The sequence below is a fragment of the Diuraphis noxia genome, unplaced genomic scaffold (genome assembly GCF_037042655.1).
Source record: "Diuraphis noxia isolate RWA-SAM2 unplaced genomic scaffold, SU_Dnox_SAM2 contig0001, whole genome shotgun sequence".
Classification (NCBI taxonomy): Eukaryota; Metazoa; Arthropoda; class Insecta; order Hemiptera; family Aphididae; genus Diuraphis; species Diuraphis noxia.
The window spans coordinates 43,145,467-43,208,848 of record NW_028301711.1 but is presented as its reverse complement, the minus strand read 5'-3'; the positions used below and the strand labels follow the sequence as shown (position 1 = coordinate 43,208,848).

Below are 63,382 nucleotides of genomic sequence, written 5' to 3'. Positions count from 1 at the left end.
ATCTTACTATTTTTGTTATACTTACCTTAGGTACCTAACATTATCTCAGAGAATAAAGATTCTGTCATTTTTGTTTATTTTTGTATACCAGTAGGTAACATTTAATAATACCTAGGTATATTAGAAAAACAAGATTTTTATAATGCACATTAATCTATACTTTATTAAATATTATTTTTGTTTAAACATTTAATGTCAAACAATAATTCTCAAGTTAAGATTACAAAAAAGGTAAATAAATATAAAATAGTAATTTATTATTATTCATGATATATTTTTCAACTATTTAATTGATTAAGTAGCTATTATGTATTCTACTAAACTCATTACTTCATTAGTATCATAGATGTCTATATTATTGCATACTAAATTTTGCTATAATTTATTATTATGTATTTCATATTTTAGAAAGAAGTAAAATGAAAACTAGTGTTCAATGATTTAGATTATTTCAAGTCTTATGTCAAGTATTTTGTTATTTTTATAGCAATTTTTTTAATTATGTTAGTAAATATATTCATAGGCGTGCGCACAGGGGCAGCAAGGTGTGCTCTTGCTGCTCCTGGACGGTTTGAATATATTTGTATGGGCCGAACTATTACTATATAATAATTACATAACATAATAATAAAGAATAATGTGTTATTGATATTTGATGTATTTTTAATTTTGATTTGGTATACCGGTGTTGAGCAAAAACAATCTATGATTAACCAATGATTATCGTTTAAAATATTTTTATTTAAAGGTCAAAAGTTAAATTTTGATTTTGAGCTTAAAAATGTTAACTTAATACCCATGTATGGGCCGGTACAAATATTCGCTGCCCCTGACTTGAAACTCTGCGCACGCCTATGAATATATTACATTTTTAATAAATTATGTAGTTTTAAGAGTTTTTGAGTTGAAAAAATTTATATTTTCTACAATTGAGTTTTATTAAGTGAATAATGTGATCATTATTATATTATGTTTTATACTTTGTTTTTAATTAATTTACTCTGTATACATTGTTCTATGTTAAATAAAACCTATTTGAACTAAATAAATATTATTTTTCAAAATGATTGATAAAAATTATGTTTTGATATAACATCAAGTACCAAAATGTATATTCAAAATTATTTTTTATTTTAAATTTCTTGAGTTCAAATCAAAACGTATGGTATTGCCGGCATTAGCACGTTTTGTACTGAACAATAGTGGTAGTGGGAAAAATACAATATTTCCAGTGTTTATTTCAAAATATGCTATTGCCGGAAATACCACATTTTGGCCTGTAAACACTTTTTTGAAGTATTAAAACTAAGTTTTAAACTCAAAATAGATGTATCTTCACATCACCAATTGTTTTTTCTTCATTTTTACATTTGATTAAACCAATTACAAGTGTTAATTTGAGTCATAGGATGTGATATAGTTTTTCTTAATTTATGAAAATGTTGATTTTTGGCAATACCACGTATTGGATTTTCACCCTTCAATTACAAAAATTAAAAGTTTGAATACAATTTTCTCAGCTAGTTTAAATTTTAAGTTGTACTTTCTGTAGGGTCTATACTTTTTTCAATTTATAATAACTTATTATTTGAATTTAATTTAGTAGGAAAAGTTTTAACATATTATAATAATTGATATTAAATAAGCAGCAGATTTTTTTTAGATAAAAAATGATTTGTGATTAATTATCTTTGGTGTAATACAAATAAAATGATTTTTATGAAATTGTCTATATCCAATGTCTAGATAACTGAAATAATTTTCTCAGAAAATTATTTACCTAGGTAGGTACATATTATTAAAGAAAAGGGAACCGTGAAACTGATTAATTCAAATTCAAATAAGGTATTTAAATAAAATATCTAAAAATTTGTTTTTATTAAGATGTAAAATAGAAAATATTAATATAAATAATATTATTGTATGATTTTTAATTTAAAACATTTTTAATGTACCTATTTTAATTATTATATCATACATATTATATTATTATTTCATTTAATTAAAAATAATTAGATGCGATATACCATATGAATATATGATATAAATTATTACTAATTAATAAATAATGGACAAAATCTTAATAAAAGTTATAAACTGTACAATTGTATATGCATTGAGGTGTTATTAATTTAGTCTGATGAATACCACAATCTATGAAAAAAGATTCAGTTTTAAAAAAGGTTTTTAAACAGATTAAGTTTGCTAAGCCCTAATTATAGAAAAGCTACCCACATTCTGTGACATACCTCGTACAAAATCCCTACATCCTGTACATGCCTATGAATATACTTATATACATATATAGACTAAATTAATATAAAATAAATTAACTGTAAGGTAAATATAATACAACTATTTTGTTTCCTTACAATACATACCTGCATAATAGAGTTTCTTCAACTATTTTACAACTATTTCTATTTTTATTTTCTATTTTACATCTTTATACCTTATAATATTCTGATATTCATAATCACAATTTTTTTTTATAAGCATTCAAAGTTTGAATTTTGACTAAATACGTAAAAATTACGCAATGTTCAAATTATCTTAATAATAAATTCATAAAAGTTTTTTTTTTTAGATCTAAGATTTGAAAATTTAATACAAGGCTCCTAAAATATTTTTACAATAACATTTGAAAAATAAAAAAAATACATAGGTAGTCACATTTTTTTTTTACAAGCATTCAAAGTTTGAATTTTGACAACATATGTAAAAATCACGAAAATCATGAAAATTCGCAAATTATTTTTAGCTAAAAATTCATAAAAAATGTTTTTTTTAAATCTAAGATTTGAAAATTTTTAATAATCTATAATATATCTTAGAAAGATAAACCGTCTCCGCTCAGAATCGTTTTTCAAATACAATGATATAATAATCATTGGATTCAAATTTAATTCCATCCATTACAGTAACCTACTGCACAGCAGAGTGACATCCATTACTTGCCTGCTTTTTTGTATTATAATACAGCTATTTTTAAATTAGTAGGGGTTCGCATGTCTATAAATATATTAATCTAATTAATTGTTAATGTTAATTTTATGTAAATAAACAAAATGAACTCAAAATTAAGACTATTTCAGTATTGTTTATGTAAAAAAAAAATTGATGTAGTATTTACACGTAAGGGACGGCAAAGCTCAAGTTTGCCTAGGTGGCTGGGTGAGTTTAAGCACTTGAGCCGGGCCTGTATAAAGTGTTAATGACATTTGAGTAAGTATATAATGTAAATAATTACATTAAACATTTAAAATTTTAGAATCTTTCCTTTTACTTTTATTTTATTTTCTTACTTATCTTATCTAACTTTATTGGCCTAATTTTTGAAAAAATATATTTAAAAATACAATTGGTTAACTTTATATTGGACCATGGCAATGAGTGATACGATGATCTAAGACTTAGATTCTAAATCATTGACTAATCCATGTGCCTCTATAAGTTTAAAATACTTTTCAAACCAACTAATTTTGATGTTAAATTCATTGATATCCTGATCGCGATAAGCAGAGTTATGTTTAAATATTTTATAATTCCTCGATCAGTAATCTTTCAATTGCATATAATTATGTCCATAGATTCAATCTAGAATATTATTATCAGCTCTCTATTGTAAAAATTGTACAAGAAAAGTTGTAGACAGATTTGATGTCAAATGAAGATTTATGCAAAGATTTAATTATCCAAACAATGGTATTATCAAATATGGCTTGTTCCAAAATATCCTCTTTATTGTTTGTATACGGCCTATGGTTACAGCCTTGTATCTTACTTAATTTATAACTCTTGATAGTTAATACGAATGAGTGGGTTCTCTTTCAGTTTATTGGGTTTGTACTAATTGTACTTTTCCGGTTTTGGAAATGGTACTGAACTACTGACTACTGGCTCCAAATAGTAGGTATGTCAGAGAATTGCGGAAAAAAAATCTCCAGACCACAATATTACTCACAGTCACAACCTCTTGAAAATGGTTGAACATATTATATTTTTAAACGTTAATTATTATCTATAATTAGCACATTATTAATATTTAAACTAGTCTAAAATACACTCGGACATCTTAAAGAACTAAATTTAGAACAACTCCAACGTATAAAATTTGAGCACTCTTTTTGCAAATGATAAATAAATCCGATGTGCGATGGCTTAGGTTTTTTACCATCAGTTTTAAAAATTTCCACCGATTCCATAGCGTTGTTGTTCTGTACTTGTGTATAGTGTGTGCTGTGTCCTAAATGTGTACCGAGACCTATAATATGTGGTGCACTGAAAAACGTTGCTAATTTTTATTGTACAATACAATGTTTGAACATGGTCATACCCGATAACCATTTATTTTAAGATAGAGTATCAAAATTATGTTTGTGAGCCCATTACAGATAAGATGAGTAGTTGTAACCTTTTACCATACCTATGCCTTTTACCCTATAATATATAATATCAAAGGTAACCGGTAGGTACAAACTATACTACACACAACAATCATATTAAATAACATTTGAAAATCTTATATCGTATAAATTGTCGTCAAAATGTTACAAAAAACTTAATATTTTATTTCGGAAATTTAATTTTTACAGACTTATACCAACATAAAATTAGTTTATAAAATATTCTGCTTTGGAATATGAAATTAAAACTCAATGATGTTGTTGTTCAAAAAAGTAAAAAACTTAAAAAATTATAAGGATAAAAAATATTTAAAAATATATTTTTTTTAATAAAAACTTTGTTTTTCTAACTATATTAATTTATTGAATGATATAATATAATATAATATACTTACGTATTTGTAATTCAATATTAATAATGTGGTAATTATAGATATAATATAATATATTAATGTTTAAAAAATATTTGTGAGTAATATTGTAGTCATGGCAGTCTGGGGATTTTTTTTCCCGGGGATTTTTTTTTCGATTGCAATGTCTGATTTGTTCATCATAGTGAATTTGAAATCCTTTAAAAAAGGAATGGACATGGGAACTAATATATATAAAATATTAAATTACATTCTAATAGTAATGTTGTTAAAATTTTGAGTCAGCGAAATCAAGTATAAAATATAAATATTATAAATATAAATGTATAATAAACATACCAGTCTGTAATCTTAACATCATAACCAGCTGATCGCTGAATAACCATGTTCGTGATAATATACTATCTAAGGATAATTTGGCACTATGTTGTTAATTAATTATTGTTATTAATAATTAAATATCAATCATGCAATATTGCATTTTAGTAAAATTTTGTCGAAATTTGTTTCTATTAAAAATTTTCTGAAGTATTTACGTCGGTTAATAACAATTTATATTCCGATCGACGATAGCTAACTTCATCTTAATCTATTATATCGAGTTGCTTTTATACAAGTGCAAAAATCATTGTTTATTTTATTCACAATGGTGATACAAAAGAAAGAGTTGATTCTTTTACTAAAACCTTATTATTGGATTAACATAATACTCACGTGTTCGTATGTGTTTTGCAAAAAGATGGATATTTTTTGTCAGTATATATTCTCACCGACTGAAAATAATTGTGAATTAGATGCTGTAAGTAACTTATTCGACAAACTACTTATCAAAGATTATGGTTTTCAATTTTGTTTCATTTCAAAATTAACTATTGTTACTTATAGAAAGAATTGGAAATATTACTATTCCTCATGATTGTTGTAATGATTCGGACAAGGAAAGCTGGAAGTGTTACTATGCTAGCTTATCTGTCATCCAGTTTCTTGTACACTAAAGGAGCAAATTTATTACTGTGGTTCTATGCAGATGTTCGATATGGTTTATTCTTCACTGCTGTTATTATTGGTAAGCAGTTTTATATTTTTTTATATAAGTGTACATAGGCGCCCGCATGGGGGGCATGCTGGGGCATTTGCTCCCCTGGCTTTTTCAAGATATTTATTTTTATATTGTATATGAGTATAATAAAAAAGGTTAATATTTTAAAACATCTAGTAAAATTATAATATTTATACTCAAATCCTAACATTGCCCCCCCCCCCCTAGAAAAATTTCTGCGGCACCTATGTAAGTGTAGTTTGCTGTGAAAAATCAGTGTTCTAATTTTTGAAAAAATATGGAAACCTATTAAAATATTCAAGATTAATGCAATCAATTTCTGAAATAAGCTTTATGCATATTTTTATATTAGTTTTCTTTAAATTTTATTATTATGACATTTTTTTAATCTCACCTGTTTATTTTTCCCAATCATAATAGGTACCTATTTAATCAGATTTAATAACAAAAAATTGCATCATTGATTTCTTGAGTTATAATCAGAAACAATATAAATATTATGACTGTATTATAATACTACCTTGTGTTAAAATATTGGCTTGTACGTGATTATTAAATTGTTATTTAATTTATAGTTGTAAGCTTATGTCTACCAGAGCCAACATATTCAGGTCCAGAAAATGTGGTGTACTTCAGATCATTGGCCACTTTAGAAGAAGCACTAAGAGAAAATAAACAGCATACTGTATGGCTTGTTTGTTTTTATACTGTTTGGAATCCTACGTGCGCTAATTTTGCTCCAATATTTTCACAATTATCTGTTCAGTATGTATTGGTTATGGATAAAAAAAATAAATAGTATTATATATTGTATGTATACAGTATACATAATATATGAAATATTATTACATAATAGTAAGGCTGAATGTAATCATATGACTAGCCATACAATTTACAAGAATTTTATAATTTTATAGGTAATTTAAGCCATTAAACATGGTGTGTTTCAAAAATAAGAGTCCTTATACACACAATATTTAAGGTTTAAATTAGTATAAAAAGATGGACTTCTATCCATTTTTGATAAAATTATTCAATTCTTTATAACAAACATAATAGTTGTATAATAATGCAATAATATTACGGTATCTCAGTAATTCCACCGTGCGTTAATCCAGTACGTCCTGTAATTCGGTTATTTTTTTGGTATAATAACCATAATATAACTAAAACTACCTGATCTAATTCTGAATGAATTAGATATTTTATTATTATTTAGTTAACGCTAATGAATGTAGTGTTTCGGTTGGTTATTGCGTATATTACATGTTAAATCAAAATGCTGCAAGTATTTAGGTTATGCAATCAGTAAAAATATGTTTTTATATGAAACTCCAATAATTCGAAAGTCCTCTGGTGATATCTGTTGAATTACCAAGATTGTACTGTAGTTATATAATTGCTTACAATTGTACAAAATAAATTCATCTTCCCATTTTATTGTTTAAAAATAATGACAAATTTACTATTACAAGTAAAAATGGTGATATTATTTCAACATAGAAATATAGAATATTGTATCACAACATCAACTTTAAGAAAATAAAAAAATAATAAATTATGAGCCTCTATTTTCTGGTGCCTTCATATAATTAATATAAATTAAGTATTTTAGCTACTGATAAATAAAACTTGATAATAATTTAAATATTATTAAGCAGTGATTCTATTAAAAATAGACAAATAAAAAATGACTAAATTATTATGATTGAAATAGGAATGGAGCACTTGGAACAATAACAAAACGACAAATATTCATATTTTTGAATTCATTATACTTAAATTATTATCTAAGCTAATAAATTTCAAATTACATCTCTATCACACATTACAAAAATTAAAAAAACACCATCAATGTCTTAGTGCAATGGAGTGTACAATATTTGAGTGAGTCTATCTTTAGCCAACAGACACAAAAATTTGTATTATAGAGTTGGATTTGTTCGTCTGTTCTTTGCCCCCTTATATTTCTGATGTTTGTAGCTACATTAATAATTTTTCTATGACAAAATTGACACTCTGACGTCTTGATGACATTTTTAATGACACAAACAAATATAATATATTTAAATTAAAAAAAAAAAATAATCATAAATAAATATTATTTACAAAATCTATAACCCATAGCAACCATTAATAAACAAAAATTTCTATCGTAAATCTAGCTGACCCCGTGCACTTTGCCCTTAAAATATGACAACCCTTTAAAAAATTGTGATTGTTCAAATCTTTTTGGATGTAACTCACAGCAATTCAGCCACCCTAGCAGGAAATTCGTAGATTAGCGGCTATTAGTAAAACTCAGATTACTTTAAAATATTGATATGTACTATGCAATTATAATAATAGCTTTAAACCCCATGGCAACCATTTATAAGCAAAAATGTCTATCGTAAATCTCAAATCTCAATACTCCTGTTTGAGCACCTCCTGGGGATGATCAGTTCCATATTTAAATTAGCCTAAAACGTATTTATATATATCAGACCTCTTAAATATTCACAAAAAATTTGATAAAAATCGGTCAAGCCGCTACGAAGGAGTTCAATAAATAACACTGTGGAACAACATTTTTATATACCTATTAGATTAATTTACATTGCTTAGTGATTTTCATTGCTATCAATATAATGTTTAAAAGTATATTAATTTGTTTTATTTTTATGTGTGAATTAATGTTGAATCAAAACTATATTTCAGGTATGATACAAAATATCTTAAATTTGGTAAAATAGATATAAGTAGATATCCTGATGCTGCTTATAAATATAATATTAGTGATTCATCTTTAAGTCGACAATTACCAACTGTAATAATGTTTAAAAATGGAGTAGAAGAACTTAGAAGACCAACATATGATAGCAAAGGAAAGATATTTAAATTTTTTTTTACAGAGGTATGCATATATTATTAGTAGATTCAATATGAATAAATAAATAATTTTTTTCATATTTTAGCCTAATTTCAAAGCAGTTTTTGATTTGAACAATGTGTATAATCAATGCAAGTTAGCAGATAAGAAGAAAAACAGCGATGTAGAGCAAACATTGAAAACTAATAAAAAAGAAAAGAAAACATAAACCATTTAAATAACATCAAAATGTATTTAAATGTTCTGGGCGTGTGTTTGTGTTATGATTTTATTATCGGTTTATTATTGACATTAATGTTGAGCAATAACATGTGAATGTTCTGTTCTTTAAATTCACTCTTTCTCTATGAAATTGATGATATATTGAAAACAGTGTTGTAACTTTTGAAGAATGTAGTGAAATCACAAGATCATCTGGATTTTTTTTTTTTTTAACTTAAATTAATACAATATTAAGCTTGTCTGTTATCAAAGATATATTTTAGTTTATAATGAAAATTCAAATTTATACATTACATAGCTATTAGCTACCCAATTTTTTCAACATGCGGGTTACACTCAAAATTTATATTTTTACTGCTAGCTATACTAGCAGTAAAAATATATACTTCACGGTTTTTTTGTTCATTCTGATAAACATGACGAGTATAATACTATCTTTGTTCACTTTCAAATTTATGACTTCTTATATGTGTTTCTACTATTTAGATTGCTAGTTAACAATTTGTTTTTGTTTTTAGAAATGAAGTGCTTTTATATCAAAATAAAAAATACTATGACAAAAATAAAATTGTAATACAATTCTTACCAAATGAAAAGGTATCAGTAAAAACATTTTTAAAAAAAGCGGGTAAGTCGTGGATGTCGCTCTGCTGTACAGTAGGTTACTGTAATGGATGGGATTAAATTTGAATGCAATGATAGATATCATTGTAGACGAAAAACGATTCTGAACGGAGATGATTTGTCAGTCTAGGATATATTATATTTAAATATTGTCATATATTCTATATTGAAACAAATATTTTATTTTTCAATTAAGACGCATTTTGCATAAGGCACGGTTAATAAATTAGTGTAGTTATCATAATTCATAATACCGGTAATTATCATAGATATACATCATATACCTGGTTTGAGGATAAATCGTTATGCGATTTCATAAAAATTTAAAACTCAAACGCTCAAAACATTTTTCCTATAATGACGCTTCAAATTTTCTCAATATCTATTTGAAGAAAAACTTATGGAAAACTGAATGTTGATTTTTTTAACCTTAGATATAAATACAAACAATTTTATGAATTTTGAACTACAAAATAATTTGCAAATATTCATGGTTTTGACGAATTTTTGTCAATATTTGAACTTCAAAGTGCTAATAAAAAACAATTGTGCCTATGTACTTTTATAATCTTTTAATCACTATAAGAATAACTTATGAGGAACTTTTTATTACATTTTCAAGTATTTTGATTGGGCCAAAAAATTTTTATTGACACTTCAAAAAAATTGTTCAGAAAAATTTAAAATTTCAGTTGTCTATAAATATCTAAAAAAAGTTAAAATATTTTGAAAATTATGTGATGTAAAAAAAATGCCAATTTAAATAACTGGTAAAATTTTCATGTATCTACGACTTATACTTTTTGAATAATAACAAATGTTTAAAATCGTTTGGGGATAAATCGTTATCGTTACGCTATTTCGTAAAAATTTAAAATTCAAACACACTTAAAATTTTTCCTATAATGATGTTTCAAGTTTTATCTATGGCTACTTGAAGGAAAACTTAGTGTTGTAATTTTAATTTTTAGTTATGAACACAAAAAATTTTATGATTTTTCAACTTCAAAATTATTTGCAAATTTTCGCGTTTTTGACAGATTTCTCAAAAATTTTAACTATAAACGCTTATAAAAAAATTATGTCTGACGATTTTTAATTTTTTTTTTAGCTACAATAAGAAAAACTCATAAGGAACCTTGAATTAAATTTTCAAGTTTTTTTGGTCATCCAGAATTTTTTTACCGACATTTCAAAAAAAAATTCTCATAAAAATCGAAAATTTCTGTTGGAATTATAAATAAAACACCCTATATCATGTAGTGTATATAATATGTTCACACTGTAGTTCAGCAGACGCTGACTATACATTTTTATAATACTATAACAAATATGTCTTGTGTAGCTGGTATACACAGTTAGTCATTGATATATATTACGCCTCATAACACTATTGTACTGTTATGGACGTGCACTTAGCGATTCCACACAAATAAAATAACACGAGTTTAAATTACTTTGGCTCAAAATAATATTCTTTATTTGATTGTAATACGTTTAATTATATGAAAACACTCTGAAATGGTCTGTAATGGTCTGTCGTAACACCAACATTCAAACACTGACTGCTACGTGTGCGAGTCTCCGCATACGAGCTGGTCGCCCGTTCCAAAGGGTTTATTCAGCAGATTCCTTAGACCAGTCGTATGGAGAAGGAGTACTACTCGCCTGTTGTCACACACGTATCAGTTTACAATATAAACAATAATAATAATAATAATGTTACAACAGTATTCAGTGGTTCTTAACACCCCTACCCTTAAATGGAACATGGGGGCTTAATAGCGCCCATTTTCCACCACATAATTTTTACTTAATTATTTTCTGAGAGCTCAGTTTCTGCAAGATCTGGCTTATACATTTTTATATTATTCTTTTTATATTTGAATACAATGAAAATATTTAAAATAATTATACAACTAATAAATACATATAATATTACTACTTGTACATTTATCATTATACAACTTGGAGGTTCTGAGGGTAGTTTTTCTAAAGTATTTAATTCTTGTAAGCTATGTGTAAATTCAGTTAGATCTTTTATGATCTGTACATTAACAATACTCTGGGGTATAAGTAAATTTAACAATTTTGTAAAGGAATGTTTGAAATTAAGTTTTGGATTTTCTGGAATTAAATCAGCATAAGTGTTTGCTCTTATGTGATTGGAGGGTAGCAATAATATTTTATCAGTATGAATGTTACATGCTGTGATAATAGTCAGTCGACCGACACCATAAATCTCAAAAGTAAATGTTCTGGCTGGATTTTCGCAGTTTATCGTTATTATTTCAGATTGTGTGTAGAATAACCAAGAATTTGACTGTGGAAGTCGGTTCCACACAGATGCATTTGTTGTCACAAATTTTATATTACAAGTATCGGGGAATTTCTGTGGTTTTGACATGAGCGAAATTTCGCATATGTTTGACTTAGATTTATGATGGATCGGTTGACTATTTTTACATAGTGTATATGATTGCACCTCCCTGCACATTTCCCATTGCTTATTTGTCAACGAGAAAAATTTTTGCGTATCATAGCTAGTTGCTATAATCTCCATACTAGGGTCAATTAAGATAAGGCTCTGGCTATCGTATATAATAGGTGACGGAATTACTTTATAGGCATTGAAATCAATGGTTTGTACTAGCGGAATTTTTGTTACAAATATAAGGTATTGACCTTTATGACAAATTGTTATTTCCGAAATTTATATGAAGTCAGAAATAGATTCTGTTTTAATCTCAAGTGGGAAAGCCGTCCCTATTGGAATGTTTGTCTTAATTTCACGAAGTTCTGTTAACCAACGCTGGGTGTGTAATACACTGGTGTGTAATTTCCCGTGTAAGGCAGAATCAATTATTGCCAAAAGATTTTGTGTCTCATATGCGTATTGGTTTAGTAGGACTTCGAAAAAGAGAGTCTGTTCTAATAGCGCTGTTCTGATCTTTATTTGATCAATGTCCTTTGCGTTTTTCTTAGCTTGTTCACTTAGTAGCTGAATGTTCTGTTCAAGTTTCTGCTGGTTCGTTAATATCTGATTTAGTGTGCTATTATTTTCATTGGTTGTAAATTCAATGATTCGAGTTTGCTCCGGTGTTAAATTGATATCTTTTACTTCTCTTTTCATCAATTGAGTTATTTTGTTGAAGATAAATCTGAAATCAATGTTCTCAGCATTACCGAATAGTACGTTGGCCACCCGACTAACAGCGTTGCTAAGTCCACGACGGGTTCTACTTTTAGACTGATCATTGTTTCCTATAGTCGATAAAATTTTTTGGTGATTTTGATCAATTTCATGGAGGTATGGAACAGTTGCTTGCGCAAACTGTCGGCAGCTTTGCGTATTTTCTGAATTTTCGATTTTCTGACGTATTTCACTACAGAGTTGAGACGTAGTATTATAAAATCTGGACAACGCTACGTATCTCGTTGTGTAAGATTCTAGATTAAGAAAATTTATTAGCTTCCAGTCGGAGTCTGTAACTTTTAATTTGCCTAGAAATTTGTAATAAAGTCCTTCCGTTTTGTTGAAATGTGTAATTGCGGCTACATCCGCGGGTGGAAAATTCTGACATTCCGTCATCTTTGTTTGTAGGAGTATTGAGGTAACAAGCAGGTATCCAACGATTATTGTTGAAGTGTTCATTTTAAATTCTCTGTAAAACAGTGATGGGTTGTCATTAGTATCATTCATAGAATGGTTTTAATAGGTTCGGATGAATCTTTTGCCTCTTTGCCTTTTTCTTTATTGTTACGTTTTTATTGATAGGGTCAACTTCTAAAACTTCAAAAGGGCCTAACCATTTTGGAGTTAATTTATTGATTGAGGTTTTGTCTTGTAGCAAAACCTTCTGTCCTACCTCGAAGATTCTGTTATTGGCATTTTTGTCATATTGAGCTTTTGATTTATGTTTTGCTTCAATCAAATGCCTTTTAGCTATCGCATGTGATTTTTGTAATTGCTTCTTGATTTCGAATTGGTAATCCTCATAATTATATCGAGGTTCTGGTTCCTTTAATAAGGATGAGGGAATTGCAACTGGATTCCCGTATACCAATTCGTAAGGTTGATATTTAGTTGCTGAGTGAACTGTGGAATTGTGACAGAACATTGCATATGGAATTTTCACATCCCAATTCAATGGATCCTTGTCAACGAAATTTCGGAGATATTCTCCCAGAGTACGGTGACTTCTCTCCAGAGAACCATTACTCTGAGGGTGGTACAGGGTTGTTGAAGTCTGCTTTATCTTAAGAAGGTTGCAGACTTCCTTGAAAACTTTGCTTAAAAACTCTGTACCACAATCGGTTACAAGGCTCTGTGGTAGACCAATGCAAGCATACAAACTGTGTCACAAAATGGTGTGCCACCGTATTGGCTTCATGGTTTTCCATTGGGGCTGCCCATGCAAATTTGGTTAGATCATCTAGTAGTGTCAAGATAAATGAATTCCCTTTATGGGATCTTGGTAGAGGTCCTACCACATCCAAAAATATCTTCTCAAAGGGTCGGCTAGAAGTAGTTGTGATTACCATGGGTTCCTTCAATGGTTTGTTCCCTATTTTGTTTTGTTGACAAATGGGACACTTCTTGATAAAGTCTCGGATTTGTTTCCTCATTCCCTTCCAGTAACACTGGGCGTATATTCTGTTAAAAGTTCTGGTTACTCCTTGATGATCTCCTAAGGGAGTGTCATGGAATTCGGATATTAATCTGAATTTTTCATCTTCGGTTAATTCTTCCTTAGAGTAGACACTTACATAAATTGAAGTGTTTCTAAAAATGTAACGAAGCATTTTTCGGATTTCTTCCCATTTGAGTCCATCCAGTCCACGTCCTATTCTAGGACAAGCAATTTTGGTGATTTGATTTTCTGCGCAAAGTACCTTAAGTCTTAGTAAACAATTGAACATAGATTGATAAGTTGATTTTTGCCAACTATGTAACTTCGTTATTAGGTAGAAAATTGTTCGGTCTTCTACTCGTAGAAGTATAACATCTTCAAGTGATTTTTCTCGTTGGCTTAGTTGCTGTATTTGCCCAAATCTTCGTCAAAATTGGAGGGCTATGCCTCTAGACATTTTAAGATCTGCGGAAACACAGTGCGCCAGAGAGGTGTCAGATGATGTACTAAAGATGTCGCCTGCTATCTCAGTAACATTAGACGTAGGTGAGTCATCTGAATTTAAAAATATCTGATACGATTCTGTTTTATTTGATGATTCTAAAGTGTCTGAAGATTCTGAAGTCTTAGAAAATTCTGTAGTGTCTATAGATTTTGGATTTTCTGTAGGTTCTGCACTCTCTGAAGATTCTGCGATTTGTTCTTTTCTCAATGTTTGTGTTCTAGTTGTGACTCTGATTCTGCTCAATGCATCCGCATTTGTATTGTTACAGCCTGGCTTATATTGAATCTGATACTGGTATTCTTCTAGTTTAAGCCTCCATCGGGTTAATCGTGACCCAGGATCCTTGACATTGAAAAGCCAAGTTAATGCTCGGTGATCAGTGATAATGTTGAACTTCTGGCCCAGTAAATAGGGTCGAAATTGTTTAACTCCCCAGATTATGGCGCACAATTCTCTTTCTGTTGTGCTATAATTTTGCTCTGCCTTATTAAATGTTCGTGAGGCATATGCGATCGGGAGATCTTTTCCAATTGGGCCTTGTGATAACACACATCCTATTGCGTAACCACTAGCATCACATGTGAGATTGAATGTTTGGTTAAAATCGGGGTATTGCAACAGAGGTTCATTAGTGAGAGCGTTTTTTAAATCTTCAAAAGCTTTTTGACATAAATCGGACCACTTAAACTCAACGTCTTTCTTCAATAATGAAGTGAGGGGTTTCGCAATTTTCCCATAATCAGGTATGAATCTTCTGTAATATCCTGATAAGCCAAGGAAAGATTTTATATCCTTGCTGTTCTTTGGGATTGGGTATCAGAATGTCAAACATTTTCGAGAGTATTTAAAACACCATGAAATACAATTTACATATATACAAGGACAATTATTCTGTGAACCATGTATCTATGGCAAACAGCATAAGGAAACGTTCACTCAGAGCGAAACAATAACTACTGAACTCGGGCAAATAATACATAGCGACGTATGTGTACCCATGGAAGATAATTCGTTAGGAGATAATACATATTTCATTATATTTAAAGATGATTATTTAAAATATACTTATGTTTATTTTATGAAACATAAATCTAAGGTTAAAGAAAAACTTAATTGTTTTCTGGGTATGGTTAAAAGCCTAACTAAAAATGTTATTAAAACTATTAGAAGTGACTGTGGTTTAGAGTATAAAAATTCCGAAGTTCAAGCAATTCTAAATCATCTTGGTAGAAAGCATGAAACAAGTATACCTTATACTCCTCAACAAAATGGAACAGCTGAACGTTCAATGAGGACTATTTGTGAGGCAGCCAGAACAATGATCTATGCCAAGAATTTTTCAAAATCACTGTGGCCAGAAGCAGTCAATACAGTGTTCTCATTAAATTATACTGGTAATTCAGGGAAAGCATGTAAAACTCCATACGAGTTGTGGTTTGATAAGCTTCCTAAAATAGAAAGGTTCATAGAATTTGGAATAAATGCATATAGTTTAGTTCCAAAACAACGACGAAAGAAGTGGGATGCAAAAAGCAGAAAAGGATACTTTGTCGGATATTCAGAAACTTCAAAAGGGTATCGTATTTGGTATAAAGAAAATAACGAGGTGCCACTTAGTAGAGACGTCATTTTCAAAGATTAAAGTGTTGTGAATGACCAATTTTTAGAAGGTTCTAATAATTTAAATGATAGTAATAACATTGATGTTCTTAGCTTACACAAAGACGGCTCATTAGAACACATAAATAAATTAGAAGGAGATGAACTCATGGAAAATGAATTTGAACCATTAAGTGAAGATAACAACGAAAATGAAGAACATGAACGAGGAAATGGATCAAATGTTAGCGTGTACAACTTACGAGATAAAAGTAATATTAAGAAACCATTACGTTATGATAATTCAGCCTTTTTCGTAGTTGAATCTGATCCAGTGAATTTCAAGGGGGCGTGGGGACAAAAAATTCAGAAAAATGGATAGAAGCCATGAAAAATGAAATGGAATCTCTTGAACAAAATGTAACAAGGTCACTCGTAAATTTACCCAAGAACAGAACTATTATAAATTGTGGTTGGGTGTAGGTATAGAACAAAATTTAATGTTCATGAACATGTTGATCGATACAAGGCTAGGCTAGTTGCAAAAGGGTATAGTCAAATATTCGGTATTGATTTTAATGAAACATTTAGTCCTGTGGTAAAGTTCGACTCAGTCCATATTAGCTATATCAGCAGCAGAACAATTACAACTTCGACAATTTGATGTTCAAACAGCCTTTTCAAATGGAGATTTGGACGAAGAAATTTATATGCGTCAACCAGAAGGGTTTAACGATGGTACAGAAAAGGTATGCAGCCTTCAACGCGCTTTTATAGTCTAAAGCAGTCACCACGATGTTGGAACACAAAGTTCAAAACATTTCTTCTTAACTTTAATCTATTAGAAACAAAAGCAGATTCTTATGTTTTTGTTAATAGAGAAAATAACAAAGTATTAATTGTCGCTATATTTGTTGATGATGGTCTAATTGCAGCTACATCGGGTCAGGATGTAAATGCATTAATAAAATATTTGGTTATTTCAATATTACTGAAGGAAAATTGAATCAATTTTTAGGTACAGAAATTGAGCAAAAATTTGATGGATCAATTGTAATGTACTAAAGGTTGTATTGTAAAAGAATTTTGTAAAAGTTCAATATGATTGAAGCAAAACCAGTTCAAATACCAGCAGACCCTCAATATTCATTAGATGACAAGCAACAAATTACTAATCTAACCAATAGATTGGTTTAATCGTAAATTTTGAAATTTGATTTAATTAATAATTACGACATAAGAATAACAGAATCAGACACATACAAATATGTAATCCATCACGATTTAGTTTAATAAAAATATGTTTTATATATTTCATTATTTCCAACTAATAATATTGCTAAAATTGTCTGCAATGTAAAGCATAGCTCAAGCGAATTCCCGGAATTTTTTTTCTTCCTTTTATTTTTCTTCTTTTTCTTCTTTTTCTTCTTTTTCTTCTTTTCCTTCTCTTCCTTCTTTTCTTTCTCTTCCTTCTTTTCTTTCTCTTCCTTCTTTTCTTTCTCTTCCTTCTTTTCTTTCTCTTCCTTCTTTTCCTTCTCTTCCTTTTTTTTCTTCTCTTCCTTCTTTTCCTTATTTTTCGTTTTATCCTCACCTATTATATTATCTATCCATTTTCTATGAAAACTTAGAAACGTGTGCACCGTCTGCATGTAGGGATTTCCACATTCAGCTTTTATATTTCCTGTCGTTGCGTAGTTGAGATAAAAGCTGCATACTCCATAAAGCTTGCCATTACAAATCATTGGACCACCACTGTCTCCTTTACATGTCATCGATGGCCACGGGCTAACCGCACATAAATATTCTTGCCACGAGTCTTTTATGTAATCACTATTTTAACTAGTTATAAAAAATATATAAATAATAACAGAATATATTGTGTTATTACCTGTCCCATATTTTACAAGCTTTTTGACCATATCTGACATCAGTGGTCATTATTAATCCGTTTAGTTCCACATCGTTATTTTTATTTATACTACCAAATCCAATACAAACACATTTTACTGGTTTGAGATCGGCAAATTCTAATGGGTCGCCACCAATATGTATATATCTATTAACTCTTGGGAATGGTGATTTTATCTAATCAAAAAAATAATATAAATATATGATTACCTATGTATGAAGTTGGTATTTTGATATAATATAAAGCATAATAGTCAATTAAATAGTACCTATATCATATTATATTATGCTATTAATTTAATAACACATTGAAAAATTAAAATATTTGATTTCGTCAGATCTGACGAATTTACAAAGCATTGACTTTTTAGTATAAATACATCATTGCAAATAAGCGTGCTGGATTGCGGGACATAGAACAGTGAGCCACCGTGATCTTATCACATTCACTTTGATATTCGTCCTCTTGGGCCAGAGTGGTAGTGTATTTTGTTAGTTGGAGGTTAGATGTTGGAGTATAGATGGGTCACGTATTTACGAACCGTTGTAACCGCGAATATTTACCTCAGTAATATTTTACCCCACTATAAAGGGTAAAATATCACTAGCGATTTTTTACCTCCGGTGAAATTTCACTAGGTTAATTTTACTCTAGTAAAATTTAACTTGGTGATATTTTACCCCCCCCCCCCCCCCCCCACAGGTAAAATTTCACGAGCGATTATATACCTCGAGTAAAATTTCGCTACGTATATTTTACCCCACTAAAATTTCACTAGTGATATTTTCACTAGCGAATATTCACCCCAGGGTAAAAATCCACTAGATTTAATAAAATATTATTTATTTGAAAATAATATGTTTGGTTTAGGTATTTATTATGTGTTTGAATTCTTCGTCTTACATATTACCCTATTAATAGCAAACACCTCCAAATAGCGGACAGAATTTTGGAAACCGATAGTGTCCGGTATTTAGAGGTTATTCGCTGTATACTCATTGTACTGAACAGTAAATTTGGTCCACTGTATGTCTTATCGAATAAATAAGTTGGTTATATATTACGGTGAACTCCCTTCAAAGACACCTCTCAACAGCGATACATGTACTCATTTTATTTCCCTTTAAATAACGGACGAATGTTTTGGTGACCAAGAGTGTACAGTATTTAGAGATTTCAATGTAAAGCTTACCTAGGTACCTTTATACCTTTACACATCAAACACAGAACAGTATGATAGTTTTTATATATACCTTTTTTCCCACTATATAAAACTAAACCGAATTCCATTCCCTCGCACTAAATATTTTATATGACAAGTTGCGTAACAAACAAATTCCAAACGATAATTTGAAAAATTGAGGAATTTACTGGCTCCCCTAAAATAATTGATTTTTAATCCTCAGTGGGTTATATATATGTGTAAATGAAATAAGTATCATTAATCAATATAAAACATTCCAAAAAAAGGCTAAGGAAAAGAATTGATAAAATGTATTTATTTATTTTGGTTTTTTTTTTTTTAGGGGGGAGGGGGCTAGGAAAATGGACCTTATTTCTAGTTAAGTCAACATAAAATATTAATTTATATAAAAACATTTAATAGTGTAAATTTATGAATTTGATCAAGTGAATTTTACCGGGAGGGAAATATTCACTGGTGAAATTTTATTCGGGTCAAATATTTCTAGTGAATACTTTACCTTCCGGTATAAATTCACTAGTGAAATTTTACCAGTGATTATTAATCTCCGTTAAATATTTGCTAGGTATATTTTACCCCCGGTAGAATTTTGCTAGCGATATTTAACCCCACCGTGGATATTTACCTCCAGTAAAATTTCCCTAGTGAATAGTTACCCCCCGGTAAAATTCCATTAGTGGATTTTTACCGGGGGGTAAAATTTAACTGGGTCAAAATACACGGTTCCACCGTAACTGAATTCGGCTTAACAAATATTAAGATCATTTAATGATCGGCTGCATTCTACACGACTGTCAGTTAGATACGTTATCATGATTTATGGAATAGTTTCATAGACCTTATACTAATAGAAAATAGAATGGCCTTGCCTATAGAGTAGCTGTAGTAAAAACCGGTCAGACATAATGCAGTGATGTACAATATAATAACATCAGTGTTGTCATTGTATATTTAGTACAATCACAGATTATATAACAGTTTTATATAATTTGTGGTACAATGTACAATTGTACAATAATATTGTACTATTATAACTTCTCTACTTTTCTTATGGCTTTTGCAGGGTTTTAACTAATTATAAAATATTAAATAAGAAGCTAAGTAGTAAGTTTTAAAAAATGGTTACTAAACAGTTTTGTTTAATATTTTAATTATAAAATATAAAATAATTACTTATGTAAAGAGACATCTAATCCTGGTGTGTAACCAATTTTACAAATGTGACATTTATATACCATTATAACAAATTTAAAATAATTTATTATAACTTATAAGTAAACTTAAACGAGCACTTAAACATGTACCGATATTGGCATAATGAAAATAGTATTTTCAAAATTCAAAATAGACTACGATAATACGATAATTGCTATTATTGTGCAGTCACAGGTAACACATGAAAAGCGCACTCTATTTATGACTGTTCTACGTGTACAAAAGGCCAGTCTATTAGTATAAGGTCTATAAATAGTTTACAATTGGACTTTGTTTATAAATTAATTCTTATATATTATAGACATATAGTTGACAATATTTTAACAATATTTGTAAAATGAATACACTCTTTTACTGTCAATAATAATAATAATAATAAAATTACAGTCTATAACAATGATATGTAAAATAAAATAATATTAATAAAAATTAATGAGATTTTGTAATCATTTTTACGTTATTTTTAAACTTAAGCCTAAACGGCTTTTTTTTTTGGTAAACTTATAAATTTATTTCTGTATTTGTTAGTCAAATAGCTTGGATACGTTTAACTCCAGAAGATATTCCAATTTTCCTTCTTGGCCGTTATTAGGTTTTAGTATTACTAAATAATTTATTTTACTACTTAACCTATTTACTAAATGTATTATTATTATTGACAGTATGAAGGATGTATTAATTTTACAAAGATTGTTAAACAATTTTTAATTTTAGGTCTATAATATATAAGAATTAGTTTGTAAACAAAGTCAAATTATAAATTATATTGTAAATTTATTTATTTATTTATGTATAATAAACGGGTATTAAACCCTTTAACAATTAGAAAAAATATAAGTACAGTGTAGCTTATCTTATAACGTAATTAGACACAATAATGATGTAAAATTATTTGTAACACTGCCACAATGGAAATAGTTAACAGCCAAAAAAGAATAAATATAAAGTACAGTAAAAATCATCAATTAACAATAAATGGATACACAAAAAAAGAGAAAAAAAATTAATAAGAATAAAATAATATTTAAAATATTTAAACAAGAGAATTTAAATTTAAAGCCAGATGTCTAAAGACAAAACGCGACATACCAAAAAAATCAACATTATCCATTATACTGTTAGCCAAAGCCTCTGAGAAAAAACGAGGTGGAAGAATAATTATTTTTGGAAAGAGAAACATGAAAAAAGTTGGATTTTCTTAATACGTGAGTTTGTACATTAAGACCAATGTGAGATAATAATTCCGGAGAATAAATAAGACCATTTAATAAGTCATAATATAAGAACATAATATCCGCAACATCTCTCCTCAAATCAACCGCGATCCCCCATTGGGAAATTTGCAATTTATATGATTCTCTTGTGATGGGTATATTTAATTTAAAGCATAATAGTTTTAGAAACTTATACTGAACATTTTCAATTAGACTGGTATATGAAAAATAATGAGGTGACCAAACAATTGATCCAAACTCAAGATGAGACCTAACCAGGGAAAAATATAAAGTTTTTAAGGCATTGGTATTTTTAAAATTGATCGTGCTTCTATTAATAAAACCAAGCATCTTAAAAGCTTCTTTAACAATGGTGTTAATATGGATGGAAAAATCCATATTAAAATTAAAAATAATCCCTAAGTCTCTGATAGAATAAACTCTAGTAACTATAAAACTATCAATCAAATAATTATAGGTGATTATATTATTTATTCGAGAAAATGTTATCACACTGCACTTATTTATATTTAATGGAAGGTGATTAACACGACTCCATTCGACAAATTTATCTAAATTTGACTGCAATTTTAATGCATCATTTGGTGATTTAATAACTGAAAACAGTGTAGCTCAATTTCAATCTAAATATGTACCTATTGTGTCATTGTGTGACTACTAGCTGACCACGTATTTTTTTCTTCATAGGAACCCTATATATTTTGTGCTCTGCTGTTTTGTTTTTTCGTCGCCTGGTGAACATTCAACAGAATGTTATTATGTCTGCATTAAAATTCGATTATACTTGCTGTAATTATTTCCTATTTAGTATATGTATTTTTCTTTTAAAAAGTGAAGATTTAAAAAATATTATTCATTTTGTAACTAAATTATAAATATGAGACAAATGTTATTTTTTGATAACACCTAAAAATCACCAAAAATATGTGGCTCATTAATTGTTTATTGGTAATTTGTATTTTCTAAGAAAATATGTTTGTACAGGAGGACGAGTACTTAGAATTATCATCAGTAATACGCAAACACACATTTATTAGATGATAGCCGCCATTGCAGTGTTACAATAAAAATTTATTTCATCATGATTGTCTATATTAACCTTCTTACAACGAAAATAATTACTTTTTAAAAACCAAAACAAAGTCGGATTTGATAAATTCAAAACTATAAATATAAACATAAATTAATTGGGTATAAATAATACGCATGATTTAAAAATATAAATACAAACACTATTATATAATATACCTATATGTATATGTCGTAGGCATATAGTCAAAGAATTTAATGTTTATGCAATTTCACTATCCGCCTAGACATTTAGTTAAATGCCTAGCCATTTGACTAAATGCCTATTTCATGCCAGGCAAATAATAAAAAAAAATTTTGTATTATTTTAAAAATTTAAATATATTTTCTATCAGTTATTTATTGCTATTTTATACATAAAAAAGCTGTATATTATTTATTAATATGAAAAACACGTAGGTATGTGAAATAATAGGTTTAATTTTGTGTTAATTATTATTTAGTATTGTTTTAAAAATGAAATCATAAATATATTCAGGTAATAAATAATTAGATGTGATAGACATAAACGATAGTACGAGTATATTGTATAGCCCAGCGGTCGCCAACCGGTGGTCCGTGGACCACTGATGGTCCGCGTGAAAATTTAGGTGGTCCGCGGAAAAATTTGAACTTAACTTGCAATATTATTTTATTAGCCAAAATTGCACGAAATTCTTTAAAACAAACAGGAATAAATATCACATTCAAATTTAATTAAAACTTAAAACTTTAATCATAAATAAAAATAAAACATTTTTTATTATTTTACATAATATGTATTTTTTTATAATATTTTGGTGCAAAATGTATTAGTAGTAGTACGGTGTTTATGTAAAAAAACTATTTTAAGATATAGATGGTCCGTAGAATTTAGAATATGGTTTCAGTGGTCCGCAAGGTCCAAAAGGTTGGCGACCGCTGGTATAGCCTATATATAGTCAGTACCTATAGTCTATCTCTATAGTATGAGTAGTGAGTACCTACTATAATATATTCTTATTAAATAAAAATAAAAGTTCCATTGGTTTTTACCTTGGAAAATTAACGTAGGTACTAGGTTGTATGAGAACCTTATCTATATTGAGTGGGTACCGTGGGACATATTATAATCTTATCGATTATAACGACAAAAATATGGCGTATGGAAAAAGATACAGAACATGTGATTGAATTGTACAATAATTTAGTTTAGTACGTCTATTACGTTTAAATAAATAACTGATAGAATATATAATTTTAAAATAATATAACATTTTTTTTATTATTTGTCTGGCATGAAATAGGCATTTAGTTAATGCCTAGTCATTTAATTAAATGCCTGTTTGACTATATTATGCCTCGACATATATATATATATATTTAAAAAAATATCAATAAAATTAAAACATTCATAAGTATAAACTAAAAATAATAATAAATTATAGTATTAAACCTTTATTTCAAAATTATAATACATACGTTGTTGGGTATATAATATTATAAATGATAATATATTATTTATTATACTGTTATAATTACACACATCAGTGCGTATATAATATTACGATATTAATTATTAATATCCTTAAAATGGTTCTTATTAGAATAAAGCCAAAACAAGCATCTCGAATTTTGGATTACATTTGGTTACAAAATGGTTACATAATCTCCTGAAAATTTCAAATCAATCAGACCATTTTGAAAGGTACTTCATTTCGAAATTCTGAACTTTCTTGTAAGTTACAAAAAAGTTATCATGGTTACATAATGTTGTGAAATTTTGGTGTAAAATTTTTAAACTTGGGGTGCTGGAGTGACGGCGGACCTGATGCATCAACACCATACTCCCTGGTGCAACACGATTGCGGACTTTTTACCTTTTTACCTGAAAAAAAAAATAACACGATTGCGGACTTTTTACCTTTTTATATTTGAGGATAAAACAACACGATTGCGCACCTTAAATATTTTTTCTTTGAGCAAACACAAATATTTAAATAAATTTACCAACATTAATAATAACTTAATACGTATACCTATAATAAAAAAAAACTCTTATAATATATCACAGTAATTACGCGTCATTATCCATCGGATGTGAATACTCGTACAGTCGTACGTTGGAAAAGCACAGCCACTAACATTTATCAGTTATTATCGGTTATTAGAGTAATAAAATATTATTAGACGCCATATTATAATAATAGTATCCACTGGCCGTAGCAATTGTGTATACGTATACTATACTATAGGTGAGTTTCTTAAACTATAACCATTTATTTCAAATTATTTAAATATTTGTGTTTGCTCAAAGGTAAAATATTTATAAGGTGCGCAATCGTGTTGTTTTTTCTCAAATATTAAAAGGTAAAAAGTCCGCAATCGTGTTATGTTTTTTTCAGGTAAAAAGGTAAAAAGTCCGCAATCGTGTTACGGCCCATACTCCCGTCCCAAACCGAACATGCGGACACCACCGGTGTTGGGTATTCCGGTCGCAATCCGATCCGAACGAACGACGTTGATCAGAGAGGCAATGCATATGGTTGAGCCCGGCTTAAGTGCTTAAACTCACCTAGGCAAACTTGAGTTTTGCCGCCCCTTACATGTAAATACTACATCAAATTTTTTTTTTTACATAAACAATACTGAAATAGTCTTAATTTTGAGTTCATTTTATTTATTTACATAAAATTAACAATTAATTAGATTAATATATTTATAGACATGCAAACCCCTACTAATTTAAAATTAACTGTATTATAAAACTGTATTATAATACAAAAAAGCGGGTAAGTCATGGATGTCGCTCTGCTGTAGGTACAGTAGGTTACAAGTGGGTTACTGTAATGGATGGAATTAAATTTGAATCTAATGATATTATATCATTGTATACGAAAAACGATTCTGAACAGAGACGGTTTATCTTTCTAGGATATATTACCTATAGATTATTAAAAATTTTCAAATTTTAGATTTAAAAGAAATTTTTTTATGAATTTTTTAGCTAAAAGTAATTTGCGAATTTTCGTGATTTTTACGTATGTTGTCAAAATTCAAAATTTGAATGCTTATAAAAAAAAATTATGACTGTGTATTTCTTTTAGTTTTCAACTGCTATTGTAAAAATATTTTAGGAGCATTGTTTTAAATTTTCAAATCTCAGATATAAAAGGAACATTTTTTATGAATTTCTAGCATAAAATAATTTACGAATTTTCATGATTTTTACGTATGTTGTCAAAATTCAAAATTTGAATGCTTATAAAAAAAAATTATGACTATGTATTTCTTTTAGTTTTCAACTGCTATTGTAAAAATATGTTAGGAGCCTTGTATTAAATTTCATATCTTAGAATTAAAAAGAAAAACTTTTATGAATTTCTATATCTAAGATAATTTGAACATTGCCGTAATTTTTACGTATTTCAATACATTCATCCCTTCGTTCAGAATCTAAAAACTAATAATGATCGAAAATTGCATATACCTATGAATAGTTCAACTGAATTCGACAATTTTTGAAAATTGCATGGTGAAAATTTCATGTTTTTATGGTCATTAATTGTTTTAAGTTACATCAAAAACCAAAATCGATTTTGTCGAAAACTGATTGTGCGTAAAATTTCCCGTTTTCCCTTAATTTTTGTTTGTTTATCCCGATTATTTAGAAAAATATTGAAAAATGTTTACATTTGACCCCCCAAAATACCAACTAAATTCACTTTCTGATTTAACAAAGTACTGAAGTCAAAAATCGAAGCATTTTTAATGCCCCAAAACGTGATGACAGACGTAAAAAAATAAAAAATAAAAATAAAAACACACATCATGGTAAAATCAATACATTCATCGTTCCGCTCAGAATCTAAAATTAATAAAAACATAATAAAAATGTAAACATTTTATTAGAACTTGACAACAAAAATGTTAAATGCCACCCCTAAAAAATGCCGCCTACCCCTTGAGCCGGGCCTGGGTTGTGGAGATAGTTCATCACAATTCAATAATTGTTTTTTATTAGATAATTTATACAAATTAAATGTAATTAATGAATTATACTTTAATGTAGTGTAGTGTGTAAGTTATGCTTGTTACATGAATATTGGAGTTTTTACAAGAAGTTGCAAAAACACCAGACTGTGCGACGGCTTCACATGTGTGCAATTTTTTTTTGTGGAAAATCCTGTATAGAAAGTATATACGCCATATAGGTGTATCTCGGTTTGAATATGAGTCAATTGTAGTGTACATAGACAAATCTGAGTCAGTTTACCTTAATTCGTGAAATAATTTGACCTAGAAGGGAAACTATAACAGTCACGGATTGGATTTAACACTTAGAATATTTTTCTAACGTTGTTTAAATTACTTAGGTACTCTCTAGAGTAGTCAAGAAAATACGAAATTCAAATCCCCAAGTAATTACCCGACTGGGTAGATCTATTCCACATAACCTGCTCGTCCTTTATAATTATGAGACTGTATCACTGTATGAGAATGACAAAATGACCTCTCAAATGGAATAATTTTTGATTTAATTTATGTTTAATTTATTTTTTATATCATTCATAGACGCTTGATCTTTATCACAATCATTATACATTTACTTTTTTTTTGAAAAATTCAAAATAGTGGATTTGTATATTTAAAATAAAAAAAAAATTATGGTAAAAAGGCTTATTTAAGTTAGTTTATTTTTTTCAATTTTTTAAAATATCAATATTTTTTTTATGTAAATTAATTCTTGACGTAATAATTTTTTAATATAAATTGTAAAATTCACGAATAATTACTATGTAAGTAGGTCTACCTTATGGTGGGGGGGGGGTGGTCGTCTCCTTCGCTCTCCCTACAGGAACACCCCTGCTTGTAAGAGTGAATTTCATAATGGATGGCCAAGTGTAGATAAAAAGCAATTTTTTATTATCTGTTGTATCTATATAGTATATTACATGTTTCGTTATCGGTTATCGTCTTATCGATAGTAGCGCGAACCGCGGCCGACCCAGTCGAGTGCTACCATGTATTATATGACACTAAGAACTAGTATTCGTTGCGATGTTGTGTAGCGGATTACTATATATTGCGTTAATAATAAATGTGTTGATATATAATATTTACGTGTTATAATTATATTCAAACTTAACATTATCTTTATTTATCAAAAAAAAATTAAAAATAATATTCCGCTAAACGCTTACTTTCAACACACTTAGGTCTCCAGTTGAAACATCTGATGAGGCGTTATACGAGTTGGGAATGTGTATCTCGGTTACTCTTCGATAATCATAATTATTCACAACAGAACCAGAATATACCTAAACATAGATATTGGGATATTAATTGCAGTAGTGGATCTGAAGATCATTTGAGGAGTGGGCGAATTGGTATCATAGATTGATAAGTAAATAAGTAATAACAAAGACGTAACTAAATACATATTTCCGATTTTAATATAAAAAAAAAAATACCTTTTTTTGTATAATTTACTCGTATTTATAAATTTAATGTTATAGCTATGACTTATGAATTTCATGTTCATTTTATCATATGGTGCTATAATTTAAGTTAAAAAAATTCTCTAAGGAGGGGTAATCACCACGTCACCCCCTCAAATCCGCCACTGATTAGTTGTTGCGTATTTAAATTTGTTGTGTATGATTTAATGTATAGTTCAGAGCTATTCAAAAATTTTCATACCTCGGCTTATTCGTGTGTTTACAATATTTTGAAAGCGCTCATATTGTTAAGAATAAATTGAAACAATAGGTACTCGGGTAGGATACAGTATGGGTGGTAATAATAATGACTATAGTATTAGAAATAAAACTATTAAAATGATCAAGTGTGTTTCGTTGTCGTTTCCATAGTCACTATAATGATAATATTTATATTAACAAATTGCTATAAAAATTGTATTTATATTTACCAAGCCTAGGTATAAACGAGTAAAAAATTTAAGTTTAGTAAATTTGAACTTTGTAGGTAACATTTTAAAACTTAATTTTTACCTCAATAGATTTATTGATATATACTTAATAATCAAAATCAAAATATTATACAATTATTATTGAAGATGCGTATTGCAATAACATTTATTATTTTAAACCAAAAAAATGGCTATTTATATAATTTTAAAAAAACTTAATTTAATTTATTAAGTTTGTTCTAAATTTCCATACAATTTTTAACTTAACTGAGTTAAAAAACATCTGGATAGCTAAATATTGACTTTTACCATTGATAATAATTACTTATTAGCTATTATCTATATTAATTTTGATTTCCAGTTCTTTAATGTACCTTCACCAACTATTGTGATATCCCTGGGAGCCACGACCCACAGTTTGAATATTTCTGGACTATAGTTAGTTAATTATAATGAAAAAACTGCATATTATGCTTACTTACATTTAGGAGATTTGGACGTTTATTGAAAGAACAGTGAGCAGCGGTTAATACATACAATTCTTTTACTAATGAACCTGTGCAAATCGTGAGCTTTTCTTCAGTACTGTCTTCAAATATTTTAATAGTCACTACAAACGGATACTTTCTTGAGTTATATCTTGTACCATTATATATAAGTCCTTTACTGTTGTTATAAGTAGGATTTAATTTGAATAAATATACTATTTTAATCGAAACTAATAAAACGATAGTTATTTTCATCGTGTTCTAAATGCTTTTTGTAAAATGTCAACATAATATTATTAATATCAATGTCTTATAAAGATTATATTATAAAAATTTACATTACGTACTTTTATCACCATGACAATACATGAACTTAAAATATAAAAACGTTTATAAATCTATATTTAATGAATATTAATTTATGGTTAATATAGTTTGTGATTTAAGTTAATTAATCTGAATGGTTAGAAAGGGTTAAAGGGTAACCTAACCTAACCTAACCTACCGCAGTTAAAGCGATCGTGGAGCCTTACGTCATTATCGGCGGTAACAGTAAAAAAAAAGGTAAATATCTAATATCGTTTACCTAACTCAAATGCTCATAAATAGTTAACGGGGTTGGTAAATTGAGTCCCAAATGACCCTAACTAGATAAATTGAGTCCCGGGGAAAAATAGGTTGTAGGTAAGTTGAGTCCCGGAAAAAATAAGGCAGTAGGTAAGTTGAGCCCCAGGGAAAAACGATTTATATGCATTTAAAATTTAAAAATGTGCACTAAAATTTTTATTTGTGATTTGTGGACATTCAATGACTGTATGCATATGATTTTGAAAATAGCAACATGCAATTTAATTGCATTTTTATTAATTATATAATTATTTTTTTATGCAATAAAATTGCATGTTGCTATTTTCAAAATCATATACATGCAGTCAACATGAATGTCCATAAATCACAAATAAAAATTTTAAATTGCACATTTTTAAATTTTAAATGCATATACAGTGAAACCTCCTTTAACGGACACCTCCAAATAACGGACGGAATTTTGGGAACGGTGAAATGTGTACTCACTGTATTTCCCCTCTTAATAGCGGACACCTCCAAATAGCGGACGACGTTTAAGCGACCGAGAGTGTCCGGTATTTAGAGGTTTCACTGTAAATCGTTTTTCTCTGGGACTCAAATTATCTACTGCCTCATTTTTTCCGGGACTCAACTTACCTACTACCTATTTCTCCCCAGGACTCAATTTACCGCTTTCAAAATGTACCAAAATTATCTCGGACTCAATTTACCTAGCCCCATAATTAATGTTGATTTTAGGTAATGTTTTTGTTTTATTTTTTTAAAGATAGTACTTATGGGAAATCTTCAATTTCTGACTGAAAAATAGATTGTAAATTTTAGTGATTTAGACAAATTTTAACTTCAAATGTTAGTAAAAATTTTGCGTCGATGCATTTTTGATATATTTTTTTTATTGGTACGCATATGAACAATACGAACGAAGAACTTTGTATTAAATTTTAAAGCTTTTTGTCTGAACAAGAAGAAATTTATTACATACTAGATCACCCCGTGCACTTCGTTGCCCGTTAAATGTACCATCTCCATATGACTCAATTACTCAAACTTTATTCAATTTTATTTGTTATTTAATTTAATTTGTATCACCTCCCCGTCACCGTGTACTCGTCCTGTCGGGGCAAAAAATTTTCCTGAACAGAACCGTTACCCTGGTAATAGGGCGGTGTGAATAAAAAATAATTAAATAAAACATATATAAGCATTTAAAAGTAAGTAATCACTTTATTGTTAATCATGTCAATCATAATTATTAACAAAAATCAGTTTTATTTTCATTGTAGTGCTTTGTGATATACGATGTTTTTTGTTTGATTACCTGGCGCATAGACGAACATGATGTGCTATGAAAAAAAACAAATTCTTAAACACAGATAAAATTGTAAAATTTTGTTAATTCTACTATAAATACAGAGGAAGTAGCATGCAAAACAGTTTTTGTTAAGTTATGCGTTTGTAAGACGGATACGACGCATGTGAGTGTTTATTATGGATAGGTAATAATAGTAATGTAATGTATATTCGAATAATCGAATTATTCGAATATTCAAATATCAGTATTCTATGCTATAATAGGTATCTACTTTGTTTTATCCGTTTTTCCATGGCAAGCTTTTTATACTATTTATTATTACAGTAGGGTCTCGATAATCCGAACGAGATTGGGGAAAGGGGTCGTTCGGATTAGCGATTTGTTCGGATTACCTATGGCTTAAAAAAAAAACATCAATTTTATTTTTATTTAAAATATGAAATTTTATTTTTATTTGTATTAATCGTGTAAAAACTCGTTATTTCAAAAGACATTGAATACATAAAAATATTAATATTAATTATGAACTTTACCATTTAAAATATTGATTTTTTTTTGTACATTGGTTCCCTTTATGAATTGGTAGCCTTGTCCCACATAATTGAAAAACTTTATTACCGGAAAATATTATTTATAAATACATACATAATATGTACATATTATGTAGTATGTACATATTATGGCGATAAGATAATTCTCAAGCCCGTTCGGATTACCGCGTCTTTCGGATTAGCCTGTGTTCGGATAATCGAGACCCTACTGTAATAACTAATTCATATCTACACAACTAAAGATAATGTATGTCAATGATTAATCGACCTAAATACGAAAATAGTTCTTATCTTGTAGGTACCTGTTAAATAGTAAATATCGCTGGCTTCGAATCCACTTCTCGCAGGCCTTTATGCGCCATATAATATTAATATATTATTACTAAACTTTTTGTGTTGCGCAAAAACTTAAACGTATAATTTTCGTTACATATTGTTTTGTAGCATCGAATTATCAGTATTCGAATGTTCTAAACATTTTTTTTTTCAGTTAAATCGGTAATACACTCACCACCCGGGAACGCCGTTAAGCAAAGCTTCGGGTGGTGAGTCGCCATCGTTTATTAAAAAAAAACAACACGACGTACTATGGGTGCGGGAGGGACAATCCCCCAACCACAACCCTTTACATTACTTTAAAATAAATAAGATAGAGCGTGGAAGGGACAATCCCCAACCACGAGCTCTGTAAGGAAAACAAAACAGAAGACGTGCGATCGATGATTCGGCCCCGCAGCCTAGGTCGGAAGCCAAACCACCGACGGCGTGGTGTCAGCCGTGCCCACCCGTACCGGGCGTGCACCCCCGTCACCTCCAACGCCTTGACGTAGTGACACAGTGTCGGAACTGCCTGTCCCACTCGGTCTCCTCCTTGACCGACATCACATCCTTCGCGATGTAAGCAACCACCGTCTAGTTGGCCGGACTCTCCAGCATCCTGGACACCAGTCCGCCCGGGTTGAATTGTCCGATCGTGTCGATCACCCCTGATCGCCTCGCAGCGAACTAGGGTGTGCTGAGCGTCGTCGACCTCCTCATCGTAGCCGTTGGGTGGACTGCAATGGGAACACGCAGTGTGAACATGAATTTCTAAATTAGAAATAGTAGGCATTCAAGCTGATGTCTGGAGACAAATTGCATTTAATATTAGTGAAAAATCTAAGGAAGAAGTAACACCAGCATCTTTGAGGGTTCGTGTTGCCCTAGACCGTGGTGGTATAAAATAAAAATTAGGAATAGAGTCAATTGAGTCAAATAAAGTTGAAGAACCTTATCAAAAAAATGGTATATACAATTAAATAAAAATTGAGTAGATTATATATAGCATTAAAACTTTTATATATTTTTATTCATTTAAAAACAATATATTATTCTTTTTAAAAATTGTCAGAATCTTCATATAGTACATCTGAGGAAGAGGTAGAAGAAAATCATGGTGATGAGCTATTATTTGCAATTACATTTTCGTTTAAGAAATGGGAAGCGATTCGTCCGACAAATAAAGTCTACAATTGTAAGCAAGGTCCTAATACCTATCAAGTTATGTCTCCTTTTGAGTTAATTAATGTGATCCGAGAACACTTTTTTTTACACACTAAACTACCTTGTTGTCTTGTAGGTATTTAAAAAAGCAAACACCAGCTTAAATGGTAAATTTTTTTTAACAATCCGAGGACGTTGTTCTGACTGTGGATCAATTTTTGATGGAGTTATTAAAGATATTCCTAATACGGAATCTAGGTAAGAAGAAAATAATATAATTTAAAATGTTTGGCGAAGTAGCCTTATTAATTTTTAAATTGTTAACAGAGTCATAATGGAATGCAATTATTCAGGAAATTATAAAATTTCACATTCAAAGAAACGTAAATTATTTGGAAGTGAAAAAATTCGAGCATTAACTACGATTAAAAAAATATATCTAATCGGCCCCCCATTAGATCAGCTAACTCATATCTTATTTCCCAACCAGGATTTGATCATTTAGATTTAAACCAACATGGCTCCATAAAGACAAACGTCTTCGTTAGGTTAAGGAACCCGACTTTGCAGTTATAATCGTCAAAGCTTGTGTCATTCTTCATAATTTTGTTCGAGACAGGGACGGATATCAATTTGAGAACACAGAAGTAATAATAGGTCTTGATAAGTTACAAAGAGAGCAAGAAACACGAGGAGGATTAACAGCTAATAATTTCCGCAATGTTTTAAGTGATTATTTTACATCAAACGCAGGGTCTTTGAAATGACAAATGTCAAAAAGATAGAAATTATACCTAAATATAATTAATAATATTTATAATATACAATGTGTATAATTATTATGCAAAATATTATATAATATAATAAACATTAAAGCCAATGTTATAAAAATGTTAGCTTATGTGTTACATTGTTACAATATTATGATATATCTACCTTATAAAATTATTAATATAATTTTTGATTTACAATATAGTAATAAATTAACTATTTTGAGTATATATTTTACATAAATTACTTAGGGAAACAGTGTTTTTAAAGTATTCCAATTTGTTTACAATTTACTACCATTTCCTTTATACTACCCAAAACTGATATTTTTTAATATAAAAAATAAATTAAATATGTTAACTTACCATAATTATTTTTTTGCTCATCGTCGTAATTGATGAAATCACTATTCCACTCCGTACACACTTCTTTCCAAGCCTTCCTTGTTTCAATCCTGTCTTTATAATTATCAGATGTTTTATCCCACAATACTGGACGACTTTCTATAAATGAGATTAATAAATCAACATCCATAATAATTGTGTGTGCTCGTTGAACAGGCAGAATGAAATGACAGAAATCGCAGAAAAAATTAATTGATTGTACCGTGTGTACGTCCGTCCCGTGAACGGTATCGGCTATATGACAGAAGCGCCAAAGGCACAAAAATGACCTATCATTTGCGCCAAAATGTGTAGGACATAAGCGCCAATATAATATTGTATACCTAACATGTGAAATAGGCGCCAAAGGTGCAAAAATTACAAATAATTTGGGCCGAAATTAAAATTTTATGTAAGTAGATACTGGCCATTTTTCGTAAAAATCTATATTTTTGCTCTTTATATAAAATACACACAACACCTTTATTTGTAATAGTTTTTGTAAAATCCATTTTAACGAATGATGCTTACACGAATGCTTACGAAGTACTTACTAACAATATGTTATAAACTAATAACACAAAACTGCTCATACACTGTTTATGTGACAATCTATTGTAATCAGATATAAAATCTAATTGTCGACATTTGTCGATTAAGATTAAACGTTGGAGTTTTTGAACGATATAATTCTAAATTTAATATCTGTTATTTAACATCTATTAACCGTGGCACACAGGTACCTAGGATTTTGGCGCTTTCGTACGATACGATTTTGGCGCTTTTGTACGATACGACTTTATTTTTTCTTATCTAATTTTGGCGCTTATGTCTTTCACCGAACGGTATCGTATACCACAATGCATTACTGATACGTGACGGAACTTTGAACCGTGTGGACTAATTGACAATTGTACGGACGCAACACGGACACGGCACGGTCGAGATAATGTGTGAAACGTTCTATAAATAACCATACATTAGTCATTGATTAAGTATACTTAATCTATGCATTAGTGAACCGTCGAAAAACCGTGTGTGTGTGAAAAGGCCTTTGCCCTTTGGGCCCTGATACGACGAACCGATTGTTCGATTGTAACGAGGAGAGCGCAGAGACAAAAATAAACGAGATAAGCGCTCTATTTTTTTTATTACAAATTTTAAACATATTTTGTACATAAAACATTTATTTAATGTGTGCAAACAAATAGGTAGCAAGGGCAAACGTTAAGGGGTATTTCTTTATTAATTAATTGGTTTCAATTCGCACAACTAATCAATTTAATACATACTGCAGTTGTATTCAATGTTTCAATCAAACAACTTCCAACGGTTGAAGGATCTAATGTTTTACCAGATTCCTTGACAATATCTAACAAAAATAATTTCATATTTAAAAAGGCGGGTAAGTCGTAGATGTCGCTTTGCTGTACAGTAGGTTACAAGTGGGTTACTGCATGTAATGGATGGAATTAAATTTGAATCCAATGATATTATATCATTGTATACGAAAAACGATTCTGAGCGAAGACGGTTTATCTGTCTAGGATATATTATAGATTATTAAAAATTTTCAAATCTTAGATTTAAAAAGAAAAATTTTTATGAATTTCTAGTTTAAAATAATTTCCGAATTTTCGTGATTTTTACATATGTTGTCAAAATTCAAACTTTGAATGCTTGTAAAAAAAAATTGTGCCAATATATTTCTTTAATTTTTCACCTGCTATTGTACAAATATGTTAGGAGCTTTATATAAAATTTTAATTCTTAAATATAAAAGGAAAATGTTTAATGAATTTCTAGCATAAAATAATTTATGAATTTTCGTGATTTTTGCGTCTGTTGTCAAAATTCAAACTTTGAATGCTTGTAAAAATAAATTGTAACTATGAATTTATTTTTATTTTTCAACTGCTATTTTTAAAATGTGTTAGAAGCCTTGTATTATAAAAAAACAATTTTTTTTCAACAAAAATTCTATTTCACAAATTTTTTTAAAGAACCTTTAAATTTGTTAAATAGAGGTTCTACTTTATTTAAATTAAATTATTTATTCTAAATACATATTATTATTTTGATAGGTACTATTTTAGGGACTGGTGGCATATACGCATATATTGTGAATTGTCCTATAAGTTAATACTTATTTTTATTTTTTACTGCTATAACCAAAAGAACCGGCACTAAAAGAAGAGTTCATTTTTATTTTTGAATCTCCTGACGAGATAATTATATTACAATATTATAGTTAATAATATAATTGAATTATAAATGTAGACAGCGGCCCACCGGGAATTTTCCAATTTCCCAATGGGCTAATTCGTCCCTGGTCCCTTCAGATTCGTTATAAAAAGTTTTCACTGTATTCAGTATGGCATATTGAGATATCTCCACATTTAAATAAAATAAAATATTTTAATTTTTTAAATTTTTTACCATATTATATTGTATTCAGCTGTAAATTTAAAACGCGTTGGTTGATAGACATAGACATTAAATACAAGAACATTTGAATATATTTGATTAGAGTTGTAAAACTTTTTATATTACATCGTTAATCGTTGCATAATATTATGCATTAAATGTGACATACATTACAATGCTGTACACTGAAGTATTATTTTTAAATATACGTTCAGTGCATTTAGTAATATAATTAGTTATTCTTATTAGGTATACATATAGGTGTATTTTAATTGGCGCAAAAATTTTCACTCAACAAGCATTATTTATTTTTAAAAATAATAAAAATAATAATTACTGTTTATTTAAATCAACATGGAAAATTTTATGGATTAATTTTATCTCCTTTTTAAAATACATTAGCCTATTTAGTATTTACCAATTGCCTAGGTAGGTACAGATATAAAATCTACTATTGGTTGGTAATAAATCAGTATATATGATATACGTCTTGTATAATAGTAAAGAAAATAACAACAAATAGGTAATAACAAAAAAAGTATTACATACATTATTTGAGTAGTATATGATATTGTGTGCTAATGTTACGTAGGTGCTATAATAACTGTATACAGAGCGCAATCGTTTTATACATATATGAATAGAGTATACATGCCAATAAAAATATTATGATATAATATGTTATATGTATATGGCTTATGTATAAAGGTAATCATTTTTATCATAATATTTTCCAAACGATGTGTTCATCGTACAATATTAAATCACGACGTGATCATCAACACCACCACCACCAATTCGACGACGATGACGGAGGTGACCACCAAATTGATGGTAGTGATGACGACCACAAAGAGGACTGTGGTGGTGTTAGTGGTTGTGGCATCATTAAGTCTATCCTCGGAGACGCTGGCAATGTCCGTTGTTCATTCGGTACTGGAGTGGACGATGAAGCGGCGAATGCAGATGAAAACGATTTGATGAACTCCTTCATTTTAATCTACAGCATATTGTGTAATATTTGTAAAATTTGTCAAAAGAACACGATTATTATCTTAATTACTATGCCTAATATTATAATATATTGTGTCTCAAAATACGTGATTTACTGGACTATGGGAGCTTTACTATAAAAACGTCTACCTTAGAATTTTAGCCCTACCATAATTCCTTGATAGGTAAATGTAAGATATAACCACATTACAGAACATCCAATTTACACCTTTTAACTATCAACCTATTTGTTGAATAATCTATTATCACTAATATATATCCAATATACTTGTTAAGATGCATCTGTGAAAGTATAATTATGGTTATGTATAGTGATCAGAGCATATATTAACAAAGTACGTGACACTAGTGAAATAAAAGCGATGAGATTGAATGTTGGTTTTACCTTTTACCTATACCAACGGCTATACCTAAATGTTTCCCTAGTAGAAAATTATACTGAAGTGGCACTCAGTAAGCATTAGTGAAAATAGGCTCTGATAGAGATGGTTGATAATCTAGAAATTTTTTTCTTTGGAGTAATGGAGTATCTAGTATTTATTTTAGATTCTGAGCGAAGTGATGAATATATCGATTTTACAACGTTGTGTGTTTTATATTTTTTTATTTTTTTTTTTTGCGTGTGTCTCTATAATACACAATAAGTAGTAGAAATTATGTTTCGGTTTTTAACTTCAGTAGGTTTCCCAGTGGGAAAGTGAATCTAGTTGATGCATTTAAGAGCTCAAAATTTAAAATTACCAGTAGTTTTAAAATGCGCCGGGAAAAACAAAATTAAGAAAAAAATGGTATTTTTTACGCAAAATAAATTTTGGATTTTGGTGTAACTTTTAAACATTTTACCATACATGAAATTTTCACTAAATATTTATGTTAGTATTAAAATTTGCATCATAAAATTTTCTTACTTTAAGCTGCATACGAGTACCTACATTAAATTTTCATTTTTTTTTTCTATAAATGTTGATCAAATTTTATACTTAAATAAAATGCTTGAAATATATAATACAAAACTCCTAATATATTGTTACAATGGTAGTTGAAAAATATTGAAAATACATAGTCACAAATTTTAATTTTTAAGCATAAAACAGTTCGAATTTTGACAAAATACATAAAAATCACGAAAATGTGCAAATTATTTTGAGTTAGAAATTCATAAAAATTTATCTTTTTAAATATAAGATTTTAAAATTCAATACAAGATTTTTCATAACTTTGTCTACTTTTATAAAATAAAATATGCCTGTCGAAATGTCAAATTGAACTTTCATAACTTTATAAGTGTTTGAATTTCAAATTTTAGCAACATTGGATATTCACTCGATTTGTCTTGTACGGACATATTATGAAATTTAAAATTGTTTTGATTTTTTATTCTATAAATGTCAATACAATTTTATTTGTTGGGTCAAAAAGCTTAAGAATTTAATACAAGGTTGCCCATAAGTTTATATAATGATAGTTGAAAAATATTAAAATACATTGAAACTTTTTTTAATTTAGAAAATTTTAAAAATTATTTAGTTAGACTACACCTAGACTAACAAATCATCTCCGCTCAGAATCGTTTTTCGTATATAACGTTATTATATTATTGAATTCAAATTTAATACCATTTATTACCACTTGTAACCTATATATAGTAAAGCGACATTTAAGTACCCAAATTAAAAAAAAAAATATTTATGCATTACAATTCAAGATACAAACGATTAGGTAATGAAATATTGAAATACATAGTTTTACTTATTATTTTAGTATATTTAAAACCAGTAACCTAATATTTGTAATAAGCAAATTTTCTGACGATATATTTTTCCATTTTTTTTACATTGGAAACGTGAAAAGGTAAATTGTCTAGTAACAGAATTCTTCTTCAACAAAGTCAATTTAAATGTTGATATTAATTGAGGTCTCTATAGTCCCTATTATAATATTGGTGTTTTTTAGACGACATATTTCTTACCTGTGGGTGCCCTTTACGCATTTATTATGAATATCAGAATATTAATATTAATTTCATAAAATAAGTTTACATCTCATATTATTTCCATGGTTGACTGATGAATCAAAAACTAAATCGTATATTAATATTAAATTAAAAATGCCAAAACTCACTTTCCTATGTATGTTGGTACAAATTATTTTTGAACTTGTAACAAACATAAAAAATAAAAACAATAGGTATTATTATTGAGTGGTGAATGCAGAAAATTGTGTGCGTATACTATATCGACGTATCGTGGTTTATAGTATACTCATAATTCACAAATCATAGCTAAATGGTTTTCATTGTCTATATTTCTGAGTTTCTTACAAGGATATTATTAGGTATCACTTAAATATTGCAGTATTACAATTTATTTTATATTCATGGCGATTAATTTAACGTGATGGCATAATGCACTCATTATAAGTATCATTATCAATTTATTACCCTTTATAACTAATAGGTATGTAAGTGATAACTACTTATACTTAGTTAAATAAGTTATATCGAAAAATTTATATAAATTTAAGCAACTTTCCTAAAAAATAAAAAAATTGTATCTGGTATATTCTTGTAAAATGTAATGAATGTATCTTGTACCTTATATCTAGAGCGCGGATTTCTATGCAATTGTATATTTTTTTCCTTTTGATATTTTTGGATTGTTGTCAGTTATGTCCACGAATCATCATAATTTGAAGCTAATGGTGAAATTTTTTTTTTTTGCATATTTCTGTATATTTAAAGGTTATTGCATATTTTTTTACATATTTTCATGATTTTAACTGCATATTTTTTGCATATTTTCATGGAATATTTCGATACTTATAAGTACTTAAAAATCCGCGCTCTACTTATATCCATAAGTGTAAATGTGTAAATTGATGTATTTATATAACTTATGTCTTTTCAAGTATCTTACCTACCCCTGAGCACAGTATGTGCAAAATTGGCAATAGTTTAAGTATTTGATTTTTCTTGCAGTTAAAAATATACGATCACAATTGTACAGAAATTATTTTAAGAGTAGTTTTAAACTAAATGTTGTTCAACACATGACAAATACGTACTTACTTATAGGTAGGCTTTAACGTAGACTATCAGTACTCACCATAAAGGCATTCTTGATGGAAGTTAATAGTCCACACTTTTTGCACCACATTGGTCTCTGCTCCTGAAAAATCGGCAAATATATAAAGTTTTACTTATATGTATAGTAATACTGTCGTGAAACCATTATTACCTCCATATATTATTATACGCTTGATGTGATAATAGATGTTTCATTTTTTTTTTTTTTGGAAAGTATACCTTTATAAATTTTTTATTGTATCAAAAGTTCATAACTAATCAGAATAGAATATTCATGTTTACTGTTTTAAGTTATTTGAATTGATTATTCGAGACAACGATATAATTAATAAAATCAATTGTACTATTTGTACTTACATTACATTGATTAGGAATGTTTCTAAGGGTATTAATATTTAAGTCAATCTAAAAATCGTATTGTTTATAATGTATAATTAATTTTGATTGTCTTCTCTCTTACCCATTCGAACAATTAGATATTTGTTGATATGCAATCAAAACCACGTTTGCAAAATTATTGAGAAAGATATTCATTTGTAGCAATTTTTAGTACAGCATATCTTTGATGGTGATAACGGAGGTGTACTATTTATTTATTAACTACTATCCTCTGTTCTATTTTATTCGCTGTTTTAAATAATAACTGATCATAACTATATAGCCTTGAAGGAATTCATGGGGAAAAGAATTTAGAGTGGTGATCAAGGAATGGAACATAAAATACGTGCAAACATTAAATAAAATACTAATATGGTTTCTATAATTTACACACTATAATTATTATTATTATGCACTATATAGCGACAATGATGATAAGGATTATGTTAAAATACCATATATTTTAACAAATTTTTTTTTAAATTAGTCCTTATCACCTTATCGCGTTTTGATTTCCGTCTTATAATGTTATATACAATATAAACTATATGCCTAATATGATAATATTAACATTTTCTAAGACTACGATTATTATTACCACCGTTCTATTAGTAATACAAAAAATATATTTTACTCAATATTATACACCGCTACCTTTATACTAATCTATATTTCAATGTATGTGTGTAGATCACTACAATAACTATTACTACTCTACTGACGCTAACCACTATAGGTAAATTAGTTCTAAAATAAACTAATTTGATAGTAAAAAAAACATAATGCTATGATATTAAAATATATATGATGCATGACAATAATAATATGGCATTTTGTTCGTATACACACACACACATACGTATTGAATAGTAGCCAGTAGGTTTGTGTGTACACAAATAAGTTCATATGAGCTATATTAAACTACTTGATTTATAAAAATATATGTATATGTATATATATATATATATTTATAATAATATTATAATATGTGTAATAACTTAACATAATAATATATACCTAATATTAATTTGACGTACGGATGGACGGGGATTAACAACAAACACCGACGACAAAAGACTAGAAATATTTTTAGTGATGTTTTCACAGTTTATTCATGAAAACAGTGATCATCTTTAAAAACTATGATGGAAAGGATTTCACCAGGTGATCAAAAAAAAAAAAAAAAAAAAATATATAAAATGTAAAAAATCAAAATCAAAAATGTACTATTGTATAGTTACCTACTCGTTTTATCTATTTTCACCGTTTGATCAATAACAAATCAATCTATATTATGTTTCCCAGCGCACAATATTAAATTATTTATTTACATATTACAATGTATTATGGTATGATTCTATTTAAAAACATTCTTTTAGTTTTAGTTTTTTTAAATCATACATAATATAGGTACACGTAAGAACAAATACTATTCATATTATGGTGAAATTAGCAAACTAATATGCAAAAGTTCGACGTTCACAACCAACGTCTGAAATTTATAAGAAATTTAAAAAAGTTTGTTTAATTTATGTATAGGTAATATCACATAATATGACCGGAGAGAGAGAAATATTAAGAGTATTTTGTGGTGAATGGAACAAGTGTAACGATCATATTTTAGTATCGAATTTATCGTCGTTGTCGCTGTTCGTAATAGACCTATCCGTACATTAATTGTATTATAATTAAATAATACATAATATTATTATATATTAAATATTTATTCATTCATCGTTTTGAAAACGATGATGATTATGACGTAAGCGTCAGATGACACTTGTCGGTCGGTTGGTTAGACAATATTTATATACATACATACAGAGTGAGCTTTAGCTGGTGTTGGTGCTTTATTACTATTTTACTAGGTACTACATAATGATTATACAACACTCCCGCCGCCGTTACCGCTGCCGCTGGTGATTTACAACCACAACCGGCGACGCAGATCTCGGGGTCGGTCATTCAACAGCTGTGTATAAGTGACATCTTGCTCGTTAGTTTCTGCCACTGAAGCGAATGGTCGGCGGAAAAAGCCACCGATCTGACGCCTTCTTACCGGGGTGCCAGAAGCTGGAGAGGCTCCATTTCCACCAGGTCCACCGCTGCTGGAACCACTGCTCGATCCTAGGAAACCCAGAATGTCAGAACCACCACCTGTACCACCGTTGGTATCATCACCACCATCACCACCAGCTCCACCCTAGATTGATCACAAAAATAAATAAATTTAGTTCATAGCAAATATATATCTTGACTTTATATTATAAAGTTACGTACCATTAAACCACTGCAGCACGAAAGTATTAATATTAAAAAATATGGGAGGGCACTTAAATAATTTTACTTAATTTACTAGTAACTAAATTTAAAAATATATTTGAATTGGGATACAACCATAAGTAATAATGATAGCAAGAAAAACTTCACGATTAAATATCATCACCGTCTGTGTGTATACATGATATATAAAAATTTTACTTGCCACAGCCGTTGATGCAGATGATGATGAAGATGCGGAGGCAGACGCAGATGCAGCACCAACAGAGGATTGCGATAGGATGGTCGCAAACAAATTGGCTAATATTGGACTTTTTGCTACCGAAGTCAGTGAAATAGAAGACTTAACTGAATTTGCAGAGTTCGAGCCTTCTCCCCCTGGTCTCCTTGCTTCTACCATCTTAGTGGTGTTTTTAACCAACCCAGAATCTGACCCCCCACTTGATGAACTAGATAATGGAGCAACTAAATTTAAGATAGATCCCGAATCAGATCCTCCACTAACATTTCCTGTTTCTGCGGCATTACTACCACTCAAAGAACCTGATAACGGTCCGATGAATTTTAAAATGGACCCAGAATTCGATTCACCATTACTACCTTCTCCACCGCTTGATGATCCAGATAGGGGACCAACTAAGTTTAAAATAGATCCAGAATTTGAACCTCCGTTGCCATTCTCTGTTTCCACGCTGTCACTTCCACTACTACCACTACTCGATGAACCAGACAGGGGTCCAATGAGTTTTAAAATAGATCCTGAATCTGATCCTCCACCCCCATTATCTTCTTCCATACTACTACTTCCACTACTTAGTGATCCAGATAAAGGCCCAATCAGATTCAATATGGAACCTGAATCAGAACCCTTACCTGCCTCACTACCACCACTAAGGGACCCCAGCAATGGCCCGACAAGCTCTACTATCGATCCGGAGTTTGTAGACCCACTGCTGCCACCATCACTATTTTTCTCTTCATCACCCTCACTGCCCTCCTGCTCGTTATCACTCTCAGCATCACTATTTCTGCCACCACTTGATGTTCTAGAAAGAGGTCCAACCAAGTTCAATATGGATCCAGAATCTGAACCACTTCTATCACCACCACCACTTGATGAACCTAAAAGAGGACCAGCCACATCAAGTATTGATCCAGAATCTGAACTTCCGCCTTCTCCCTCACTTCCTCCACCACTTAACGTTCCTGAAAGAGGTCCAGCTAATTCTAGTATTGATCCAGAATCTAACCCTCCAGCACCACCACCCCCATCACTTAATGAACCTAAAAGGGGACCAGCCAAGTCAAGTATTGATCCAGAGTCTGAACTTCCACCTTGCCCCTCACTTCCTCCACCCCCGCCACTTAACGTCCCAGAAAGAGGTCCAGCCAATTCAAGGATAGATCCGGAATCTAGCCCCCCAATACCACCACCCTCGCCACTAAGCGAACCTAAAATGGGACCAACTAGTTCAATTATTGACCCAGAATTTGAACTTCCCCCTCCTCCCTCACCACCAACACTTTCATTACTGCTGCTGCCATCTGTTTCACCTCCGCCATTTTGTTCTGCTCCAGTTATCGTTATTCCAACGCTATCTCCAGTTCCATTTCCATTTGCCACCGTTGAAACCATAATTTCATTACTATCGTTGTCGCCATCCAATGATCCATCTAATTCGTTATCATAATCGTCAACATAGTTTTTACTATCCATATTTTTTGGTGTTGCCCTCTTTTTCCTTGTAGTATACAACGGTGTTTTCAACGAATTCCTAAGATCTCCATTTCTTACGTCAATGCCAATGGCATTACTTCCATCTAAATAGCCAGTTGTTTTGTCCACTACATCATCATCGTTGCCGTCACTTCCTCTAGGTCCTGAGTTTTTTTCTCCCTATACACACACGTGTGATAGGAAATGCACAACAATTTTACAGTTTGTTAGTGCAGTTATATGTAAATACAAATACAAATGAATAATAACACGGTGATATTTGATACTTTTGGTGATAAACATATATAAAATATCATGCAACGACAACGGTACAATAGTGAGACAGGATATTAAAATTGAATTTTTTGATAGTTGTGGTATTAAAGCTGAAAGTCACTTCAGGCATTGGACGTGGTGACGGAATATTGGCTTGACAAATTTGCATTGCAATACGAAGTGTTGTATACTATTCTGTACTAATTGTATGATACTTATGTAAGTACTCCAAACGCACCGATGACTAAATACTTTGGTGCGTCACTATAACGATAATATGTCAAGCAAGCACAAATTAAGTTTAGTATAAACTAAATATAAATACGAACCTATGCTATCATTACTAACACTACTACTACTGCTATTACTGCTATTCATTTATATTAATAATACTAATACAGTGCTACTGCTGATGTGGTGTAGTACGTATTAACTAATCAACTAGGTTATTCTTAAACGAAAGTACATACCTACAGTGTTATGCAGTATGCAGTACCTATGTAATGTAGCATATTTTATTTCTAAAAATAAAGAAAATTAGTACTTACGCTACTGCTGCCTATCAGTGGCCCTAACAGAGCCAATATGCTACTGGATCCTGAACCACCCGCTCCAGCACCCTAAAATACATAATTTTAACACATAAATAATAATATCCATAAATAAAAGATTATAATATATATATATATTTATTGGAGAAAAATATTAACTGTATCGTCACTTGTGCCGCCTGTTGATGGATCTCCGCCTCCAACTCCACCACCGCTACCAGCTGACGTACCACTGGACCCGCTGCTACTACCAAGTAGACCAGACAACAAACTCAAGGCATTAGAACCAGCTGGAACACCGGCACCTCCTCCATTGCCATTTAAACTGTCTCCGGCATCTCCGCCATTACCCTACCAGCATATAATTATAAATATTATACTTTTCATTTATAAATATTATTATGTTATATGTAAGTATATTTTTAAAGCTTAAACATTTAAAACCTGCGTCAACCTTAAGTTGTAAGTATAAACTTTATAGTTTATAGGTTATTTTACACAATCATTTACGCGTAATAACTAATAAATAATAATATTTTTATCATAGCCATTTTCTTGTAGAATAAACTAAAAACTTACACCACTGCCACTGCTGCTACCCAACAAGGGTCCCAAAAGAGACAAAATACTGGAAAAGCTGCTACCACCAGTGGCTCCATTTGGTCCAGCCAAGTCCGGACCACTTCCGTCAGTTTTGCTGACGTCTCCTGTTCCGGATGCTGCTCCCGAGGATCCAGCGCTTACACTCTATACCAAATACGCACATCAAGAAACGGACGTGAATTTAATGGATTCACATTTAGCGAATGAGTAGTTTTCAGGCAATGAGGGGGGGATTTATTATTTATTTCACTTACACCACTGCTGCTTCCCACCAATGGGGCGACTAGATTTAATACAGATCCGCTTCCACTGTTTGTATCGGCTGGTGCTGAAGCTGGAGCTGCTCCTGCGTCCAACTGTAACGTAATAATTTCATAATTTTATATTTTAAACGTATACGCACTAAATAATTACGAAACCACTCTAAATTCATAGTTTTGAAGACCTTATTACACATCAATTGTTCATATTTAAAACTTTAGCAAGGTAGATTTGATTATATTTATGTTGGTGATTATATTAGGTAATCATAATTAGACTATAACTAAAACTAGGGTCCAGAAATGTACAAACAATTCAAAAAGATTATGAATAAAATTTTTATTCTTCTTCTTTTTCTTCTCCTTCTCTCCCAACTATTTGGGATCAGCCACCCTGGTCCTCAATTTCCACTTACTACCGGTGTAAGACATAAGCGCCAAAATAAGATAAGAAAAAAAAAGTCGTATCGTACAAAAGCGCCAAAATCGTATCGTTCATAAGCGCCAAAATGGGATAAGAAAAACAAGTCGTATCGTACAAAAGCGTCAGAAATTAAATAACAGAATTAAATTAAAAAAACTCCAAACGCTTAATCTTAATCGACAAAATATGTATTATCTGATTACGATAGATTGTCAAATAGACAGTGGGTGAGCAGTTTATGTTATAACATATTGTTAGTACCTATTTCGTAATTTCGTAATTTTATTTTTATAAAAAATCAACCAATTTATTAAATGTATAAAATATTGATGTGCATGTATATTATAATTTATTATCGACATTTTATTTTTATTCGAAAAATCAACCAATTTATTAAATCTATTAAATATTGATGTGCATGTACCTATACCTATATTATAATTTACTATCAACATGATAATATTAATATAATATAATTTTTATAAGATATAGAAATTTTTAAATAACTACCTACTTAATACTTATATAAAATATTAATTTTGGCGCAAATGATAGGTTATTTTTGTACCTTTGGCGCTTATGTCATATGTTGGGTATAGCAGGTATACAATATTAGATTGGCGCTTATGTTCTACAGATTTTGGCGTAAATGAAAGGTCATTTTTGTACCTTTGGCGCTTATGTCATACAGCCCTTACTTCGATCCTTGGCATCCTCCTCACAAACACTAGTCATTCTCATATCGCACTCTATAACTTCAAACCATCTCTTTTTCGGTCTTTCTCTTCCTCTTTTTCCATTCACATTCGTGTTCTTTGTCACTGAAACTGCCTTAGTTTTTTTTCTTCTTAAAACATGTCCTAGCCATCTCAATCTATTCTTACGCAATTTGTTAACTATTGGAGCCACTCTTACACTATCTCTTTTATACTCATTTCATTATAAATACAATTATAATTACAAAACATTAATATAATTAGTCAGAGGGGCGGGATAAAATTTTTTCCATAATTTTAAAATTATTTACAACATATTATTTTCAAAAATATCAGTAAGTTTTTGGCAGAGACGTAAAGTTCTTCTTAGCTGCGTACTTGCACTTATGAAAATACTAATTCGAGACCTACCGTTCCACTGGATGATGATCCAGCCACAGTTCCGCTGCTGCTTCCCAATAGCCGGGTGATAACTTCTAAAGCTCTAGTTTCACGGTGTAGTAGCTTCTGTGGTTCACCCTTGAAGTCAGTCTATGAATAATTTGAGAATTAGTTAAAATAAACTGTGTTATAAATTTACATCGAAGTATAAAATATAATTATTATTTCTGCAGACCTTGAGTTAGGCAAGATATAAATTATTTGTTTGAAAATCGTGGTTTTTAAAAAAAAATCGTTTAACCTTCTCTCAGTCAAAATAAATCTACTAGAAATTATATGGAATACAAATTAAATTCAGATTAATGTGAAATTGAAAAATAATTTTTGAAAATACCAAGTAGACCTTCAATAATAAATAATAATTATATTATAGTATAAACATACAATAATTTATGATAAATATCGGATAATTGTTATATATGCAGCAATAATAAAATACAGTCATAAAGAGTGTGTCTTAAGTTTTAAATTGCATAGTTTGTTTTAGTGATAAACAATCGATAAAATAGTATTCAAAAAAATGTTTAATGCATTTATTTATTTATTACGGTGACTTTGCCTATGGAAATTTAAAATGATCCAAATGGAATGTATTTCAATTATTTCAATTAAATCTATCTAAGAATTAACAAGCTTTTGAAAGTAGTAATTAATAAAAATATATAAACGGTTCAAAATGTTACAATAAAAAAATAAGAACTACTCGAATCCATAACAATTTGCCTGTACAAAGAATATGTCATAAGCACGTGGATGTGTTTTTTCAAATCGTCGTGACGAATTGATAAACCACGCGTAAAACGATTTAAAACATACACAATATATATAAAAATATAAAATAAAATAACAATCTAAAGTTTATTTTAAATCAAAAAAAAAAAAAGTAATTCTAATGACTTTTATTAATATTTAGTAATTTTAAATAATTTTCAAATACATGCAATTCTAATTTTTATTTGAATAAAATATGTATGAATAGTCTTTTTTATTAATATAATTTCTTAGAACACTATAATACAATATTATATTTAATAGTATTCTTTAATCCAATCAAAAATATAAAATTAAAATGAGAAAAAAAATCAACTAGAATTGTCTCGATTGAATAACCTGTCATATTTTTTACTGTATAAATTATTATATTTAAATGTGTTTATATCAGTCAGTCTTATATAAAAATATTTATAACACTGTTAAAGTGTTATATTATATATTGATATAACACTATAATATTCTATACAGCAAACTGATATCTGGTGAGCATTATTTTATAAGCTGGTCGATTTATTATTTTGCTTTCAAATTTAAAACAATCGTACAACACTGGTTTAGGTTTGTGCAAAAGTAATCGATGCGAGACAAGTGTCCACTTTCAGTCTCTGTATACATTAAATATTTTTTTTTATACTATTATGTATAGTGTACAAACATTGGGTGAAAAACGTGTTGGTTTGCTAACAAACGGGTTATGACTGTAATCATTTTTATTGAATTTTAACTCGTTTAAGAACGTGAACCATTATTCCGTTATTTTTACCTATTCACTGCACATTGGTGTTCAACATAATATTTTTAATTTAAAATACACTGTTGACTTACTGACTTGGTCGGTAAATTAATTTGGAAATCCCTAGATAACCAATATGGCAATATGGTTCAAAATCTCAAATTCTTTAGAACTATTATGTTCAGCACAATATTATGTTGAATCGTTCTCGTTACGTAATGCCGTGACATACCTATTATAACTATCTAGATTTTTCTATTCTACTTTGTAACTAAGAATTTCTTATTTTGTTACACGTTGAACTGTACCTACCTATTCAAAACACAAGTATAAAATGTTTGAACTAGGTACTATATTTTATCACGAGATAAATGTTCCGATAAACGTATTAAATTATAATATACATGTTACATATAATGTTATAATTTATAAAGCATCCAAACTTCATAGAAGTCTACCGCGTATACCACATACATAATATTATGTGACCACATACACAAGGTGTTATATAGGCTATATAGGTACCTAGCAAAGTTATTATATATTATAATATGCACCTTTTTTATATTATTATATTGCGTGTATGATGCAGGTACCTACTCTGTAGTATAACATTATATCTCTCAATCATTACTCAGGGCCACCCTTAGGTGAGAACCTAGAATCGCCGTAGAAAAAATCGAACAAAATTATTAAGAACGGTATCGAAATGATTACTAATCGCATTGACAGCAGTTAAGACAATAATCATACGTAGGTAATAATAATAACGAATTGCCATGTTATTATTAAAAAACGCAACACTTATATTACCTATATAACAATTTAATATTTCATTATTGACGCCCTTCTATTTGCACTGCCACCCTCGGGCGACGTCCAACACGATCGTTTGCCCTACAGCGACGGCGCTGGACACAATATGTTGTTATATTATTATCACCCGCTCGCTGGCCAAGCGGTGAGCAATAAAATATGGTCGGCGAAAGCGATAGTGACGCCGTTTGGGTATATATCGCTTAGGGCCGGCTGCGGAGCGAGGAGCTGCGATGACGGTGACGGCGAAGAGCGTCGCAACGGTTTGGTGAATGTGGGTCATCACAGATCGGCAGATAGCCGGCAGGCGACCTTGGATCACCGCCGCGCTTATGCACCGGCGGGTCTCCGCCGCGGTCGTCATTGAACCACTTACCCAGAGCGAGCGGTTATAAAATCGCGTAGCACCGCCGCCACTTCTCGTCACCGCCAACGTGCCGGACGATGACCGCTGCCACCGAATATTATGATGATATTATTATACATTATTACTATTATTATATCATTGGTCGTATGATGAATAATATTATTTTACGCACGCGCGTCTTGAACATTAGAATTATTATCGCGCGCCCGTGTCATTGTCATCGCATATTATCTCATAATATTAAAGTTAGTTTATACTGTATAATATTATCATAACATATTTTAATTAAGATATTATATTATACGTTTACCTTTTTCCAGAATTACGACGTCCATTAGATTACGCAAGAAATTGAATTAGGTTTCAAACGAGATAAAATAGGCATTTACATAAATATGAATAATTAATATCTCACATTAGTTTTGTGTTTCCGATATTGTCGGGAATGAAAGAGACGGTTTTCGAAATAGCTATAAAAGTGAAACGATAATGCATTGAATGCCTATACAAAAATGTTTACACCCACACGCATAGTTTTCCAAAATACGAAAAAAATAGCTAAATAAAATCCAACAGCATATTAGCATTATTATTATAATGCCTACATTTTATATCTACCATACTGTAAAATAGTGCATTTGTGCATTGGTGCAACGCACTGTTCTACGCGGTCGCCCAAAGTCATAAATTAGTATAATATTGTGACCAATACGAAAATACGATAAGTAGGTGATGCGCCTAACGATACAAATTCATAAATAGGCTAATCCAACAAACCCAACTTTGCACAATCTCGTACTACCTAAGTGCGTTTTGTATATCCGCTGGGCTGCTGTGGATTTCGTATACTTAGTTTATTGTTATATTTTTATTATTATATTTGGCATGGGTACGCTCTTCAAAGAGATTTCTCACCGTGAGTATACATTTTAATATTATTAATACTTCATAATTTTTTTTGTTAAAAGTGTATAGTATCACACGTACCATCAATGTAAATATACGTATTATATATACATTGTGCGAGTATATACGACAATGGGATAATGATGCACCACCAATTTAGCCTTAAATAATAATTACATAATATAGTAATAATAAAAACGAACAACGCCATGATATTATTATTTTACGGTGATAATATTATGACTATTTACCTGTGTGTTGAAATCTTCAAAGGCCGCGGTCGCTGCGACCAGCATAATGGTCATTAAAGCCACGACGCTGCAGCTCGTGCTGCTGCTGCCAGTGGTCCTCATCGTCGGCGTATCACCACAATAACGATGAATGGAAAATGGCAAATGACGCTATCCAGAAAAATAAGAAATCCCAATCCATCGATATAATAGTTATTATGATTGTGATAATAATGTAATGATTATAATATTCTATATGATATATGTGAGTCCGCTGTAATATTATATCTGCATCGTGTGTGGTAATAAATTATAATTGTATTTGTACAGTTTCGAGTGCAATAAAAACGTATTTTATTTTAGTATTATATGATACAAACATGTAAAAAAAAAGTCGTTGACACTTACGAGAGTATTGCGCGAGGGTGTGGATTGCCGCCCGCGGAACTGCACTGTTGGGGCGGTTCGAGTTTTTATTTTTCACGCTTCCGGTCTCGCCGCGATTACAGAGAAAAATGTAGTGGCGATACGAGAAATGAAACGTCGACGAATAACGCACCACCTCTACATACAATATACGTTCATCAAAGTAAAAATTGATAATAACAATAATAAAAAATGTTGATTATTTATGGCGAGCGATCTACGTTGGTATGTAGTCGAGAGCAGTGTCACTGGTATATATAGGTAATAAATTGCTACTGCTGGTATACGGTGCTGCTCTGTTGCTGTTGCTTGCGCTGGCGTCTCCGGTATACTGTTGGCCGACCGTTTGGTCCAGTCGCTGCCGTCGACGCGGCACCTCGAGTGGCTTTCGGGGGGACACCGTGTCGTCTTGGGGACGTGTTGGTAGATATCCAGCACACGTATACCATACAGTCTTCTACCCGCGGTCCCGCGTTACCGCGAAAGTCATCCCCGCCACACACTAGTTAAGCCTTCACGTCGTCGTTGTATTATTATTATGGTGGTATATTTAGTAAAATATTAATACTATTAGACCGCATATAGCGTCTGCCGCCGCCGCTCACGATTGAGCAACAGCCGACCGATTACGAGATAGCGACCGCATCGGCCTCCCGAGAGATTTTAATACACATATGTATAGGTAATACCTATATATTATTATGTTTGTCAATACACGCTGCCGATAACCTAACCTACGACGATGATAATAATGTTACTTGTACAACGATCAGTGACAGTCGAATCAAGTTTTTTGCATATTATAATATTATCGTTATTAATATTATTATGTATATGGGTATATTATTTTTATTTTATATTGGCACATTATATAACTGTGGTTTTCGTGTTTTCTATCTAATAGAGTCCAATCTGTAAAATACAAAAACTACATTTATCATAAGACAATAGGCACGTAGTTACGACTTCAGGGGTCCTTCAAGATGACCATTAATTATCACCATTACTTTTTCTCCTATATTTATCCGCAAATTCATTAAAACACTCAAAAATATTTAAACCTATATCATATATCTAAACGATGTTAAAGACTTAAAAACTGATGTATATATTTATAATTCTGATGATTATTTTTATAACTATTAACTATTAATAAATGTGGCTTACTGGCTTTATTACTTTTTCTTGAAAATAATCTTACAATTTCAAATAGTTACCATATTATTAACAACGAATAAATAAAATAATTTCATCTGTGAAAACTTTAGCATATGGGTTTGTCAGCAAATTAGTGTTATATGTATTACCAACATTACATTACTTTTTTATTCACTTATTTTCTAATGTACGGAAATATATTCCAATTTTATAAATTGTAATTATAAGTAGCTATAAATATATATATAATATATATACATAGATATTTATATTACATTAATATATTATTTTGTTTTTTAATTTTATATATTTTATTTTATGTCGGATGTAGACGAGTGTAGTTAAATGTTATAGGAGGTATTTCAACCTTGTTATTTCATAATTATATTATATTGAATATCGGTATGCCCGTTTGTCCGTAAATTAAACATAATATAAAATTATTATAATGTGAACTATAACTTTATCTGCCTAATAATAGTACCCTTATTATTCACGATTAACATAAGGATGTAAAATATTAAATGAATAATGCATAATACAGTGACCACGTGTTTGAGTTAACGATACCTACAAATTATTAAAACGAGTTTATTTTCAAATGATATTTTATGTTTTAGTTTTGTGGTAATTGGCTTTGGCGTGTTCGTTGCACTCACACAATGCAGTTTTTTCACAGTTATATACGATGTACGATGTACCTAACTAAATAGTTTGACAAAGCAGTACCTACATATGCATAATATTGAATAGGTGGCGTTAGAAAGAGTGAGAGTGAGCCGATTGCAGTTCTCAACACGTTGCCGTGTAATAATCTACAGCAATCTATCACTATAACATGTGTACCTTTCAAAGTTAAATAACTAATTGGATTACTTTTTACGGCTATAAAGTAACTATGCTATAATATCGGTTTGTTCATAATATTATAATTATTATCAAATTATTTAACATTGAAAAACGAGAATTCTAACTAATAAGTTTATTGCGTAATATTATGTGTTGTATTTTTAACCTTATAGCATATATTATAATTTATAACTAATTTTCTACAATTGGCATAGTTTTGTGCATCTATTATGTACTTGGAAACATGTAAATTTCAAAAAAAATTTTAACTCTATACAAACTCACAAAAATTGACTCTTGATAGGCATATATAGAATCAGCATAATATAATAATATACAATGCACTTGCTATGTTTAATGTTGTTCTTTTTTTATTACAATTAAGGAACCATCATCACAAAATAAATAAAAACATTTTGTTTAAACAAATAGTATATTCGATAATAATTTGTCTTAAACCTAGGTATTATAAATTATAATTAATATAATAATATATATGTCGTATTATAAAGTTTTAGCAAATGAAGGTTTTGTTGATGTTATATCTTATATAACATGTTAACGTTTTGCTTAATATTTCTTAATAAGTTTAATATATTATATTAAATTCAATATGATTTTACAAGATCATAGTTCTTAAAAAAATCGTCAAACAAAATTTATTAAGTGCAAATTCTAAAGAAGAAAAATAAAAATTCCATATTGTGACGCATTAAACCTACGCTAAATTTAATCACAATATTTAAACATTTTAAACCATAAATCCCATAAAAAAAAATTGTAGCCTGACAATAAAATGGTAGTTAAGAACCTATATAAACCTTTTTATACCTAACCTATTTAAAAAATATTCCTTTTATATTATTTTAAAATCTCGATATTAATCATAATCACATATTTCTCCCCTCATCATAATCACTATCAGACATGTTTTATATTCCCTAATAAAATCTGGCACGGATATCAATTTATATGGGTACTCGCCATCCGGATACACTAGGTAGTAAACGTAGCGGTAAACGAATTCGCTGATAAGCTTGCCAATTCTTCTGCCTCACTCAGTTGCCCTTCAAATACAAAAATCCTAAGGTCTGACTTTGATCCTTAGGACTTGCACATCCAATCTTTGGCTCAAACACTGGAGTTCACTCTTTCCTCACTTTGCTACCTAGTATAGAGATATATCTTCAACCTTCCCAAAACTACTTTGGTTCTACAACCTCAATCTTTCTAGGAGATGCATTATATCTTTCTCCAGTCTCTGATTTGGGCACACAAGACTTCCTCTCATTCCATAGAACTGTCATTGAATAATTCCACTCTCTGCACACTGCACAATTATCCAACGGTCTGTGATATCAGCCACTTACTGACTTACTATTTATCTATCTCAGCTTATAAACTCATCGTGACCACCTACTGTTTCTTTTGAACCCCTCCAATATCCCTTTCGATTCTATAAACATTTTCTCAAATCAACAAAAAAATATCACATTAAATATATTATCTTCCTTTAACCATACTGACTTTTTAATTTTATTGTATATTGTTTCTATTTTTTCTTTTCTTATAAACAACTATTACATTATATTGAATAATTATTGAAACTTATTGTATAAACAACGTTTAAATAATAATAATAATAATAAAAAACAGTTACTTTATGTTTTTACTTTATAATACGAATATTTAAAAAGTTTTCCTAAGCCGTCTTACTATATATGTAAAACTGTGGTAAATATTGCCTTGTATGTATAGTAATGATACGATTTAATGATATATATGGGCTACTTTTTGTATAAAAAAAAAATCACCTATAAAAACAACATTTGCATAAATTGTATTTCTGATTTTAAAAAAATATACATAAATATTTCATAATAGTTGGATGGTGGAAAAAAACGTGTTAAGAAATTTTTAATACACCTAATTATTGTACTTATAACCTATACAATCAGATACGAACATTATTATGTCAGTCGCTGTCAACGGTAGGTACGTCAATATTTACAGTGACGTACTGACGTGTGCGAGTTTATGGGTATTACAGTATAGAATAAGCATTTAAACATAATATTTATCATTATTAATTCGTTATACATTCGTTATTGTCATTATTATACCAGTGACGGTGGTAGATACTCAAAATACACAAAGAGAGAGAGAGAGAGAGTGAGAGAGAGAGATAGAGAGAGAGAAACAGAGAGACAGTGATAGAGTGAAAGAGATTGATATTGTGCATCTATATTATCAGAGCGTTATAAAAATTATAAAATTATTGTGCGCGTAGAACGATACGAGTTAAGTAGCGAGTATAAATAATATTATTTTAATAGTTAGTTAATAGTTTGGCACTACGACGTTATACCCACAATATAGTAGAGAGCGGTCCATCAGTGGACGACGACGACGACGATGGCGACGACGGCGACAAGAACGCGGCGACCTTGTACCTATTTACATTTAGTGTATTTTTACTTATATACTCGTCGTCTTCGCCGTTAATGACGATGACGAAGATTTCGTTATTAGAACTCGCGCATTAATTATCGCACTAAGCTGATAATATTTCGTTAGCCGCGGTTCGTGCGATTTTTAGAGTCTAATAAGTGTAAATTGTAATTATATTATTATTATACTGTATGGGTATGTGGTTGCTGTAGGACAGAGTATATATTATAATTATACACACTATACAGTATATAGTTATATACAAGATTCACACATCTGTCACTGTCTCTCGCTCACCCTTCTACTACTCTTTTTTTTTCTCTCACTGGCTGGCCGCTGTCTAAACGATACCGCGAACTGCAGAATATCAAACCTACTCACTTATGGAGAAAAAAATATGAATAATAAATATAAACAGACGTGAAGATAATGAGGTAAAATTGGAACTTATTGCAGGGAGAACTCTGAACTCTATTCCAGTAGGCACATATTTTTATTTTTCGATTACGCTATAGCTTTACTTTTTCAGACATTTGAGGATTCTTCAGTTTTGTACACCATTATTATGACCACTACATCACCATTTACTGCAATTATGGTAGTAATCATCAGAAAAGAAATCAAGGAGCTCTCACAAAAAAAAAAACACATCATGTGCTACTATAATAGTACTGAATACTACCATTGATTATAAATACTTTAAATGACATAAATATTGCACATTTTATAGAACTAATTTGTGTATGTTCTTGGATCTTCCTTCCAAAACTGTTCTTTATAATTGTGCCTAGTCATCATTGGAAATGTCGGGCTTTAAAATTGGACGACGTCAGTGGCGGCTCGTGGGTGCTGGTGATGGGGGTGCGACTTTAAATATAATACATTAATGCCCTGCCCCCTAGTCATAGATATAACAAATTGTCAAATTAAGTATAATGAAAATAATAAAATGAAACATTTATTATAACATTATTTGACATGTTGAAATAGGTAATTAAAATAAAAAAATAATAAATTGTTCACTTACAAGTTATAAGATGTATGCAATGACGACAATCTTAGCCGTTTCCTACTAGTCGCAGCCTCGCAGGCCGCAGAAGAAAATAGAAATGAAAATAATATTATAATTATATATAATTATATCATGGACGACGCTACCAGTCGTCAAAAACGCGTATATAAGACCGCAGTTCAAATGTACACGCATGTATACATGTATATATTATTTTATTATTAAAGTGTCATAAATAATAAAAATGTTTCAAGATAATAATCGACAATAACAATAGCGATTAGCAACCGATAACAACGAGCGTATACGGTTAATTTTAAAAATAAACACTAATATTTTTCTTTATGGACGACGCTGCCGATCGTCCAGACCCCGCAATAAGTTCGCAGCTAAAACGTACCCGCACGCACACGACTGCAGTGCCATCGGTTATAATGTACGTATTCAGAATTACGTCTGGACGACGCTGCCGGTCGTCCAGACACTGCTCGTGTGTGCATGCGTACCAGCGTACCCATACGCCTCCTGGTATCTAAGGGAAACAAATTTAATGTTCGTATACGACAAAATATACTAGAAATTTAAGTTAGGTCTTAATAAAAATTATTTTTTTTAAATTATAGAATTAAAAAAATAAATAAATTTTCTTCTTTTAATTAATTTTAGTAGGGGGTGCGATCGTCCCGTCGTCCAAGCCACGAGCCGCCACTGGACGACGTTATAAATAGGTCTGGTGAACGGATTTTTTGATGTGTAACTCCACGGCCAAAAGTTCATAGACACCACCATTTTGACTTCAATAATATTATACACTTATAATGTATACGAGGCTACCTTCTGTTGTTTTATGCACACAGTTTTAAATTTAATTCAGAATTCCGTTCGCGGGCTTGATAAATATGAATGCGTGAAACGGCCCCGCACGTTCGCGACTCACGGCAGTCCAACGATGATGATGATATATTCTATATTGACAAAAAAAAATTACAATATAATATATTATACTGTGGGACGTGCAAGGAATATAGTACCTATATAATATTATATATGATATATATATATATATATATATATATATATATATATATATCATATAGGTACCAGGCCGTGGTCACCGATATTACATAAGGACGCGATACGAATTAATTTCACTTGTGTACAACATTGAACAGTGGTCTAAAGTCCTTTGTAGTACAAACTACCATCTGTGTATACAAATATATAATATAAACACGTTATAATATTGTGATAACGTTGAGCACCAAATATTTTATATAGAACAAAACTTTTGAGCCACAAAATAATGGTCATTGAAGCGTACTTCATATAGGTAGACAAATATAAGTAGATAGGTACGTATAAGTATATTAAACGCAGTGTGCACTAGCCTAAGGCCTAGCTTAAACTATATGCCAAAATCTTAGTCGGCATTGTATTAATTTACTAACCATAGTAACTATAGGTATAGTCATTTATACTACCTAAGAATTACGGTAATATGAAAAACAGAGCATACTGGATTGAATAAATTAAATTATTATTTTCTTAACTACCAACTCGATGATTAAAAATAAATCGAACTGTATTCATATGCCATGATTAGTTGCTAAAATAGGTACACACCACTCTAGTATCTATACTAACACAGTCTACAATTTAAGACGCAGTGGCTAGGTCGTATAAACGACTCTATCGATTGACTATAGATAAAATGCGTGTATAATGTATATGTACGTTAGGTATGTATTATTGTGGTCCATCATTAAATTGCGTGTCGAAAGAATAACAGTGTTCAGCCAATAACGTCGTCAAGGATACGAAGTTTATTAGTCAGTTGGTAACGGATGGGCAATATTGTGACGTACCGACGGCGACGTATCATGAGACGTACGACGAAATATGAATTTCATAATATTCGGTAATAAGGTAGTAATAAAAATTAATTTATATTGCCTATATATTATGTACAATAATACTATATTATAATATACAAACGCGTATCACTATAATAACATATTATAGTGATGCATATGTTGCAGTCTGCTGCATGCATCCTTCACGCGAGACGACGACAAAATATGTTTTATATAATATTTATATGATATATTATCAATTTATCATGTCTGGGTTTCCGTCGTAAGGCAAAGGTACGTCCGTGCACGACGCCCATCGGCCACCGAAACGACCTATTACAATATTATTGGGTCGTTATTAATATTGTATTATATTACCTATGTATCATAATATTATGTGCGTGCGTGTGTAGTATACGCCGCCGCACACGTTTGAAAGCCTCGCTCGCATATCGGGAGATTATGATGTTTGCATTATTATTACAATATAGCTATTATTGTTTTTATAATTTATTATGATTATATGGATACGCGTGGGTGGCACGTAACGCATTATGACTTAAACTTAATTACGTTACGTCATTACATCGGACGAATTGGAGATTTCTGTTTTAGTGGAAAGACGACTATATGAAAAAATGATTCAATTATGTATACAGAACAGGGTGTTTCTGTGTGTGTAAAGGTTAGGTTTAAGTTAAGCTTCATTCTTGAAATGGCTATAAAAAATAGTGTGTATAATAATACTAGTGTAAGTATTTGAGATATTTTTTAAATTGCTGGAAGTAGGTATACTAGGTAGATACAACTTATATGAAGAATTTTGATTTATATTTTCATGCTTTTTAACTAAGCATACATTTTTTATATAAATATTACAATATAAAACAAAATTTAATGCCTAATAAACTTATTTTTATAGATTAAAATGTTTTAAATTAGTCGAAATATTTCAAAAATATCATCTCGCACAGATCCTACTGATCCTAGTAATAACCGTTACTTTAGGTGCAAATATAATCGGATATTAAATTATGTCATACAAACTTAAGCCTCAATCACTTATAAAAAATGGATTTCGCATAAAAAAACTTTCAGAGGACCTTGTTTTAAATCTGCAATCATTAGGTGTTAAAATTTAGAAGGGTGAAAGTAGGTAACAGTTCTCTTATATAGTATTAGTGTTGTGTGTTCCTCGTTATTGGGTTAATTATTGTAAATTGTAATGTATGTGCCTACTGCCTATTTAATTTGAATACAATATTCATTGAAAATCGAAATTTAATCGAAAATATCAGATGTCTATAATGTAGCTCATAAAGCTCTAAAAACTTAAAATATTATGAAAATTTGTCTTTTATAGAAATTGCAAAATAAAAATTTGGTGAAAATGTTAAATATTTATAGACGTTATAATATGTTAAGACGATATATATGGTAAGTGTACCTATAGACGGATATTCGTTTTTAAATTACACCAAAAAGTAAAATTAATTTTTTTTTTAACTTGTTTTTGCGTTTAATTCACTTATCTTTAATTTTTCTCCTGATAATTTTGAAAAATTCTGAAAATACTAAGAATTTTTTACTTTTACCCCCTCGACGAACCTAGACCTAAATTTCTACCAGAAACCACACCCAAATTTTGAAATCTAAGCATTTCTTCTATCATAAATTATAATTTATGTAGGTATATTGTTGAATGATAGACGAAAAAAATGTTGAATTAATAAATTCATTATAAAAGTCAAAGTAAAAATTTTATAAATTTTATCCTACATAACATAATTCTCTACGATAAATAATACAACTTTTTGTTCGGTATCCATCATATGCTTCAGTAGAATAAATCGAACTACACATCATTCTGGCTTGTATTTGACAAATTTAATATAATTCCAAACGTTTATACCTAAATATGTATAACATGCTTGTGCGGATGAATGACGTTCTGCGCGAGAGACATTATTATTATACGTCTTTCACTCATGGGCCATGGCCGAGGTAACCTAAACACCTGCTGTATTCTATATAGACGTTTAGATGAAAAATATAAATACTTAAGGAGATATAAATATAATAAGATAACCATCAACCATCGTACTATCTATTAGATATATATCTAACTATCGCTGCAGCTGCAATACTTAAACACGCGTACAACATACACGGAGGCTTACACGCTATTATACCTAGCTGTATAGTTACTATCTATAGTTTTACACCGTGCACGATCGACTATACATTTGTATACATGTATAATTCAAATTATATAATTATTTAAATTGCCATGCGCGCACGACTAAAGCTGAATGGTGTACTTACCAGCTGTAGCACACGCGTATACCTGTATAACAATATGATATTGGTACTTAAAAAAAAAAAATAAGTAACACAAGATGTAGTTAGGGTAACCCCACCGCCGTCGAACGGTCCACGGCGGTGGTCATATAATATAATAATAATATATTATTTTTACGCGTACCTAGATATATAATATATGAATCGCATTGCGCCCCAGAGCTATACACGTGTGTACTACACACTGTGTAGGTACCTCCACGATACAGTCACCGATAACGCGCTACAGCTACTGGCGAGGACGCTTATAATATTGTAATATTTAATAAGTAACACAAAATATACTAATATACACACACTAGTACACCGCCGTATCGGGAAATGCACATACGAATGTTGATAATTGATGGACGTTATTAATATAGTTTTATGGTATCGTGTTTGCAAGTGATGACTATATTATTGTCATGTCGCTATAATAATAATAGGTTGGTAATAACATAATATAAATAATATTATAATGTACAATACATAAATAATCAATGGTGGAAAATACAATTTAATATAATTTATTTGTAAATTGATATTGCATTTGCATATATTTAAAACATCGCCCGCCACTGTTTAACAATCCACGTGTTTAAGATTCTGAGTACCGATGGAGAAAAGCACTTCTGATTTTAAGCTGAAGTACTCTAAAACCGTTAAAACTAACAATAAATAATATATAATTCTCGGAGCAGGGCCGTAGCTGGAACAAATTTTCGGGAGGAGAGGGGGATTTAAATCAAATAATATTTTCAATTTAAGTAATTAATTACACTTATTTAAAAAAAATCACATATTTTACTATGTTAATGCATTATAATTATTTTAAAGTAAATTTATATTATATACAATTATTAATTTAAAAAATATTTT

The 63,382-nt window shown here is 30.0% G+C and overlaps 5 protein-coding genes across 6 annotated transcripts; 2 read left to right on the top strand and 3 right to left on the bottom strand.

Annotated features, from left to right (window-relative positions):
• The first annotated feature begins 5,217 nt into the window (after window positions 1–5,217).
• On the top strand, window positions 5,218–9,152 carry LOC107163124 (thioredoxin-related transmembrane protein 2 homolog). Its single transcript, XM_015510374.2, has 5 exons — window positions 5,218–5,576; window positions 5,663–5,843; window positions 6,413–6,602; window positions 8,538–8,733; window positions 8,795–9,152. Exons 1-5 carry the CDS (start codon window positions 5,424–5,426, stop codon window positions 8,915–8,917), a joined length of 843 nt encoding a protein of 280 aa, XP_015365860.1. The 5' UTR covers window positions 5,218–5,423; the 3' UTR covers window positions 8,918–9,152.
• Window positions 9,153–15,820: 6,668 nt separating this feature from the next.
• LOC149060723 (uncharacterized) lies at window positions 15,821–17,490 on the top strand. Its single transcript, XM_089230411.1, has 4 exons — window positions 15,821–16,310; window positions 16,362–16,627; window positions 16,908–17,042; window positions 17,389–17,490. Exons 1-4 carry the CDS (start codon window positions 15,821–15,823, stop codon window positions 17,488–17,490), a joined length of 993 nt encoding a protein of 330 aa, XP_089086537.1.
• Window positions 17,491–36,914: 19,424 nt separating this feature from the next.
• Window positions 36,915–41,527, bottom strand: LOC149060722 (uncharacterized). Its single transcript, XM_089230848.1, has 2 exons — window positions 40,959–41,527; window positions 36,915–37,840 (listed from the first exon to the last, which is right to left on the bottom strand). Exons 1-2 carry the CDS (start codon window positions 41,007–41,009, stop codon window positions 37,619–37,621), a joined length of 273 nt encoding a protein of 90 aa, XP_089086974.1. The 5' UTR covers window positions 41,010–41,527; the 3' UTR covers window positions 36,915–37,618.
• Window positions 41,528–41,677: 150 nt separating this feature from the next.
• LOC107163129 (uncharacterized) lies at window positions 41,678–53,248 on the bottom strand. Of its 2 annotated transcripts, none has more exons than XM_015510385.2 (8): window positions 52,816–53,248; window positions 52,433–52,582; window positions 48,556–48,675; window positions 46,999–47,100; window positions 46,721–46,888; window positions 46,301–46,492; window positions 46,139–46,210; window positions 41,678–43,520 (listed from the first exon to the last, which is right to left on the bottom strand). In XM_015510385.2, exons 2-8 carry the CDS (start codon window positions 52,532–52,534, stop codon window positions 43,242–43,244), a joined length of 1,035 nt encoding a protein of 344 aa, XP_015365871.1. In that variant the 5' UTR covers window positions 52,535–52,582; window positions 52,816–53,248; the 3' UTR covers window positions 41,678–43,241. The 2 variants fall into 2 exon arrangements, with proteins under 2 accessions (XP_015365871.1, XP_015365869.1); XM_015510383.2 differs by having other exon boundaries at window positions 52,820–53,248.
• On the bottom strand, window positions 43,527–46,122 carry LOC149060721 (uncharacterized). Its single transcript, XM_089230847.1, has one exon. The coding sequence runs from the start codon at window positions 45,312–45,314 to the stop codon at window positions 43,686–43,688; it is 1,629 nt and encodes a 542-aa protein (XP_089086973.1). The 5' UTR covers window positions 45,315–46,122; the 3' UTR covers window positions 43,527–43,685.
• Window positions 53,249–63,382: the final 10,134 nt, after the last annotated feature.

Excerpts from the sequence above, each read along its gene's own strand:
- LOC107163124 (XM_015510374.2), top strand. The coding sequence starts at position 5,424 with ATGGTGATACAAAAGAAAGAGTTGATTCTTTTACTAAAACCTTATTAT. Across the intron at positions 5,577-5,662 it reads ATAATTGTGAATTAGATGCT|AAAGAATTGGAAATATTACT; the intron begins GTAAGTAACTTA and ends TGTTACTTATAG. Across the intron at positions 6,603-8,537 it reads TTTTCACAATTATCTGTTCA|GTATGATACAAAATATCTTA; the intron begins GTATGTATTGGT and ends ACTATATTTCAG.
- LOC149060723 (XM_089230411.1), top strand. The coding sequence starts at position 15,821 with ATGGTTAAAAGCCTAACTAAAAATGTTATTAAAACTATTAGAAGTGAC. Across the intron at positions 16,628-16,907 it reads TCGTAGTTGAATCTGATCCA|TCCATATTAGCTATATCAGC; the intron begins GTGAATTTCAAG and ends AGTTCGACTCAG. Across the intron at positions 17,043-17,388 it reads TTAACGATGGTACAGAAAAG|TTCAATATGATTGAAGCAAA; the intron begins GTATGCAGCCTT and ends ATTTTGTAAAAG.
- LOC149060722 (XM_089230848.1), bottom strand. The coding sequence starts at position 41,009 with ATGTGGTGCAAAAAGTGTGGACTATTAACTTCCATCAAGAATGCCTTT. Across the intron at positions 37,841-40,958 it reads CCATCAAGAATGCCTTTATG|ATTAAAATGAAGGAGTTCAT; the intron begins GTGAGTACTGAT and ends AATATGCTGTAG.
- LOC149060721 (XM_089230847.1), bottom strand. The coding sequence starts at position 45,314 with ATGGATAGTAAAAACTATGTTGACGATTATGATAACGAATTAGATGGA.
- LOC107163129 (XM_015510385.2), bottom strand. The coding sequence starts at position 52,534 with ATGAGGACCACTGGCAGCAGCAGCACGAGCTGCAGCGTCGTGGCTTTA. Across the intron at positions 46,211-46,300 it reads GCGGCACAAGTGACGATACA|GGTGCTGGAGCGGGTGGTTC; the intron begins GTTAATATTTTT and ends TATGTATTTTAG. Across the intron at positions 43,521-46,138 it reads CACTGATAGGCAGCAGTAGC|GGTGGAGCTGGTGGTGATGG; the intron begins GTAAGTACTAAT and ends TGATCAATCTAG.